Below are 71,474 nucleotides of genomic sequence, written 5' to 3'. Positions count from 1 at the left end.
AAGAGTAGTTCAGTCACAGCGTGCGTGATGAACCAACAGGGACTTTCCCCTCATTCTGTGCACAATTACACATTAACATCATATTCATCCACAATCTTTAAGCTTTTCCAGATAACCAGTCAGGTTGCCTGACCATATGTAACACCAATGAGGAAAACAATTAATTCAGGATATATTAGATTGGTGATTTTCAGCTATCTGTGACTTCTCAGGGTCGTTCTTTTTCCACAAAGGTACCGCAGTGGCTAAAATATATGCAATGTGACAAAAAAAAACGCCCCTGACTTGTTATGCATTTATAAAAAAGTAAACATATCTATTTCACTTTCATAACTTTAATCCCTCGCATTTGTGAAGATCAGGCTGGAAGCTGCAGGTTTATTATTGCTAACTGGCTATTTTTGTATCTGTTGGTCCAAGTTGCTGACCGTGAAGAATGCGGAAGACTGTAGGGTATCACCACTGTGCAGCAGAAGTCCCCATTCTTCACAGGTCTGTTAAATTTCAGTCATCTCTGACCCACCCCCGTCGGCCCCTGAGCATCCTTCACACTACCATTATTGTTGGCTGTGCAACAGAACACCCTTTAGCAACAATGGAGATAGTTCTGAAGATGAGAATCACACATAAATCAGGGTAACAACCAGATTTAGACCTTATTAAAATTTGTTAGGCGTCCAGTATGTTTTGTATAATGATCTTCAGTAAAGATCATTATACAAATGACTGCAGGGTTTGGCAGGACCAGGTCGACCATTCTGCAGGTTCCAGTTGACATGTGATGCTTACGAGGAAAGTCACGTTGCATTCTGAACCTCCCTGTTGTAGCTATGTGTAAACATTCAACAAGATCAATATGTTATATGTGTTGGGAAATTAAAAACTGTGGATTTGAAATATTATTTATTTGTGTATAGGGTGTATGTGTGTGCATGTGTGTAAATATAGCCAGTTAGAAAAACATTTGTTGCAATCTGAATGTATGGAAAAAGCAGAGAAGCTGATGTAATCATATGTAACCATAGTAACGCTATAGATTACCATGTAATTTTACTGTGATGGCAATCAGCTCACCAACTTGATTATCTTGTGGGAATTGTGTTACTGTACGAAGGCTGCTGGATTTCCAAGGAAGGATACAATAAGTACGTTTTAAATGCGCGCGCCTGTGCGTGTGTGTGTGTGCGTGTGTGTCTGGAGAGAGAGAAAACTCTTCGCGCGTCTCTGCCATAGCTGCAATTCTGACAATCAGCTGCATCAACTTTAACGCGTTGGCGCCTGAACTCGCGTGTTTCTCAAGTCGTTCCGTGAACGGGACGGGGACGTAATTCGGAGTGACTCGAGTTAACTTAGCTGTGTTTCTGTCCAGACGCACAGAGGAGCGTGCGAGTGAGCTCTGAAGCGAAGGCAGCGAGCCGCAGCAACACCTCCAGAAGCTGCGCGCTGCCGCCGCGGCGCTCCGTCTCTCGCTTGTTTTAACGGACGTGCGTAAGTGAAGAACGCGGCTCCTGGGGTTCTGTGACAGTCCACGAGTACGCAGAGGACAAGCAAAATCCCCCCAATAAAGACAAGAATGGTGAGTCTGCATGTTTATGATGATTATCATTATTAGAGTCCAACTCCATCAGTCCGTTACGCACGGACCGGGGGCGCAGGATAAGAATTGCGTTGACAGTTGTAAAGTCCATAAAAGATCAAATCTGTGGTAATATTTGAAACTCACGCGTAATGCGCACATCTATGTAAACCTCATAGATGATACAGCAGGACAGTAATTAAATAATCCCGCAGGCTGTGGTAACCAGAGGAACAGTATAATAAAGATTGTGGATCCAAATAAAGGTGTCACAAAGTCCAGATAAAGTCAGTGCAGGATTCTGGTGACATAGACAAGATATTTCTACCATACATGAAAGAATTGGAGACATTCATTTTAAATATTTGAATTTATCCATCTCTGCTCAAGGTCATAATTAGGTCCGTTTACATGACAGCTCAAAGCTGCTGACGGTTACTGAGACCATTTTTTAAATCGGGTTTGTTCTAATTGCACCCTTGGTGTATATGCAGTTTTTTGTTCTTTTTTACATTTATAAAGCAGTGGATAAGTTAATAAAATGATGATGCCTATTTGTTTTTGTTATGCAGCTTTATTGACATCATGAGCAATTGATTTTGAGACCGCTGAAATAAAACCATTAAACGAAGAGATCACTTCAAATCCATCAACCAATAAGGCTTATATATATACATGTGTGTGTGTGTGTGTGTGTGTGCGTGTGCGTGTGTGTGTGTGTGTGTGTGTGCGTGTGTGTGTGTGTGTGTGTGTGCAGTCTGAGCTCCAAGTCCATTTCAGTCTGGAAAAATTGAGGCTTTTTTATGCTCTGAAGCCTATTTCACTTCTTAGAGAAGGCAGATAGAGCAGGCGTTGCTTTTTTACTTTAGCTGAATGATGTGTGAGATACTCTGGAAAAATGAAAAAGGATGAGCTTCATGGTCACACAATGTCCCTTTTATTTTATCCTCACAAGTGTGATTTCTCTTAGGTCTTTGCCCACAGCAGACCATTCACACACACACACACACACACACACACACACACACGCACGCACGCACGCACGCACGCACGCACACACTCACGCACGCACGCACGCACGCACATATACACACATTCAAAGAAAACCCAAATTTGCATTTACTCTCTTATACGTTAACAGCACTGAATTAAGACAGTATCTGGGATTTTACCACTGCTGAGTTTTGCCCCACTTATTTGAGACCCTTGAGGACGAATAACAAAGAGGAAATGTTTGCAGCTCATTAAGCAAAGCATGATTTTTAATCCAATGATGGAAGGGAGGGAATGGTGATGCATAATGGTTTCCAGAATGCGCTAATGAACAGTAATATCAATTTCATGCATATTATTGTCACCTAATTCTGGAATGCATAGCTTACCATTTATAACCACTGTATTGTCCTGGAAAAGTTTCATACAGGGACTCAATGTCTCAAAGCCCGAGGTGGAATGATGTTCACGCGTTCGGTATTTGCCCCAAAAGTGACTGACAGCTGGTACGAGAAGGATACGATGGGGAAAAAACCCAACCGAAATTTAATTTAAGCCGCTTTTATTCATACCACGCCCAACAAGCCACTCACAGAAGTAAAACTCTGAGGGTCATTCCATCTCATTTGAAGTTTGTACATAAAACAATCACTGCCATATCTACCAATACGCTGTTGATTGTGCTAACTGTGGCCATCTTGTGGACTACGTTGGTACTACCCTCGTGAATCACACATTTGCACCTGCTGAGATGGACATAAACATCTCGGATGAATGAATAAACCATAATGTTTGGGGACTGTATGGATTTGGGTTTTTGTTCGTGTCTTTTTCTCCATAAAACCATTTGTGATTCTTTGGGGATTTCAACTCCCCCGCCCCCCTGGAGTTGTGCCTGAGGTACTGGGTGGTTCAACAGTGATCTTTAGCACATCAGGTTTAGCTCACTGAGCCATTTCTGTTTTAGTCATAGCACCAACTTACTGCACCTGGTTTCACTCTGGTTGGGAAAACGAGCAATGTTTCCACAACGTGCACATCAGTTCAGCATGGCGGCAGTTTGGAACAGTACGCCTGATTCGACTTGCATGTCCTCCACAGGGTGTGTAGGCCCAAGAGTGACAGCTGCAGTCCACATAAACGTGTGACATAACAGCAGAGCAACACACAAAGACACTGTCAATGCACTTGGAAGAATGTGAGGGAATAGCTGCAGCAGGTGTTCAGGGAAGAGAAGGTGGAAAGAAAACCTCACCTCAGTTGGTGAACATCATACTGGTATTTTTGATGTACATGTTTCATAGATTGATGACATTTAGGCAGTGGTCAAAAGAGTCCCCGACATCATTTGTCGGCATTTTGGGTTGGGCACGTACGCTCCACGGGAATGTCTACGGAACCGGACTCACTGAAGAGTGCAAGCTCATTTAGAAGAGTCATCACGCTGGTTGTCCTGCAGGCTGTTTACAGTTCTCTGCAGTACATGGCTCAGCAGCAGATGACGAGGCTCTGTCTGCGAACAGGAATTCATCCGAATATTTATTGTTTTTGTTGCGACACTTTGAAGTTGTCCCAGAGGTGTAAAACCACAAGTTGGAAGTCTCAATAATTGAATAAAGACTGTGAATAACAACATGGATGCACAAGCAGGGTGGATGTGAATGGGAAGCGAGTGTAAACAGAAGATTTTACACTGTGTTGACAGTCAGATGTGGTCTGAGGCTCAAAGACCTGCAAAACCCAATATCCAGCATTTCCTTAAGGGTGCGGTCTAACCCCAACTCCAACTCCAATCCAACCCTAAACCAAAAACACTAAACCCTAACTTTAACCCTAACAGTATCCAATCCTTAACCCCTAACCCTGAACCCTAACTGTAACCCCAACACCATCCCCTAACCCTAATTCACACTAACCAACTAACCAAGCGCTAACCCTAAATGCTAAACCTAACACTAATTCCTAACCCCTAACCCCTAACCACAACTAACCCTAACCCCAACCTTAACCCTTCTGCTGCCTGTCTTTCTAGAATGTTTCTGCTCCCTGCTTTGATGCTAGTGACCAAGGTGTAAGGTGATAACAAGACATGTTGAATTTGTTAGGATTAGGGGTTAGGGTTAGGGTTAGGATTAGGGTTACGGTTAGGGTTAGAGTTGGGTTAGGGGTTAGGGTTAGGGGTTAGGGTTAGGGGTTGGGGGTTAGGGTTAGGGGTTAGGGTTGGGGGTTAGGATTAGGGTTAGGGGTTAGGGGTTAGGGGTTAGGGTTAGGGTTAGGGTTAGGGTTAGGGGTTAGGGGTTAGGATTAGGATTAGGATTAGGGGTTAGGGTTAGGGGTTAGGGTTGGGGGTTAGGATTAGGGTTAGGGGTTAGGGTTAGGGGTTAGGGTTAGGGTTAGGGGTTAGGGTTGGGGGTTAGGATTAGGGTTAGGGGTTAGGGTTAGGGGTTAGGGTTGGGGGTTAGGATTAGGGTTAGGGTTAGGGTTAGGGGTTAGGGTTATTCATGAACATGTTTGAACACACGAACCATTGTGTTGCCTGGTTAAAACCAGACCCCGGTGTTTATTTCATCACATGCCCTCCCGTCAAATCTTCTTTTCACTCAGCCGAATCTTTTTTCCTGCCGAGGAATTAAAGCAGTTCACAAAACTGAGACGTATCAGTGGTAATCCCATCGGATTTACAGCCTGGATTATTTACATGGGATTGAAGTGCAGCAGACTTCAACAGACCAAGTATCTCTTTCTCTCTTTGCTCCCATTCATTCTCCCTCATCTCTCATCTCCATTATTCAAACTCGCTTCTTTCCATATCTCTCAGTCTATAATCAGTGGTTTGGAAACTTGTGTAATTAGAGTCAGACCCTTACATTCAGCCCTCTAGATCAAAGTTGTAATTATGAACCTTGATAGGTTCTCATTTTGCATGAAACTACCCACAGGGGGGTCACGTATCAGCCGGCAGCTCCTCACAGTAGCATCTAAAGCCATTAGTGGTCAATGTTTCATGATTGACTTCTTACTGAAAGACGTTGGTGTCCATTATCTGAAACCGGCAAAGAAAACTCACTCAAATGTTGACCATCAGCAGGGAAATATGTTAAAACTGTACTGCAGAGGAGAAAAAGAGCTTTTACTGGAATCTCTTGCAGCTCTAACTCTCGGCCACCGTATTAGCTCGCTGGCCCACTTGTCCATGTTGGGGAAGATGGCTTGTTTTGTCAATCAGTGTCAATGTTCAGATATTTCTTTTTCAAAATAAGCAAGAACAATGGACAATATGTCCAAATATCCAAGAATATTTCATATACGGTAATCCTATTTCTTTAGAAGAAAACAATCAATCTCCTGTTAAAACCCATTCGAAGCCAAAATTGGCTAAAATAATTGGAGTGAATGAATGAGAATGAGACCGAGGTGGTGGTGTTAATAAAGTTATGTACAACTTAGTGGAAAAAAATACATTGTTATTGATAAGTTATGTGTATACATCTGTTAGAATTGGAAATCAGAAGAAACTTAATTTGACTAATTATGAGCTCTGAATCGAGATGTTTTACTCCATGACAGCATAAATTACGTTGGCATAAATTACGCTGCATTACTTAAAACTAATTCCAACAAAATCCCCGTGAAAGTTACACCTGCCCCTCCAAAGGAAAAAGATTTAGTGCTTAAAAACCCAAACGCAATATCAGAGTAATTAAAGCAGAAGGGTTTTAGAATACTTCTAAAGTTAAAAGTGTTTGTCGGCGTGTCGATACTGCAGTTCAGATCTTTGTGCCTGGGATGAATCATACAGTGGGTTGATCAACGCAGCCCACGTGTGAGCGTCTACGCTGAGATCACGCTACACTGGGTCATCAGCTGCCGATGCTGCAGATGAAGCACCAAGCGCTCAGGCACTTCCTCCTCCCTGCGTGTTGAGGGCTGCAGCTCCGCATCCTGTCTCAGCAAACATGCTCATCTTAGACCACTGTCGTGACAGTTGCACCTGAAGCTCCATTTCCATCTCCGAAATCTGACTTTCTCTCACTTCCGTCAATTTATGACAGCACAGCAAGCGTTTTTGGCTAAATTTCGCCAACAGGGAGTTGTAGCGAACGACATTTGAACTTCTATTAGCCGCAGTCCATCAGTTTTCGATTAGTTATTGTGCTGGATTAGTGTTTATAGAGTCAAGTTGGGTTATTACTCACCCCCGAACAGGAAAGCTAACATCCGCCGTTGTCTCCAACGTCGGTTGTAGCGCTCCCGCTTCGCATTTATGACTCACAGACACTCGAACATAAAAGATAAAGATGAGAGCTCTCCTGCATCGATCACAAATGTTCAGTTTTTACTTTGTTTTGGCACAGCTATTCATGTGTTGGTCAGAGTTTATGCATATCATCACCATTATTACATGTTCTTTTTCGATTAAAAACAAAGAAAGAAAGATTCAGAAAGCAGCATTACTCATTTCTCTACGTGACTGCTGCTTTAGTGCTGTTTTCAGACTAATCAGGATTAATACTGAGCATCAGCCTCTGCCTGAAATTATGAACTGAAATAGCTTTTGCACTGTTTATCCTATGTTTCTGGCAGTAAATACACTGCAAGAAAGAATTGAAAATAAATCTTCCCCCAAAAAAGAACTAATTCCCAGTTTTATGCATAGTTTTGCTTTGTTACTGTGACGCAGCTTCACACTCAGAGCTGGTGTTCCACTCTAGTGAAGATGTATTTCTCAGCTTGGCTACAAGGTTACGCATATTGAAAGAAGACGGGACTTCGGGGTGTTATTCACGCTGGCGGCTAAAATAAATAAGTGGTGCTCCCCGTTTGCAAAGAAATTGGGCTTATTGTTAGCTAGCCGGAGCACATTAGCAGATGCATCCAATTAGCAGATCCCATTCATCGCGCTGTTTAAGCTACCCTGACGGCCTACTTTTCCTGCTTCCTCTGCAAGCCGCTTTGCAACCCACCTCCACCCCAGCTTTCATTTAATCAGCGTCATTTATGTCGTTATTGATGCCTGCTGAGGTCCGTATCCAGGGGGACTTTGATGCTTTGTGCCATGTCTTGGCCTTTCCATGCAGACACAGGCAGGGAGGCTCCAACAGAGCCGTACACCGGAAAATCTTTCATTTCACGCAGGTCCCGGCGAATTCTGTGGCAGTAGGTGAATGAACTGCTTAATTTTTAATGTACTGCCATGGCCAGTGGTGAATAAATATGGTAATATTTAGTATTGCAAAGACATGGACATGTTCTCATGGTAATTGCAATAATTGACTCATTAGCACAGACTAATGTCATTTGTAGGACCTATTTCAGTGTCTGTAGCTCATCTACATATTCAGCGAGGTATATGTTACCGGGCAATGATTGCTGTCTGCAGTGAGAGGTGTTTGGTGTGCATGTAAATTGATTTTTTTTTTAAAACCCACATTGATTTAAAAAAAAAAAATCCACTAGTGTGAAAAACTAAGGACTGAATAGTTCTCAATACAGTCTAATGAGCTGTGTTCTGAGACCGGCATTGGAATTGGGATTGGAACTCCTGCAGCTCACTGGAATCAGGGGCCTCCAGTGCCAGCTCCTGTAAGATTTAATTGGTATTTTATGTCTGTGCTTACATTGGAGGGTGCGAGTAGGAGGATGGTTGGAAGGCAGTGCGGATGGCGATCGTACGTGCACAGCCCACGCGGACCGAGAAAAATATCTACTCTCCACTCTCGCAGGCATCTACCAACAATGGAGGATAGATCGACCCTGAGGAAGCGATGCAGTGGCATTTCACTCTTCTTTGAAGTGCTGCGCGATTTGGCAACGTCTTACTATTCATAGATGGTAGCCATTCATAAAAAGCTTCCTTGCACAGTGCATTATCGCACTTCAGTGTGATTGCGGCGTGCACTGCGATCTTCAGGCTGTTCTTTGACACCATAGTTCTGAGTTCATGTCCAATGTTCAAACAATCCTACTAATCTATATTTTATACTTTCATTTTCCTGCACTTGATGCTGGCCAGCATATTATTCAGCATTCCCAGCGTGCTACGCAAGCTACAGCACTCAAGTGGGGGGATGTTACAGTAGCTAAATCAAACAATGGGGGCTTGGATTGCACGACGAGCACAGGAACAATATTGGCTGTTAAAATGCGGCTGTGCCGTGAGAAGGCAAAAGGTGTGGTAACAAACACGGGGGACATTGAAGTATGTGATTTATGGGAGCTGGTGAGAGTGTACTATATTATTTTCCTTATGAGGGCATAATATATCAGAAAAAAATGCTACTTTCAGGAGAATGTCAATGAAAATGACAGCCCGCGGTTGGTATCTGTTAGAATAAATAAATAAAAGGTAGATATTCAGAGCACTGATAGCGGCAATTCTGCTTTTGGCCCCGCCGCTTGATGCTTTCTGCCAAGAAATCCATCCAACGGAGAGCCACTTCTGTCAGAGCGTATTACAAAGAGGTAGAGAGCCTGAAAGCCTGGACGGATTGGCAGTGTGGAGCGGGAATAAGGTTTGCGTTCTGTGCCCGTCTTTCTGTTTTCAGTGATTATTTTTAGTTTCTTCTAATGGTTCGGTTAAATTGAGAAAAAGGGTTGGATTTGGATTACACGGCAATGAGACCCGATGGCACTGAGGTTATGAAGCCGTGGTTTGGGTTGAAAATAAGCCATCCCATTACACCACTGCACCATTAAGAAAGGGAGCTGGTAAATCTATATTTCCACCTGAGCCAGCCGCACACAATATAGTATGTCATCATCAACAGGACGATCGGCCCGTTTTCAGATCTGTGTGGTGGCGAGGGAATGAATTTCAAATGGTTGCTGAAGCTTTTTGAAGGAAATCCAACTCAAGCACTTCCCAGTGGAAATGATTTGCTTACTTGAAGCCAAATTGCCAAGAAAATAGCTGCAATTTCATTCCAGGTAAACTTGCCATCGATGTATCGATGCTGGCTTTTTACCCCCTACACACACACACACACACACACACACACACACATCGGTACCTCTATCACTATGAGGACTCTAGCCATAATTTCCAAGACCCTAAACATCACGATTAAACTTCACCCCGGTTTTAATGTCGCTAAGGCCAGACACGATGTCCTCACTTTGCTAGTGAAATGCATTTTACTAGGTACTCCCTCAGTAGCATGTGCAAGAACACACACACCAGCACAGACACACACTCCACCCTTATTTACCTAATGTTTACGGCACGCTCGAGTAGACAGCAGACATTAGCTGACAGCGGAGGCAGCGATGGCTCTCCCTCCTCCGAGTTAAATCAATTACCCCATCTCCAGTGGGGCCGTGTTCTGTTTGCAGGCCTGCCAGGTTCATCAGGTTTCTGACCGACGAGCACACGCTACACCATCTGCTTGGACTTGGCCCAAACCTTAAAGGAATGATTTGGTTTTTGTAGTGAATGGGCTGTGATGTAATGAGGCCAGGGCTTGACATGGATCCGGTTGTCCCCCGCTCCTCTTTTCCACCTAGTTTTCTTTGATTTTTTTTCCTCCTCTCTTTCTAAAAAAAACCCCCCTTTGATTTCGAGGAGAAAAAAATGCATTTGTGGTGAGCCGAGCTATCCCTCGTCGTATTTGATTAATCTGGAAAACCAGATGAAGATAGAAAATATATTTCGCCGGAGCAGTCCACTGTCCAATTTCAGCAGGGCCTGTTTTTGATCAAAACTCCTTTCCTCTCATTCATTCATGATTGAGCCCATGACCTCATTCTGCTATAAAGCAGACGTTTGGAGAAAAGCCTCTTCCCAGACTACTTCAACTGTTCAGCAATCTTCTCAGACGCGCTGCTGAGTGTGTTGTTGAATGCGTGTCTGTTTTCTTGTATCTTTATATGTGGACATGATGGTTTTTTTCGTATTGTTAAAAGCACTCTGAGGCCGAGGACAGAGTGTGCAACAAGCACGAGGCAGCTGATTGAATACATCATCCCTTCCATGCCCATTTTCTCACAACGCTCACACACATATTTGAGATCCCACCGGCAGGAGTTTGGCTCGTATCACTGTCATCTCTGCTGATGCCAGCGCGATCCTCACGCTGTGTAATGTTTCGCACATCAGCAGTCATGGCTTTCTCTATCGCATCTGCACATCACGCGTTCGGTCTCCGGAGCTGAGGGGTCTCTTCGGAGCAATGGCGGCAGGATGTTATCAAAAACAAGTGTTATATAACGTCGGCTGAAGGATCTGGCCTGATGATGCTGCGGTGACCATCTGTGGAGTATCTTAATGGTTTTACATACATGGAAAGTCTTCTTAAATGTTCAAAAGCTGTTGGAAAAGGAGGAGGTTTTTTTAATTGGTTCATACCATTCTTTTTATTATATGGGGAACACATAAATACTCCTGTATACCCCCATCCAGCCATTGGATTGGTCCATCTATACATTAATTTTAGACCAGCTTCAAATTCTTTGGATGGATGAATTTTTATCCATCCATCCATCCATCCATCCATCCATCCATCCATCCATCCATCCATCCATCCATCCATCCATCCATCCATCCATCCATCCATCCATCCATCCATCCATCCATCCATCCATCCATCCATCCTGTGTTCACTCCCATTTGAGGCACCTTCCATCACTGTAACGTGCACACTTTTGTGGGAGCAACTGGGAGTGAAGAGATCTTCACATAGAGGGAACCTGAGCCAGATTCAAACCCAGAGCCTCTCTCTCTATGAGGCTTCCTTTGAATCTCACTTTAAACTGGCCATGTAGCCTCTCTGCCGCGCTGTTCTGAGATGATGAGATGATTTGCTGTCTTCTAAAACACTAAAGCACTAAATGCTTTTAGTGTTCTGCAAAGCCTACGTAACTTATTGCGCTCATCAGGGGGTGCATCAAATTCAATATCCACACTTTAGGCCTGCCACAAAAAATGATGATTTCTACTTTAGCTTTGCAATAAAATCCTGAACACCTTATTCCCTTTATTGTTGTAGTACACTGAACTCTGAGCGTGCACATTTGGACATTATTGCAGTAAAGCATTAACCCCTTCTTTAGAAGGTTTTAATCACAACTGAGGAGTCCATCAGGATGTTTCCATGTAGCGCACGATACTGTACTTCCTTATTGAATAAGTGGTCAGTATACAAGCAGCTGCTGTTAAATAATTAATTAAAACAAACCCAGCATATGTGAGGAGAGCAGGCAAAAGCCTTCCATGGTGATTAACAGTCATCCTGCGTATGTCCTCTTCCCCACTGGGATGTAAGACCACATTTCCACATTTCAGATCTCGGCTTTCTCATTGTACTTGAAAGTATGTCAGCATCCCTCTTTTGATCTTATTTTTCCTTTACTCCTACCTGGGGGAAAAATAGAGGGAGAAAAGAGTCTTTAAGTCATTATTTGTAGAGTTTCGTAGCCTTCACGGGGACGTGAAACACACTCTATGTTTGTGCTACCAAATTGGACTAAATGAGGCAAAAAGTGAAGGGCTGTTTATGAGGTCTCTTGACTGTGTCCATTGGAATATTTAAAGTCCCCTCAAAGGAAAAGCTGAAGATGCCTGACAATGAAAAACAAATGGTGGAAATGAAATGCAATTACTTTTCCCCCCTTTTATTGTTTCTAGAGGAATTTTGTGATACGGCCACTGCAGACTCCTGAGAGTGAAGCACTTCTGATCTGATAACATCCTCTTATCTTATCTCATATGCAGCACAATAAATTAAAATGCTGCACTTTGTACTAAAGTAACTGCTCTTATATTAACATTTTTTTCATTCATTTTAAGACAGATTAATATAAGTCCTGTGAAATGTTTCATGTTTATGCCTGCTGTGGATTTTAGTGTGCAATTTAATGCAAGAATTCAGTACAGTAACTGCAATGTGTGGGTGGTTTGTCTGTATTAAGTGCTAATGCAGGTTAAAGTTACAGGCTTTTACTCTCCCTAATGTGCGGAGGTATGGATAATGTGTGTGTGCACGCACATGTTTACATTAGAGGGGAGGGGATAAAGGAAGTGAAGTTCAATACAGCTAATGCTCCCTCTCATTTGTTTCAGCTAGGATGAAGACACTGCAGAGGAAGCTGGACACAAGTACTCATTTTGCGACAACAGTGAGGAGAAGCTAATGTATTTGACTCTGGGAACCTGAACCGAAGCTTTTAGAATCCCTGCGCATCAGCATACATCTTTATAACTGCCAACTGCTGGTCGGATATCCAGCGTAATGTACAGGAGTAATAGGATTTTTCCCTGTTTGGCTTTGATGTGGAGGATACAGCTGTAATGTTTGGACTTTCCACTGCCAGCGGAGACATTAGACACAGCCAAGTTTCAATAGAAACTTCAATTTAGAAGAATTCCGTGGACGGTTAAATATAAGGTAGACAGCAAGGGAACCATTGTGTCTGTATAGGGCATAATCTTTGTCCTACATACAGCCGCCCGCTGAGCCTTATTGAAAAGGAGGAGCCCATTAAAGCAGTTGGTAGATAGGAAGGTTTGAAGGTCCAAAGGTGTTGTTGCTGCCTGTCTGCCACTTGGAGATGAGATAAGAGCAGAGGGAAGAGAAAAGGGAAGTGCCTGTCTGACAGGAGCCGAATACAGATTAGGATTTTCTCTCCAGCAGCTTCACCAGTGAGGCGAATCAATAGAAGAAGCAGAATGGACAAGGTAGTCAGCTTCAATTACAGGTGCATTAGATGTAAACCCAAATGATGAAATTACACACTTGAAAAGGAATGATGTGAAATCATACCGCAGTACCAGGGACGGAGAAAGTCTGCAGCCAACACCAACAGTGTAATAATTCCTCTGTAAAAACTCCCTAAAACCATGAATGCCATTTACCAACCATGATGTGGATGGTCTGAAAGTTGGGACAAAAATCATGGAGCTGGACAACAACTCACTGGACTACTTTTCTAGCAATTTCACGGACATTCCGAGCAACACCACAGTCGCACACTGGACCGAAGCCACCCTGCTCGGCCTCCAGATTTCCGTGTCTGTGGTGCTAGCTATCGTCACCCTGGCGACCATGCTCTCGAACGCCTTCGTCATAGCCACCATCTTCCTGACGAGGAAGCTCCACACGCCCGCCAACTTCCTGATCGGCTCCCTGGCCGTCACAGACATGCTGGTGTCCATTTTAGTCATGCCGATCAGCATCGTCTACACCGTCAGTAAAACCTGGTCACTGGGGCAGATAGTTTGTGACATCTGGCTGTCGTCTGACATCACCTTCTGCACAGCCTCCATCTTGCACCTGTGCGTCATTGCACTGGATCGCTACTGGGCCATCACGGACGCGCTGGAGTACTCAAAGCGGCGTACCATGCGCCGGGCTGCGGTCATGGTAGCGGTGGTGTGGGTGATCTCCATTTCGATTTCCATGCCTCCGCTTTTCTGGCGGCAGGCCAAAGCCCATGAGGAGCTGAAAGAGTGCATGGTGAATACTGATCAGATCTCTTACACGCTATACTCCACTTTTGGCGCCTTCTACGTCCCCACAGTGCTTCTCATCATCCTCTATGGACGCATCTACGTTGCAGCCCGCTCTCGGATTTTCAAGACGCCGTCGTACTCCGGGAAACGCTTCACCACAGCGCAGCTCATCCAGACCTCTGCAGGGTCGTCTCTCTGTTCTCTTAATTCTGCCTCCAACCAGGAAGCGCACCTGCACTCAGGTGCGGGCGGCGAAGGAGGAGGATCTCCTCTGTTTGTGAACAGTGTGAAGGTGAAGCTGGCAGACAACGTGCTGGAGCGAAAACGCCTGTGTGCAGCCCGGGAGAGGAAAGCCACCAAGACGCTGGGCATCATCCTGGGCGCTTTCATCATCTGCTGGCTTCCGTTCTTTGTCGTCACGCTTGTCTGGGCCATATGTAAAGAGTGTAGTTTCGACCCGCTGCTTTTTGATGTGTTCACCTGGCTGGGGTACCTGAACTCCCTCATCAATCCTGTCATCTACACCGTCTTCAACGACGAGTTCAAGCAGGCGTTCCAAAAGCTCATCAAATTCAGGCGATGATCTTGAAGAAGAAAAGTGTTCTAAAACCAGGGACAAAGTTAAAACAATAAGACTAATGAGACTCCTGCACTTAAATGTTCCATCCTGTGACCACACAAGGGTTGTGACTTTAGTTTGTTTCCTAGATCAAACAGCTTTGTGCCATGGCGTTTTAGATTCCTACAGCCTATCCTTCTTGTGGACAGCATGCATGCTAAAGTAAAAGATTTTAAATTGATTCATTGTGGAAATCGTCGTTAAAAACTCAAAGAAAATGGGATTCCAAGTCTTGATTTTCTTGGTACAACGAATATAAAAATAGTCTTATAAGGTGACTGTATGGAACAAGTGGATGGGGTAACTGCAGGGGGAAATGAAAAGCCATCAAAAATAAGTTGTCTCTTCATCATACTGTATCTGCTGCTCACATATAACGTTTCTGTGGTACAGTAAAATACCTAAATACTAGAGACCCAGTAATTTATTTGAAGCTGTGCGTCTTTTTTTCTGTGTGAGTGCATCTGATGGTAGTCACTGTAATATATGCATGTGTGAGCGATGGAGGATTGTCAAGTGTTTGACATTTATACATGATGTTCCAAAGCGAGGCGAGGCTTATCTCATCGTGGCTGAGTTGGAAATGGAAAACAGCATTTTCACTCTGAAATATATTAGCACAATGGCAAGAAAAAATAAAACAAAATAAGATATGTATGAGAAGCCCGGGTGAAGGTGAGAGATCAAACTGACAGCAACTGCATTTTTAGTAGTTTAACGTGTGTGTGTGTTTTCTAAATTTATGTGCTTGATTTATCGGAACATCGGCGTGACTGGCAGGACCAACGCATTAAGATGTTAGATGTTAAAATTGACGGAAGGGGAAGAAACAGCTAATTTTAGTCCCTTTGAAGCCATAAATTCATGCTTCTGTTGACATTATGAATCAAAAAAGCAAAAAATCACTATAAATTAAACAAAGCTAGATAATAAATAGCAGACAGGGTTTGAGGTCATAAGCTTAAATAAGAATATTAGCTAATAGAATTCCTTGGTGACTTGTGACCCTAGATGTCCTTTCTAAAGAAATTTAGTATGTGTGTAGGTGGTGGCAGCATCCAATAATTAAAATACAAGCAGCATAGCTGTCCTCGATCTCCTCAGTCTTGAATAAACTAATTTTCTTGACAGCTACTTTAGGGGTTAGCACAGGAAATGTTTACTTTTGTAATGGCTTTTCATAGTCCAAATGGTTTATGCGTTCTGATCTGACTGTAGAAACATGGTAGAGGAACCGGTTTGTTAAGCCCTTTTTTATATTGGAATGATACCGCTTCCATTTTCACTGATAATGCAGCTGTGATGAGCCAACCGGCCGATTGCTGAATCAACTCCTGGATTCATTCCAGAAGAACGTCTGGTGGGAGTGTGCAGACATCAGGTCAAAGGCTGGTGGCAGGAAATCAGCGACACACTCCTAAAGAGTCATTCACACCTGTCCTGCAGGTGAGATTTGATGTTGCTCTGTCGCTTCTCAACCGTCTACAGAATGTGGCTCCGCTCACACGCTGGCTAAGCAGTCAGTGGTACCATGGTGGAAAAGACCTCAGGTTACAAATGTTGAACTGCATACATCATACATGCTCCCTGGTGAGTGAGGTGACTGTGGAGTGGACAGGAGCCTCCACATTTGTGCGTAAGTGTCCAACTTCATCTGATTGTGTAAATTTGCCTCACGCACTTTATAGTATCAATATTCAATCATCACCTTTAATCAAAAGTGTATGTACACATCAACACAAAGCTTTGCCTGTATTTGCTTGAACTTAAATGGGTGTGTTTGGTACATCAGCGAGTCCCCCTCGTTAATTGGGAGCCCCACTGTCAATAACAGAGTGGGTGAGGACCTCTATGATGTTGTTCTCCTCCTTCCCTTTGAAGCTGTTAATGAACATTTACAGAACCACATAGATACACACAGTGGAGAACATAATGGTATGAAACATCTACAAAAGATAGTAGAAGCATACAGCAAAATACAAGTCCCAATTTAAATATGCATCTTTTCTTATCCTGGCGGTCTATCAACTGCAGGATGACACAAATTTAGCACCATGGCTAATTAAATATGCCAGTCCAGACAGGCCCTCATTATCCTGAAGGTGTAACTAAAATAAATAAATTCTCTTCAAATATGCAGGAGCTGAAACACACAACAGTGTTAAACAAAAGAATTAAGTCATGGTGATGGACCCACCAGCTATTGATTTGTGCCGCTGGGTAACTGAGGCCAACAAATGTGCTTATATCAATTATTGTGTATGAGAGATGTTGAAATTCAATTTAATAAGCGGTGTGCCTGGATTAAATAAGCCTCCATTCCAACAAAATAAAATAATGTCCGAAGTAGTTTTTTTTAGGGTTTTTTGGTGGGTGACTGAGGGAAAAAACAGAGAGAGCCCAAAGTGGTGCTGTCAGTGTGGATTAGTGTGAATAGGAGCTGGATTCAAACAAGGTGAGATTGCCTTGAGCAGGTATACCGTAAAGGTCAGGGCTCACTTAATCTCTTGGGATGAGGGCTGTCACTTCTTGACTGGTGTATGAAGCAGGGAGCTGGAAGGGAGCGTGGAGGGAAACAGCTGAATGAGGAGACGGGAGTGAGAAGCATGTAACAATGGGGTAGAATTCAGAGAGAACAGATGGAGGCCCCTTCAGATGTGGTTGTCTGAGACAGATACCAGCAGGCTTTATTAACTCTACCACCTAAAGAGTGACAGAGAAGCTCCGAGCATCATGGGAAGATCCTCTAGTCTACACCTCCAGCTGGGCCCTAATTATGAGCTTAATCAAAAGGTAAAGCGGTGACTGCACCTTAACCTGGCGGGGAAAGACACTTCCTCAAGACAGGAGCTGGACCTGAAGAGGAAGGTTCTGGCTCCCAGAGTGCATTTATGAATTTTTGGGAGCTCCTGTAAATTTAAATAGCACGGGCATTTTCGTAAGGCGCTCACATTTCTACATTATAAATGGTGTCCAAAATGTCTCTTCCCATTAGCCCACATGGAATTAGTCCCGTGATGGTTTGTTCCTCTCTGAGTGTGGAATGCTGTGGGAATATGACCTATTTTGCACGTATTCCAACCATGAACTGGAACGTAGTAGAAAATGAAAATGAGAATTCTTTCCGAAGCTGGACCCTCAGTCGTGGCAGTGACCATGTCTGACTGGGACTGCTTGTACAAATGGTGCAGGTTGAATTCACTGTGCTTCTACTGACACATTTGAACAGCCTCTGCCGCACAGACATTGGTTTCTCCCCAGGTTTGATTCCACTTTCACGCACTCTCTAAGGTTCGTAGGGCCTGTAAATTAGTTGTTTCTCTGTCTCCTGTTAGTCGGACTCTCTGGTCCAAACCTTGTGTCTGCTGTCGAGAGACCTGTCAAATCTTTCATGGCAAACTTCTTTGAGCCGCATGTGGTTGTACAGCAGCAGCGGCCCAACCAACCGGTTGATCTGGGCAATTAGGAGCGGTCCAAATGGTCCAAATCACATCTGATCTCCATATCATTCTTTGGACTGATGCAACCAATTGCAGTGAGCCAGCAAGAGATAAATTATGCATTTTCCACCCTCAAAATCAGACAGGAAGCTGTCCTAAGTGATGTCGCACTTTCAACAGTGTGTAATATGCATACAGATCCATACGTGCATGGTCATAACTCACCTTTGTTGAAGAAAAGAGGAATCTACATGATGGTGAACATCAGACGTAAATGATTAAATGCGTGCATGAATATTTTACATTTCCTTCCTCGTGCATGATAATCAAGCCTAATTCACATGTACCGCGAAGGCACAACGGGGACATTCACGCTGCGGGAAGTGGAAGATACGACAGGCTGGATTCCAAGGAATGAAATGAAATTTAGACTGATGCAGCGCTAATAATACATGGAATTCTTTTGTACAGTGGAAGAGTTGGCTCCAAGGGGGGCAGCAACTGAGGCTTACGAGGGTTAAATACAAGCAGCCTCGCACCAGCAACCGTCACTTCTGCCTGAATAATTGAAGGCAAAGACAGGAGGGAGGACTTTAACCACGGATGGAATTCATTCAGTGATAAATCTTTCTTTGTGTAATTGTCACCTCTGTATTCTTGTACATTTAGTGTCCCCACATGCGCTGCAGCTCTTTTGAGTTTGCCTTGTTAATGTTTCCCATCCGTTCGCCAAAGCGTGTTAAGTGCAGAGTTTTATAGTTATTCCACCATTTTCATTTTTCATCTCAAAGCAGATGTGTTATCACACGTCTGCACCTGGGACCAAACCAAACGGGGAGGGAGGGGGTTCAAACAACCGGCTGCAAAAAGGGTTGAAATTCATGGAGAAGCACTTTTTATTTGCTGAATCAGTGAAAGCACAGATGTGTTGAAGGTTAACCAAGCAAGGAAATGGCCTCTGGTGAAAGCTATGTGCACTGAAAACCCTGATAAATGACCGTTGAGGCTGAAGTTAAAAGGGATCCATGTATGGAGTGGAGAATCATTTCTTTAAGCACTAGAAAACGGTGTGATCCTCCTCAGTCAATACAGTTTATTGGAATACACAGACCACTGTAGGCTGCTCAGGTAGTGCAGCGCATGCAAACGTAGGAGTAAGTAAACGGCCAGAGGAGCCACAGTCGAGGTAATTTCAGCGAGAATGGAGAAAAGAAAGAGGTATCAGCAGGGGAGTCACCGCTGAACCCCGAAGTCTCATTTCTAATTGTTACAACACACAGCCGCCATGAATCACAGCCTCTTCTGTTCACAATCAGGCCGTGCAGAGGTGACATCACCCACGCCAGATTTACCTGTCGGTGAGCTGACAAATTAGAACATCAGTTAAATCAGCGGTTTGGATTCAAATTTAAAATGATGACAGAATTTTAAACCCACTGCTAGACGAACATTTTGGACAAGTTGACTCATAATGTTCCCCAAACGACAGACATTTCTATGAATATGTTTTTTTGTTTTTTACCAAACTGCAGTTTTTCCCATTTTCTCATTCTCTGATTCTCTCATTCACTTTCAACACTTTCCTGTCAAAGGCAGTTTGGCATCACTTTTACTTGGAATGGGTTTTTACAAGAGCAATCTTTTAGTAAATATTCAGAATGGCGCCCCCCGAGACCACTTTGTCACTCTAACGCCTCTTTTCTCCAGTTTTGACGGGTGGCAGTATATCAACTACAGCTTAAATCATTTAGAAAGCCGTGAGTTTTAAAAAGCTTGACACCACGGAGAAATAGTAATGAATAGTTTATTTATTTCTACAAAAAGTACAAGTAATTTTACTATAAAAAAGAATAAATTATAAATAAATACAGAAAAACAGTACGAGTGGGCTGTCATCTGAGCTTGAGTCTCTTATTAAAAGGAAAAACCCAGAGTAATTGAAGCGAGTTAATATTTCCTTGTAGCGGAACATCTGGAGAACATCTGGATCTGGAAGGTCTCACTTATTAGTGCCTGAATCCTCCTTTTATGGCTCTTAAGTAGAGGCTTTGGAGGTTTTACATCTAAAACATTAACATCTCATCTCTGACTCACTTGCAGATGTTTAGATATGAGGGGGAAATCAGTCATCACAAAAAAAGTCATAAATGTTTTCATTTTGATGCTGTAGTAAAAAAAATATATTATGGTAATATACATTTTTGGCAGGAAAACAATTGCTCGTAAACACACGCACACACACACACACACACACACACACACACACGCACACACATTCACAACACAGATGAATCCCTCGTTATTTTTTCAATCCCAGCTTCCTGTCTTAGTAAACTGCTGCCAAACATCCGTGCTGGGTGATATGTTATTTCCACATTTGCTGCGATGCCTTCAAGTAACAGTGGGACTAATTAGTGTGGAATGGCAAACCAAATGGTTTGCTTTCTACACATTTGGAAATACACCACTAATTATTCACATGATTACTCTAATTATGCAAATCTCAACCGGTCCAACAATCACGTTTTTTCGGTTATCTGACTGCGTCAGCTTTTAGCTGCAACATGTTTAAAAAAAAAAAGGAGATTTCCTCAGTGGTAAAAGCTTTGAAACGTGGTTTGACAAGGCCGTCATTAGTGATCAACAACTCCCACACAGTAATGAGCAATTATGTAATTACGCATTTAAAAGCTCTTTATTTAAAGACCGATGATTGATGTAAGATGATTTACATTCAAAGCCCTGTTGGTGTCTCATGTGTTTGTTTGTTTTAAACTGGAACATTTCTTTTCCATCCTCCTTTGGTTCTGAAGTCAAATTGAAATCCCAGAGACTGGGCTGAGTTTGATCTTTCCTGCATCCAGACAGCAGCGCTCCCTCTGCAGCAGCGCTCTGCTGCAGGTATAGGTCAAGCTGGATCGTATCTGCTTTTAGGGCACAAGCACCTTTTATAAATGTGGCAACGTTGGCCTTTCTGTCAACCCCCGTTTCAGTCTGCAGCCACCTGTGGAGACCGGATTAGCCCAGGGAGGCGATTCTTTTACAGACCCCACCAGAAGGGAGGAACAGAGCCGAGGCAGAGGGGAGCGGAGAGGCTGCAGTCGGGCGGAGACGAAGAGGAGCAGAAGGTCCTCAGAGATGCAGAAGGAAGGTTGGCGTGACCACATGATGGACAGAATTTCTATTTTCTTCTGTTCTCACCCCTAACTCATCCATCAGTTCAGACGGAGGCGTTGCTCTTGGTGAATACGGACGCACTAATCCTGATATCATCATAATCGAACCCTGTTAAACTAAATACACATCATTTATAAAATTCCTTAAAGCACTCATTTAACTTGTTCACTTGTTAGTATTTCATCTTTTGTACCCTGAAAGTACTTCCTGTGCAAGCCACGCCCACTCTTGGCTATGGAGCCCTTCTCCACACCCCCTGCAACCACCACAGAAGGATTATTCTCCTCCTCAACAATAACGATAACCTCAGACCGTAAGTGAATCAGAGATGCATCCGCTGGAACTAAACGGCCCTAACAGGCAGATTCCCTGAATACAGATGAGAAAAAGTGTTGAAATCCAACGCAACTGTTGCTGTCACAGAGCTGGTCGGAGCGCTGAAGTAAAATTGCTTTGTTATGCAGTTTCACGCCCACTCAGATAAAATTAGGCATGCTTTTGTGGGATTATGAGTCCTGCATGTCCAAGATGGACCTTAGATGTCTCTTTCCAGAACTTATGACCCAAGATACAGCTTTATGTGAATGCTTTAGAAGCTTTTGAAGTGCAGAATAATTTTAGGAGCCAGTGAAGGGTTCCCATATTTCAAAGTGCTTCCCGGATGGTCAGCTATTCTCTGATACGCCGTCTCTCCCGCAGAGATCTAATGAGAAGAAGAGCTGCATCCTGCTGTATAGGGTCCAATACAACACTGAGTTTGAACTCATCCACCAAGCACATATATACTGTCTTTTTTTTTTTTTTAAATCCATCTTTAATTTTCAGAAACACGATTCTAGCCGCCCACCGCAGCGTTCCTCTAGGATGGCAGATAATTAAATGTCTGCCAAATGTCTCACTTTGCATAGAAATTAAAATGAACTGACTGTTGAGCTCTCAGAGCTTTCGTGGTGTTGTTAATTCCAGTCTCCATGTTTCATGTATGAGAAAAAAAAGACAGTTGACAACATGTATCCAACAGGTCATTAAATGCTGAACTCTTGAGTGCCAATAAATGAATCAGCCATTGGTGAAAAGGTCCAGAAAGTTGTTGTTGTCATCCTGCTTTTTAGAAAAAAAACCTAAAAAACATTAGAAATGACAAAGACTGTTCTGACCACGACAGGGGTGAAAAAGAGAACCAACGTTTCTCAGATTTAATTTATAAAGCCCGACTAATATGATTAAAGCCACGTGCAATCTCAGCAATCTGGTTCAGGGACACGAAGATGCAAAACATGGGAGGGAGATTGCTTCCTTGCTTCTCCTGTTTGCTGCCTGGAGAGCTAACAGGAAGCTAAACTGCTGAATTGGTGAAACGCCACCTGATGTCCTTTATTACGACCCAAAACTGTGGCGGGGAAAAAAAATGTTGTCACAACAGCAGGATAGTAGCTGTAGCTGCAGGCTTCAGGTGCCTTCCAGCACCAACACTTTAAGTTCAGATCTTTTCGTTGACGATGACTATTTTGCTGGAAAATTTAGCTGTAAAATGACTTTACAGAGCAGGAAGCTGCCGTTACCCTGCAGAGACACTGCTGTACTGTAATTTGGGCTCGTCAAAGTGATTTGTGTGTGTGAGGATGCGCGTTCATGATCCGTGCCTGTCAGCGCAGGCGTGTGTGGGTGTGCAAATGCAGGCATGAAAGGGGAACGGCGTCTTCTTTGTACTGAAGTCTTGATATTCTGGGGTCAGCGTTGGAATATTGCACAAAATAAACTGACAAATGATAGCAAAAGACCAGCTTGGCAGTCACCTTAGGGTTTTTTTTAAATGGGGTGTCAGATGGGGGGGCTTTGTTGATAGCATAAGGCCGAAGAGCTGCAGGATTAATGTATTTCTTATTTACTACTTTTCAAGGAGTTATATTTATCAGGTTGATATGCAGCAGGAGCCTGGAGGTATTTGCATATTGCAGTCTGTCAAGCAGCGTTTGACAGAAGAAACAAATACAACAATAAACCTGGATACATCCAAAGATGATAAAAATCTGCTTCTACTAACAGGGATTATGCTAATCTAGCTCTGTTTCTGGTCCCAGCATGTCTGACTTGATTTATAATGCTGGGTTTGTATTTTTAAATGCTCTACCATTTGTGTATATAATGCCAGTTGGGGCCATTTGACAGCTGTTTGCTTATTTACATGCAAAAGCCACAGTCGATGCAGATGATGCTGCAGATAATGAGAAGATTTCAGTTGCAGACCTGCGCACGAGGCTTCTGCTTGTCCCACAAATGGGATGAGAAAGAAATCTGTCTGCTATCCAGAACCTACTGCTTGATGAATCAATAAATAAATTCACTATTAAATCAGTTTTTGCTGCTTTTTAATTGAGTGAGAGGTGAAAGGCTTTTCTCAACATGCACAATCAGAAACAAAGACTGTTTTAAAATTCATTGCATTCAAGGTCTGATATTCCGAGTTTAACCTCATGTATAAGGACAAAATTATAAAAATGTGATAATAATCATGAGCTTGATGGTGGGAGGTCTCCAACACCCCTAGGAAAGAACAGAAGGTTGAAACCAGTGGAACGTGAGCTGAAGTCTGCATAACACAAGAGTTTGTTAAACATCAAGGTGGTAGCTATGTATACATTCAGGGAAAGGTGGGGGGGTCACCTTGAAGAAAGTGAAACGTTGAATCCCAGCACGGCCAGGACATTCCGGTGTTTGATGCTCTTCAAAGTTCATCAAACAGACCATCTGCCAGGGCGAGGTGGGATCCCCGGGTCACTGGGACGTCTGCAGAGCGAAGCCGCTCCATGCCGGATTGTATCCCAGATCAGCTGATCTCAGAGATCCCGCACATATTTTGACACTAATTTAAAGGTTTTAGAATCACATGGACGTGCACATGTCTTGCTGAGCTGACAGTCAGAACAGCTAGACTTATTTGCTCAGATGACATAATAGAGTGAGGCTGATTTTCATTTTGGCTCAGCGTGGAAACACAATTACTGCCGCTGTCATTCTCAAACGTTTGCAAGTGTGGCAAAAACAGAGAAGATTGATGGATTTTATGCATTACCTTGGATTTAATGATCAAGAACAGACTAATGAAGCTTTATGGTTGCAGTTTACTCACCAGTTTTTAAAGGTATTTCAAAAAGCATACATCTTTACATTCTCTATTTCTTTACTGAGACATTTCTTCCTGAATGACCACTATATTGCAATATATTACATAAGCTGCATAAATGTCTTAATGCTTGCATTCATCCTTTATTAGCATTAACAATAACAACAAACCCTGGTTTATTTTCACCTCAGGTCTTCAGTTGAATTTATTTTGGGCCTTTACATTCTGTGGAGAATGGGGATTCCCACATGTCAGGCACTACTCGGCCCATCTGATCGGTTCCACTGAGGTCTTCATCTTCCTGGAGAATATTTTAGCAAACAGAAGGATGAGCCGCTGTGTGACTGGATGTGTCACAGATCAATACAAAATTTTGTATGTTATCGCCCCGTGCACCTGCATAACAATACATTCAATCCAGCCGTCCTCTCTGACGACCCCATTCCTCCGTTATCCTTTGTCCATCGCAACAAGCTATCCATCTTGCTGTCTTCTATTATCTTGTTCTTTGTCTCCTGTGGAAAAGTAAACAGGCTCTGGTGGAGGAGTCCTGCTCATTAGCCCCGTTGGTTTGACAGCTACCTCATAAACTAAGCTGCTGTTATGGTAACTAGGGTGTAACATACGTTCAAACAGGGAACTGGGGGATCTTAACGAGACAAATAGCAGAGAAAATAACCCGGAAGAAGAGTCAGCAAAGGAAAAAAACATTGAGATGCCACTGTTCCCATACAGAAGCTGAGATGTAACACCAGGATTTTGTGGAAATACACTATTTTATTCATTTATTCAGGAAGAGATACAAATCCATGGAACATCTCTGCTATTCTTCATCAGACTGTAAACGGTCATCCCCTGCATGTGTGATTGAAAACATTTTTTAAAAATGGAAATGTTGTGCTGTCACATACTGTCCTCCATTAAATCCAAACATGCGCACACAAAAAATCCTCTCTGAACATTTTCCCCTGTTGCCCTGAGAGGAAATGAAAGTAGCCATATCAGCCAGTAATAACCCTGTGTTGACAATGAAGCTGTGGACAGGGATTGAGGCAGAGATAAAAACACAATGATTCCGAGAACAGAAGGCTCACAGCCTGATCGATACACATTGGCGTACTGTATCACCAGCCGGCAAAGAAAATCCTCCACGCTGCTAATGCAAATCTGTTCCTTCTCCAGTCAGAAATTAAAAGAACAACTATAAAAATTATGTGTTTGTTGTTTATATTAAAAACATGCAAAAAGAAATAAAGCAGCTGCCGTTTGGAGTGTTTTTACTGTTTATTGTAGTGCTGAAGGTTTAAATCTTTAAAGCTGGAGGGAATCAGAGTGGTCTTTTTAATACTGTTCATTGTGTCTCTTGTTAATGGGATTCAATATTCAAGTTCCCCTCAAACTTGTCCATCACCGGAGGGTGGGCATCCTGCAATAAAATAATCCCAATACTGCCTTCATGTGGACACTTTAATTCATTACATTGCGATTTGGAACGGAATCAACCAACCAAAATTGCTTAAATAAATAGATGAATAGAATTTGTCTGCCTGCCTTGATTTCTTGCACCAACCTGGACTCCACCTTAACGCTTCACGCTAACAAAAGGCTCAGTGTTCATTTGAGTCTGTTTCAGTGGGATCCTGCCAAACTAGGTTGATTATGGCTACGAAACGCAGCATTTTTGGACGTAAAGTGAAGATGCAGACAGAAAGTGTGCGCACCTCCACACCCTTAAAAAACAAACAAACAAAAAAACCTCCTTATTGAAGCTACAGCGCTACACGTCACTGCCCCCCTGCTGTGACTTTTGAGTGTTGCAATCTGGAGCATCCCTCGCTTGGAGTCCACCACTGGGCAGAGAGTGCAGCAGCAGCAGTAACGGCAGCCTGAAGTTGCGCACAGACTGCGAACATAATCTTGTCACAGTGAATCATGAGGTTTTAACAATGCGCGAATTGTTGCGTGGTTCCGGAAGAGGCTTCGGCGAGTCTGGGACTCAGTCACATGCTCGGACGGTCAGTCGCCAAATCCCCAATCAGTATGTGGAGCCATGCTGACCGGGTTCCTGCTGTCAGTGTGTGACAACACTGCCGACCTGCTGACACCGGGGATTCCTTCCTCAGCATGCCTCACAAGAGCAAAAAAGATAAGGTAAAGTTATTTTCATGGGCTTTTGTTTGAGTCATGCAGGACTCCGCGCGTTGTGTTTACTGTCCCTCTACTGTTACTCATTTTTTTGTCAGGAATCCACCAAAGTAGGGAGAGGCAAAAAATCTGGGGGTAAAAACGGGCCTGTGGATGATCGAGATGTAAGCATGACTTTTCTAAACTTCTAACCCTACAGAGAGAAATGTGTTTAAGAAACGTCCGGAATACGACAGGATCTACCTTTTTAATTTGCTTTCGTCGTCTCAATGGTGTCAGAAAACATTTATATTGTGTCTTAACTGCTGATGTGTTTGTTTTGTTTCAGTTTTCTTCCTTTAATACACAAATAACAATATAACATCAGATTAAAATTATATATATTTTTGGAAAAATAAAAAATGACCACAAGCATCAATGATTTCCCCATCAGACATGAGTTCATCATATGAGAGTGGTAATCATTTTCTGCTTTTTCTCCTAACGAGCTTCTGAAAAACCCTGCTATTCATCCGTGCTTGTGAAATAAAGCGAAAGCTGCTCATGTGACATCACATCTCCATCTTATGACTTCATTTTCTGTGAGAAGGCTTGCAATCAGGGTCTCACCCTGTTTGTCTGGGGTAGCAAAGCTATTTCTGTCCACTTCATATCTGACCTAAATAAATCGCTGTGCGGCGAGCAGCAGAGACTGATTGATTGACTGCTGGGGTCCTGCTGTTTTGGCCCTATTGACAGCTCCATCAGTGACATCTGCTCAATTATTCTGTCCTCTGGGATCTGTCCAAAACTGTGTCAACAGATCCTGCCCAGTGCTCTGCTGACAGTTATCGGGTTGCCTCGCCGAGAATCACTCGATCTGATTCGGAAGGGAACTTGACCCTCCAACTACAAACTCTCCTCGGCTCCACGCTGACACTTGAGCACACGAGTTGTCCTGCAGTTTGCTCTGGCGCTGGCACCGCCATAACCCGTCCTTTTCTCTGCAGGGCTCCGGTAAGACAGGGCCTCCTGCGACTCAGCTAATGAGGGCGAAGCAGCCGGGCTCCCACTCTGCTGTGAAGAGAGAGAAGAGACTCAGCACTTCCTCTTTCCCCCTCAGTGCTAACAGGGAGCTGCAGAAGCTGCTTGCGCTGGCAGGTACTCCTCCTTCCGAAGGTGCTCTGACTCTCTTTGATGCAGCTCATCTCTTTGATAACTCTGTCTCCTCTCCTGCGAGATAACCATTCCTGGAACTGAATGTTTGGCCTGTCTGGATTAAGGGAGTTGTATTAACAATTCATAGACCTGGTGGATCCTCATAACTGCCTTTTTAACCTTGAGGTCATTGCTTGCTGCATAATTTATAGACAAGTAGATTGTCCGGCAGCTTTATCTGTAGTGCAGATGATGTGCGATCAGTTGCATCTCCAGCCATCCCAGGAGGGGAAAAAGACAGGTCTTACACACCACAGGGCTCAATCATGCAGGCATGTCTGACTCCGGCTGGACCTGACAGTGAAGATCCTATAACAGCCTAAATCAAAGATGAGCCCTGGTGTGTAGCACTCCGTGCATCTTAAGAGTCCCAGAATACACTTTAGCCTCAGCAGCTTTGGGATTTGAGTACACGTAATAACTATAGCTAGCTGCTGCCCACCCGACAGTGTTCTCATCGATCGCCTCATGTTAGCACCAATCACATTGGTGCTGCTATTAAGAGTGGAACAGTGAGGTTCGAGGCTTGAACATGCACATCAAACTTTCATGGCTTCTTTCTTTACACACAGCATTACAGGCAGGAGCTGGCTTAAGTGGGTTCCTGTAAACTATACCCTGCCGCACTTTGTTTTCATGCCGGGATGAACAACATTGCTGAGCAATAGCACAGTGTTCATAATAACAATAATACTAATGTTCGTTTAAATCAAAGTGTAAGGATGCATTTAGTCCATTTATTTATTTGGCATTACGACCCATACACCACAGCTAAGTTACTTTATGCAAGAGCCAGAAGAGCATCGATGACAGAGCAGATTTATTATGTACGAGATAAAATGAATACTGATTTGAAGAATCCTTTGGCAAACATTGTTTAATGACTTAAATCCATGATCCTGTACCACATGCCTGCTCCGAGTGTATCACTGCCCCTTACTCGTGGTGTGTGCGTGCAGCATTTAACACAGCTACTTACAGAGAAAACTACACAAACATGCAACAATATTCTGAGTAACAAATACTTGTATCTCATTCAAGATGACGGGAATCATGGAGGTTTTGAAGGCTGGATGCTTACAAGCATAAGAAATCCAACTTCTGCTTGTCAAATCTGACGAGGACGCGCCGTCAATTATTTAAAATTATCGTTGCTGCCCCCTGCTGGACACGCGCGTGAATTAATATAGTATTTTTTCCAAAAATTAATTAGCTAATTTTAAACTGTATTTTTTTATATAGTGTAACCTTCTTATATTTGGAACTCTCAGTGACCCTCTCTCTGTGTGTGTAAATGTATAGGTATATGTTTATATATAAAACAAGAAGATATCATCAGACGTTAGCCAAATGCACCTGAAGCCTCCAGTAAAATCAGATAATACCAAGTTAAATATGTATCAGGATGATCTATCACAACCCTCAGCTGGTCCAGTAGGAAGTCAGTAGCAGCTTTTAGAAAATACCGCCACTCGTTGCCATGGTTGTGGAATGTAATGACACCTCTCAAAGAGGCTTTTTCCCCTCTGTGAGAAAATACCAGTACACTTGTCTTTCATTTTGTTTCTGCTGCAGAAAAAAGGGCACCAATCAGAAAAGTCATTAATGCTGCTAAAAACATATCTTATATATTAAACATATCTCTGGAGCAGGTGACTTTATGAGTATGAAATAAGTCATTAATAATCTGTCAGTGGCAGAATAATTAACAATACAGACTTTTATGTAAAGTGGGAAAATGCTGTTTAACCGCATTGTTCTAAAAACAACCCTGGTGCTCTGGTTGTGGCTTCCATGTTTTCACCACAGGAAGAGGGGGGCGCCTCATCATGCAAAGATAAAATGCAGATTTTGTATCTATCGCTGACAATCTGGAAATATTTTCCATGCAGATTATTTGACTAAAAGGACTCTAACGCTATAGTTCATGTCTATCATAGAAAACAATGCTATGTTTCCATATGTTTGCTTTATTTCCCATCCTTCATGAGTACTCTCTAAACTGTGAGTAATGTTTGTGGCCACTTCTTGTGTTTTAAACCTTTATTTTGAATTTCTTTATTGTGCATGACTAGATAGCACATTTCCATTTCATCTGCAGTGTCATTATGAGGGAGCTTTGAAATTTCAGTATAAACTTCTCACCATTCCGTCTTCAGTTCCTCAAAGCTCCTCCAGCTCATTCATCCCAAGGATTTGAGACCCCCCCCTGATCTTCTCCTCCTCCCCTTTGATAAGAAACCACCAATGTGAGATGACAGGAAGAAACAACATAATGAGTGACTTCAAAGATCCAGCCAGTCAGGGCCCGCCTGCCTGAGCAGGCATTCGGAGAAAATTCTATCCACCTGCTTTTCCTAAGTCCGATTATACCACAGCCCAATAGTTAAACTGGAAATGATTTAACTCAATCTCATCCAAGATCTCAAGGCCGGCCTTCCATAGCAGGGACCAGTGAGCGTGGAGGAGGAGTCGTGGGGGGGTGGAGAGACTCCATCTCATGTCCCGCCTCCTTTCCCGACTCAACGAATCACATTTGTCCTTCCCGGGCACAACAGCCAATCACAGCGCCCCTTGCTGGTGACGTCACTAACTAGCCAGTTCCCTCCAGCGGAGCAGGGAGCTTCATTTTCTGATCTGCTTTTGTGCTAAAATGGAGGCTGGCCTGTCGCCCTGAGTGGATTCCCTTCCTGGTTGAGGTTTAGATGTTGACATGCAATAAAACAGACAAGATGGTTGTGGATGCACCCAATTCCAACGGGCCATTTCAGCCGGTGGCTTTAATGCACTTCAGAGGTACGTACGGCCGAATTGTTCTCCCTGTGCGTCCCAGCGACAAGGAGCGAGAGCGGAGCTGTGTGTTCATCTGCTCCCGTTCCCCTTCACTGCCAAGCGGGTAGTTTGTCAGCATTCTTTCGGCTATTTGTGCGCGGGTTTTTGGAGATAGCCACGTTACATTCGAATAGCGAAGGCTGTTGTGTATTGCTGTGAGATGCGGACGCTACGTAAAAATCTGGTTTTACTAGTTAGCTGTGCTGCCTGCCCATCCCCCAGCCAACCGAGTGACGTCAAAGGAAGTGATGTCATAGAGAAGCTGAGGCTCTTTTCCTTAGTTTTTCTCGATATTAATCGTAATATACGTCCTTGGCAACATTGTGCTCCAGTAACACTGCAAGACACTGTCATAGGATCATTCGGCGTCGTTGTATTTCCGTCGGTTCACGCTCCTGTTCTGTGCACGAATTGATCCCGGCGTGGAGGCTGTAGACGACCACTTTGCAGCAAACTGACCCTTTCTCCATTTCCCCACCCTACCCCTCCGTGCACCGCTGTCAATTCCGTGCTCGCACAGGCTGACTTGTCTTGGTTGTGTTTTCCAGCAGCAACATGAGCCGGTCGTGTTCGTTTTATTCCTCCAGAGCATGGCGTCCATGTCTTCAGGTTACAGGACAGGGCTCGGCCTCATAATGTCTGCTCAATGTACCGTGTCATATTGGAAAGCCTTTGGTTGTGCTCAGCCTGCTGGAGTGGCATAGATGAAGCCTTGGGCATTTATTGATAACACTATTGAGCCACAGAGGTCTCTGGCCTCGGGTCAACCAGGCTCTCTTTCACAGACCAATCGGTTCCACATTGTGTCTGTGCTGGTTCCCCATGCCTCAGCATTAGGAATTAGTGAATGCTATGGCGAAGGGAGAATACATCCAAATGCATTCTAGTTTCATCTCAGCTGGATAGTTAGTCGGGGATCCAGGCCAGCATTACTTTACACCAACAAAATGGCAACACTCAGTAGTAAGGTTTTAAAGTTGTACTCAGTTCCCTTATATTTCATCATTTGGATTCCAGATTCCAGAACATGAAGCCTTAATAAAATAGAGGAGGTTAATAAAAGGCCATGTTGTGAGATTTACAGGTCAAGCGTTACAATACTGTGAGGCTAATTGACCATTTTAGCAAATGCACAGGGATTTTTTAAATTAAATAGGACCCATCAGCTTCTCTGTCGGGTACACGTGCACAACAGTTTTCTGGCAAGTTCCCAACAGTGAGGGTAGACATAATTTTCTTAGCCATAAACACCCAGTTTCTGTTAGCTGTTAATTGCAAATACCTAAGTTTGATATCAACCCCCCCTCCCTTCTTCCCTGACAAGGCTGTGAATGATGTGTATGACATCTCTGGTGTGTGTTCCTGCCTCCTGTCCAGTGTCTGCTGGGGCAGCAACAAGTCATCCTGATTAAACCAGTCACACACTAGCACACAAACCCACAATAATAAAAAACAGCAACAGAAGGAAATCTGTAGGTACCCACCAGCATCAAAGGAACCTATACCATTCCAATTTTAGAAATAATACACTTTAATCTTTTGGACCTGTTCAGCTTGAGATTATGTATGTTTTGTGATAAAGAGGGGGGTATGAATAGAGCTGGAGTATTGCCCCAGTATCCATGCAAGCCTAGATGTTAATGATTAGATAAAAGAACCCAAGAACTTAAATCACAAGGCAGCTTTGTAAATGCAGCTGCAAGTATGTCAATGAAGTGTATTCACCAAAAAAATCTCTGACTTCTGCTTATTCTTTATTGTTCAAATAAAAAAACCTCGTTCAATGGACGAATTTATCTGGCTTTGTTTTCGTATACATGTAAAATGCAAGACTGCTTAGGACAGTTGGTCAGTGTTTAAATCAACATCAGGTCGTTCAATCTTGTTTTCTGAACTCCCCGGGTCCATCTTACGCTGCCACCCCGCCGTTCAAAGAATGGTGTTTCCCAAAGTTGGACAAGGTGCCAAATGTCACTTAGGTTGGGGTCACGGGAAATGGTCAGCGAGAAAACTCATTCTATCTTTGGGTTTGTGGTGGAACATGTCAACTTTAGGATCATGGCACTTTGTTTTCATGTTACGCAACAGCCTAGTGGGATATTTTAGGAGTGTACACAAATGCTATAAGGCAGGCCGGCAGGCATACTTGTGCAACAGTGGCACCATGAGTATTACATAGCCAGAGGTGGAAGGTATGGTAATACATTCCTCGGTCCTCATGTTCCAGCTGGCAGCGGCAGTGTTTTGTGTCAGAAGCTGAGACTGACTGGCTCTCCCGTCCTTGCACATGTGGCCAATAACTGCAGCACTAACCATCTGAAAACTGACTCGTCCTTGTGTAAACTCATTAAAATCTGGGCAGGAGTGAAGAGGATCGGTTATCTGTTATTTCTCACATACAGAAACATTTTTTTCTTGCATTTTGCCACATAAACCTCAAGCCAAATGATTCCCACGTGGTCTGTACAGAGACAACACACGGAACATTTCCACTTTTATCCAGCACCCCCCCCCCCCCAAGCAGATTGTAGGAATATCATTACCTAATGTGGTTTTATTTGTCTTTGGATCATACTGTGTCTTTAGTTGATCTTTAACTTCTTTCCTATCCTCCTAATTTCAGAACCTTGTGCTAAATCCATAAATCATCATTTGTCTTGGCATCTGATTATGTTTATCTCTGTAATTAGCAGTGTTCTGCCGCAGGCTACTATACAGTCATTGAAGAGGAATAGGATTCAACCCTATGCATACGCTATGCTTATATCTGATCTAATCTACTGCCGTCACGCCTCAGTAACAGCCTTTTATAAATACCACATCAATTATTCACCCGCACTATGGCTGATTTTTATGGTTAGTGTCACAACTGACCCATGAGTCTAACGCGGAGTATTCCGTCACAATGGGTTTGAGAGTTCAAAAAAGATAATTGTGTTTGCGGGAATGACAGCCAGCGACAGCAACAGCTGATTTGCTACTGTCAGACTTGGTCAGATGGATTACATTTGTGATCGCTGTCACAAATGTAACCTCTTCAACCAGCCCGTGTTCCATTCCCCTCGCCATTTTCTACATAATTTGTGAAAATATCCTGTCTGCCACAAATAAGGAGAGCCAACTGACATAAAATTGGGACGTATAGGAAATTAGCTTGTTTTGTGGTTGCCTAGAGCCAGCCTTTCTCTTTAAAACAGCCATCAAGTGACAGTGTAATTGAACAGTTGGGGGACATGTCGAATAGCAATGATACTAGAAAACTCCATCAAAGAGAGATAAAGCACTTTAATTTTGTGCCTCATCATTATGGTGTTGGCATGTACTGCTATCAAGCCACCACGTAGAATGACTTAATTTAGAGTTACAAAACCAAACACTGCCGCTCTTTATTTGGGGCCTTTTTGCTCTTTGACCCACATCAGACTTTCGTCCTTTGTCCCTGCAGACGTGGCCCCTGCAGAGCAGGAGAAGCTCTTCATCCAGAAGCTTCGGCAGTGCTGCGTTCTGTTCGACTTCCTGTCCGACCCGCTGAGTGATCTAAAATGGAAGGAAGTGAAGCGGGCAGCGCTGAGCGAGATGGTGGAGTACATCACCCACAACAGGAATGTCATCACGGAGCCCATCTACCCAGAAGTGGTGCACATGGTCAGTGTGAGACGTCGCCTCTGCTGTGTAAACCCAAAAATGAGGGTCAAACTAGTGGCTTCCTGTTTGTGTCATTTGTTTTTTGTCTAGTTCTTTTGCACAATGGCAGTTTCAGAATTAGATCTATAATCTTAAGGGTTAACTCAGAGACACACCAATGTCCTTCTTTTCATGTATGTGCTCTGTGCGAAATCCAAAATGCATAATTTAATTCAGTTTCAGAGATCTGAACCCAGAAAGTTCAGTCTTCACTCTAGGCTGAAGTTCAGTGCTGCTCACTTTATCTACCTCTCAGCCTGTCACTACAAACAAAGAGCCCCAGTGTATTAGCAGGCCACCTGCACCATCCCATGATCTGTCTGGCAGGAAACAGTGACCCTCGGGGTAGTCAGTTGACGCACTTGCACTGTTATAGACCCAGTGCCCCTGGAAGGCAGTTAGAGAGGCAAAGATTCTATTGATGTAAAAATAAGAAAGTTATTTTTAAATGGAGGAATAAAAAAAAAGTTTGGTTGAAAATGTTTCCAGGAGTGGCAAACTTTATTTTACTTTAAACTTTACTTTATTCTGTGCAATATAACTTGGATTTTACAAAAAAAAAAAATATATACATATTATTATTATTATTATTATTATTAGAATACTACCCAGAGGAATTAACTTTCCTCTACTTCCAGTTTGCAGTTAATATGTTCAGAACTTTGCCTCCGTCGTCTAATCCCACCGGGGCAGAGTTTGATCCAGAAGAAGATGAACCGACGCTTGAAGCCGCTTGGCCACATCTCCAGGTTCAGACTTAATCATTTATTCATCCGCAACACCCAACATAATCAAGCTGCTTTTATTTATTCCTGCGCATGTTGTGTTTGTTAGCTACCACAAATAAACCCCCGTTTTGGTGACGATTACGTTAAAATGATTCACTCCAAATAAAATCTCCATTGTGTTTTCTTTGGCAGCTCGTCTACGAATTTTTCCTTAGGTTTTTAGAATCACCTGACTTCCAGCCTAACATAGCAAAGAAATACATCGACCAGAAATTTGTTTTGCAGGTAAGAAAGGAATTCAACTCGCAGCTCTGTGGAATAGCTTTGAAAGGTGCTGACGGTCACTGTTGAGTAACAATTGAACGCTGGTGTATTTCAGCTTCTCGAACTGTTTGACAGTGAAGATCCCAGAGAACGAGACTTCCTTAAAACAACCCTGCACAGGATCTATGGAAAGTTCCTGGGACTGAGGGCGTACATCAGAAAACAGATCAATAATATTTTCTATAGGTGAGGACAGTTTTCCTTCAGCACTCTTCTCAGCCTGTGTTCTAGCTGAGAAGGTAACATCATAAATAGTTTTTAATGTAAAGGCTGGAACCTGTGAAATAGTACTTGATGATATGCAGTTTCATCAGTATCATGTCTTCAAAATGGCAACGACTGGGATGAAAGTTAAGATGTCGAATTGGTATATTTTTTATGTTCTTTCAGGTTTATCTATGAAACAGAGCACCATAATGGTATAGCTGAACTACTGGAAATACTGGGAAGGTAAGGCCCTGATTTGGTATGAGGTGTGAAAGTTTCTCAGCTGTTTATTCTACCGTCTTTCTCTTCCAATTACTCAGCATAATCAATGGATTTGCCTTACCACTCAAAGAAGAGCACAAGATTTTCCTGTTGAAGGTTTTATTGCCCCTGCACAAAGTTAAATCACTCAGTGTCTACCATCCACAGGTATGCCTGATGCTCACAGACGCATCTTTAGAAACACATTTCCATATTTTTGTGCCGACTTCATCCCGCAGATTTATTCATATGTTCATCCTGTTTCTCCAGCTGCTGTTCCCTTTTTTTAGTTTGCCTCTTCACGTTTTAAGTATTCACTGGCTCATGTGTTTTGCAGCTGGCCTACTGTGTGGTGCAGTTCTTGGAAAAAGACAGCACTCTAACTGAGCCGGTATGTAAATAAGGATTTAATCATCGTCACCAAAATGATCTTTGCTCCATCAAAGACATATTTTAATGTCGGCCCACAGGTGGTAATGGCTTTACTGAAGTATTGGCCAAAGACTCACAGTCCCAAGGAGGTGATGTTCCTGAATGAACTGGAGGAGATCTTGGATGTGATTGAGCCTTCAGAGTTTGTTAAAGTGCAGGAGCCTCTCTTCAGGCAGCTAGCCAAATGTGTGTCCAGCCCACATTTTCAGGTAGCCAACAGATAATGAAAACAGTCTGGTTCTTCAGGTGTGGTAGGTAATGAATGTCAGTACATTCCTGACTGCATGGTTTAAATTCCTGTAGGTGGCAGAGAGAGCTCTGTACTACTGGAACAACGAGTACATCATGAGTCTGATCAGCGACAATGCAGCCAAAATCCTGCCCATTATGTTCCCCGCACTCTATCGCAACTCCAAGACTCACTGGAACAAGTAAGGCCCCTGCACAGGTTCTGATTGTCGCAGCATGTGACACCACTCCAACACCGGGGCGATATCTCTCAAGTCCGTGTTGATTTTTGAGCAAGGTCACGAAATGCACGACACCGCAGCGCAGTTGCACATAAGTCAAACAGGTTTCGTCATTATGGAGCCAACGGTGGTTTATCTTCAGGTCCATGTTTGAGGTCCTTTCTCTAAAATACCAGATGTGTCATTTAGTTTCATACCAATGCTGTTAAAGAATGATGACTTGTGCCTGCTGTGCGTGCAGGACCATCCACGGCCTCATCTACAACGCTCTGAAGCTTTTCATGGAGATGAATCAGAAGCTGTTTGATGACTGCACACAGCAGTTCAGGGCTGAGAAAAACAAGTAGGTGCCGCTCTCTTTGTCCATCCCAAAGATTCGCCGTTCAGCCTCGGCGAGGTTTTGGATTTAATGGTCACCTTTGGTTCTTTTCTGCAGAGAGAAGGCAAAGTTAAAAGAACGGGAGGAGGCCTGGATCAAGATCGAGAACCTGGCCAAGTCAAATCCACAGGTGAGTGTCAAGAGTGCAGCTTCACACCTTTTCCTCCTGTGCTTTGGAACGTGTCATCATAGCACTAGTGTGTGTAGAATGTATTGAAATGGATGGGGTTTTTAATTTATGGTGTTAGCTGGTGAATTTCAATTCCTTTGTCCCATCTTATCACACGTGCGTGCAACTTAGGCTCATTTGTTCATATTGTCATTAGTAAAGAGCTTAATTTTGGTGATTAAAACAGTCGACAGTAAGCGTTTATGCCGATGAACACGAGGTATTTTTAAATGGCACCGCTGTGTTCAGCGCATGGTTATTGGAAAGAACACACACACGTCGTTTCTGATACTGTGGTGGTGTCTTGTCATCAGGTGAGAGGTCTCCTTTGCATGCAACTGAAAGTCTTTTCTCCATCCTTTTGTGTTTGTTTTTCCCTTTGTTTTCAACATAGTTCTCTGTGTATGTTGATTCCTCTGACCTCAATAGTCCTGTAGCAATGGAGACGGATATCCCTTTGATAGAAGATGTTCAGAGGTTAAAAAAGACAGTTGAGGAGGGCGCGACTCAGGTAAACCTGACTTTGTCTCTGATGTCTCTGAGCCTCACTTTACTCGCATCGCAGCTTTTAATTTGCGTTTCCAGACCTGAGCTAAAGAAAGCGCTGCAGTCGCTGAGGAATAAACGGTGTGTTTGTGGCATGTCGTTTCTGCATGGAGCCCCAAACTGTTCAGTATTTTTTGGATATTTATTAATGCAAAAGGTTTTCTGTCTGGGGGGTTTTCTTGCCGGCATTGCTTGCTCAAGGGTTGGGTTCTGGGTCTCTGCAAAGCACCTGCAGACAATCTTGATTGTAACAGATGCTACATAAATAAAGTAAATTGAAACGAACGCTACAGGACGCAGCATGGGTCAAAATATAGAGGTCAGCTCTCAAGGCTGAGACAACATGATTTGTTTTATCCTTTAAGAGGATAACAATGTCTCCGTTCTCGATACCCATGCTTTTGAGATTGGTTTGTTTGGATATTTAAATGTCACTTATTGGCAGCATTACGGTTGCCGTTTAATTCAGTTTGACCTGAATAAATGTTTTTGTTCCAGTTGTAAAACCTAAAGAAAAAACTCCAGTATATCTACTGACTGACTTGAATTGACAAAAGATAATTTTGTTCTTTGGTACAATACTGGATAATTTCGGGGTTCTGTAGATTTAGTGCATGGCGTGCAATTTAACATTATTATCGTTATTTGACATGTTGCAATACAGGCTGTGAATTCTGAATTCAGTAGTTATATTTAATAGAAAAAGGGCTTAATTAATGTTATTTTATTGAAAACATTTGCTGGTGATGTGAGTTTTAAGGATAATTCTTTTTTCTGCGCCCTCAATCACTGACGTTTAGACTGTGCTTGTCTCAGGTGAACGCTAAGCTTTGCTGCCCCCTTGTGGGTCAAAGTAATCTTGATGACCGCCATCATGCTCTTTACATTGTACAGAATTGTAATGGCACCCTTTGAATGTCTGCCATTTATCTTTTCCACATCCTTGTATGTGTAGCACATTCTTTTCTGTCCAGTTGTATATGTGATGGAATTGTGCACGAGGACATTATGATTGACTTTGGGCCTCCTCTCAGTTGCAGCATGACCAGCGGAAAGAGCGGCCTATGATGCGACGCAAATCTGAGTTGCCTCAGGATATCTACACCACAAAAGCCTTGGAGTCCCACCGCAGAGCTGAAGACATGTTGACCACTCACGATGGACTCTAGGACCCTCTACCTGCCAGCGTCTGGTTCAGCTGCCCCCTCTACCATCCACAGTTATGGACATCCATTTTGTCCACGTGTCAGAGTGACACTGATAACCCACACTGGGCCTTCCATCCATATTTCCTACCATGAGTTTACCCACAATCCTCATTTGTCCTTGATCCTTGAAGCCCGCCTCCCACAGATTTCTGCTTTCTCAGGTGTTTTACTTGATTTTGCGAGTGCGTCCTCACTACGTTCTGTGTGTTCTCCCGTTTCTTCCCACCTCATTTCTTCCTCTCCCGCCCCGTCACCCCGTGCACTCACTGTCAGTGTGGAATCTGGGAGCATGGACTCCTCAACACTGGTTCTTTCATTCCACCTTGGAATTGTGTTCTTAAGTGATTGGACAGTGTAGGAAACGATTGACTCTGAAGGCACATCTGTTGGCATCTGTTTGGGTTTCTTTTCTGTCGATGGGATCAAATCCAGAACCCGTTGCTCAGATAAAAGAACGGCCCTCACCTCTTGTCTGTCGTCTTTTTTTTTCTTTTTTTTTGGCCCGATCTATGGACTCTTGTCAGTGCCAAGACTGTTGTGTTCACTGTTTTATGTTTGTGCGAGAATCGAACAGGGGAACCTGCCTTTTGTTTTTCACTGATGGTTGAGATTTCTTTATTTTAGGACACCAGACCAAACTGAGGCCTGTCCTTAGCCTTGCAATGTCCAAAAAAGATGGCAAGGAAACGAAGTGTCCTGTGGACATCTGGCGCTTTCTTTTTTTCGTGCCATACACTGTTCTTTATATGCTTGCTTCCTTATGTTTATCAGCAATATTTAATAATCAGGCCATAATGATGCCTAGCTGGTTCAAACAATGGTACTCGCTGCTTTCTAGTCGTCAGACAGGAAACTGTATGACTGTCTGGTGGCTAATTTCTCCATTTAAAAAGGATGGAGTGGTTATATCCCCATTACTGTCCCATGACTGGGATGTAAAATCGTGCCCTGTCAGGTGTCGTGTGTTTTTCATCCCGTATCTGCAGTAGCAACACAAAACTTGGCTGTAACAAATGGCCGGTTGAGATTCGTTGAGCAGCTTCACAAATATATGCTGTATTACAGAGGGAGGTTGTTTATAAAGCATCATTACTGTAAGATGTGTTTTAGTTGAGTTAGTAAGATGATGCAGACTTCGGTCATTGTTTTTCTTTTTTTCTTTCTTTCTTTTAACGCTGCACTTAGCCGAGGCGGCACGATTAAAGGTTTTAATGTCTGTAACTAATCCTGGAACATAATTTATTAACACATAAGCTAATCATACACAGACATTACAGCAAATGATCAACAGATTTGTTTAAGAGCTGACAACACCACGCAAATAAGCAATCGGGTGTTTTTCTGTTATGCACTCTTCCCTCGGTCAAATTAGCTCAGGCAGTACCATTGTTTAAACCAAGACAGTCTGCAGGAGTTCTTGATTTGAATCGTCGTATTTCTTTGTCTTGTCTCTTGAGGTCGGCAGTGCGGATGTCACTCTTTTTTCCTCGTCCTTCTGGCCTTCCACGGCCACAAAAAAAAAGCCCAGTGCTGAAAATAAACATTGTGACTTGGCTTTTTAACTGTGTTAATACTGTATTTGCTTGAATGCAAAATGATGTAAATTAAAACTACCATGTTAAACATGTACCTTTACCCTGGAGGAATGCCATTCACCAACCTGCTGCGGAGGTCATCGCGTTTAGGAAACAACCCCGCCTGCCGGGAGAGGCGTTTATTGGATTTTACGAGTCGAGTGAAGGCAGAGGTTTTATTTTAGCGCTGAAAATAAGTCACCTTCGATGATGAGACCATTTAAACTAGGTGGCTTTTGTCCGTTTCTGCAGGAGCTTCGCTGAACTTTTAATTTTAACATATTATTTCCAGAACATAACTTAAAGTGTCCTTTTGTATGTGACCTGTACTATATGATTCATTTAATATTGTATATATGATTTACCTTGTTTCATGTAGTGTTATATATCTAGATTAATTTTGTACAAACTGTCCTGTACAGAATAAACCGTCAATAGCAAGTGAAAGAAGTCAGACTGGCACATACCGTCTTATTTTCTTCTGTTTTTGGATGTACTTTGAGCCGTCAAGGATTTAGAAAATGTTTTTATTTTTATTATAAGATTTGCAAAGTTCTCTGCCTCCTCTATATAACTAAAACATCTTCATGCCCGTTGTGTGCTCCTTTCACTGTCTTTAGTGGTGTATAACTATATAATGAATAAAGAGTTTATTTGAATATATATTTTCAATCATGCATCAATTTTGGTTTTACTTGATCAGCATCCTTCTATGAATATATATATATCTATGACTGCTCTAGATTGTTTTTTATGTTAAACATGTTATGTTTACTATGGTATCTAAATAACATTTTCTAATAGCCTTAGTTGGGTATACGCGCTGCTCGCACACTAGGGGGCGCCAAACATCCTTCGGTTTCTCCAGCACATTTTAATACGATCTAAAAACACCCAGGTTCAAGCAAACAGATATGATGCAGCTAAAGTTATAGTTTCTTTCACGTTTTAAACTGGCTTTTAAATTGACACACTAATATTGTTAATTATGTTGTAAAAGCAACATCATTTCGAGTTTATTTAGTATTTCTGTTTAGACAAACTGGTGCAGTGCTGAAATGAACTGGATAGTGTGAGGTATAAATATTTTATGTGACCACCGTTTAAGCTTTAATAACAGTTTGATGCATACACCTATTCAATTTAGTAACAATAAATAATGTTTATAGTTTACAATCTAGAGCTGACGGGACTGATGCATTCCTCCTCAGCAGTTGCAGCTTTGATTAAAAAATAAGTTGTTTGCTGTTAAAATATTCAGAAGTGACGTCAAATTTACCGCCTCTTCATTGCGAAACGCACCTCACGTACCCCCTGTAATACCCCTTAAGCCATATCACTTCAATCAGCAGAGCAGATTACATTTTAGGGAGTGACGGTAGTGTAAAATCAGCCAGGTTCCTCTCAGAAAAGGAGGGAAAACCTGATGCGAACTTTCCCAATGCAACACGTGTTTCATGGATTACTTCCTGTTAGTGTAATGAGAGTGTTGAGATGATGCTTATGACCTTGCACCTGTTGGTTTGTAGTAGCTTATCTGGTGCTCTTGTGAGAGTATTAAATCATGAAGTCACACAAAGTGAAGATCAAGCCTGGAGTGGCAGGATTGGTCAGTGGAGAGCGTGCTGGTAATGGAGCGGCCATATTTTGGGGAAATCAGGCAATTTGGCACTAATTTCTTTGTCCCTGGCTGACGCCATAGACAGAAATGAACCCGGGCTGCACAGCTGCACTGAAGAATGAGGGTTGCATCTGCTTCCACTGGTTGTTATTTTTATAATAATGCTTGAAAACATTGTTTGATTTAACTCAGAGTTAATTACCTATAACACCACACTTGTTTTTTTTTTTTTATGGTTTCTATAATTTGTTTTTATTTCTGCGTGAAGAGTAATTATGAAGACACAGTCCTTTTAAGTGGCCTTATGTCATTATGTAATCAAATTTATGGTCCTGATTAATGAATAAACTAAGACACAGCACATAATATGGAGAGTTTTTACATGTATTGTTTCAATTACAGTTTTATATGAACATTATGATGAAATAAAATAACATGTCAGTAATTATTTGCATGTGTGTATAAAAACCACATGCAAATAAGTGGAGTTTCTTTATTTACGAAAGAATAACTATCAAATGAATAAAGGTTTATAGAGTGCTGTTTGTTTTACAAGTAGTGATCATTTAATATTGGTAACAGTGAGATTGGCAGCAAATAGTTCTACAGGGCTGCAAGGGAGCCAAACAACTGACTGAAGATGTGCTTCTGAAAGAGCTTCAAAGAATTCCACATTACATTTCACAGAATCCTTGAAACCCAACACCAGCCTACTGGTTCAAAAGCTGCACACCATCGCTCCCTGGCTCGCGTATCACTGTGCACCGTTGCCAAGTTGTCCTCATTCGGCCTACCTGACTCAGAGCGGGCTCTCTGCCAAGGCTGACAGACTGCTGGAAGGCAGACCTGCTTCCATCTGGAACATCACAGGATCCACAGCCCGCTCCTGTCACAGTCACCCTCCTGTTTCATTGAAAATCACTGGGTTCTGTAGGTGTTAGCATGGCCACACAGCCACACCTGAAACCTGTAAAACTGGCCATAACTACAGGATTTGTCTATATTGGTTTATTCATAACTCAGCAGTTAAAGGTGATCATACATAGAAATGTTAAATGTCTTCTTTACACTCTGCCCAAAGTTCAAACAAAGCAGCACTCATGCCTATGCTAACTGGGTACCAGTCTGATCTGCAACATAAACCGGCATCGGTACATAAACGCAACACTATCATTAAACTAAGACATTTTCTGGTTATTAAAGTTTTCTTTTTTGTTAGTTTTTGTGTTTTTGTGGGCTTCCTCAAAACCATGCGCTTTTTGTACAAAATATCAGCACAGACTTTAATGGGACTGATTGTTGTGGCACCCCCAGGAATCACCTGATGGAGATTTAAAAAATAAAGATATACAATAAGTTACATTTCCGCTGTTTATTTATTTTATTAATTCCAGCTGTAACGAAGGAACTTTGAAGAATAACTCTAACCCTGATGTAGTACTGCATTGATCTCGTGGGGGCGCTGTTTCCCCACAGAGACTGCACCGGCAGACTGGACTGATGGAAGACGTGATCTGGGAGAGGGCAGATGAGGTAAGTGTAGGGGGGGCAGCCGCAGTCTAATGCCTCACAACAGCCCCAGCAGGGTAATCTAATCAACTAGTTTAGAGAGTCTTCTTGGCCTCTCCATCCCTCCTCAAACGAGAGGGGATCGTTTCTTCTTTTCAAGGGTTTTTCCGCGAACCACCGTCTTTAATTGGGCAGATTCGAAAAACAACCGCGACACTTGGCTTCCCCCTGCAGGAGGACAGGGTTGGGTGGGATGTGTGGCAGAATCTCGACACATTTCACGCTTGTTTTTGGAAGAAACAACACTTTGTAAAATGGGTTAGCGTATACCTGTATGCATTACTGTAGTCCTGTTTTAATGGGCGTGGGATCTCATGCACATAATGGCTTAAATGAAGCTAAGAACAAGAGATTTAAAACAAAGCACATCCACTTATTTTTTGAGAGGTTTAGTCCGAATAAATTGCACCAATAATTACTGTATTTGGTTTGAAGGATGAATGGCATTGTTTATGATATTTATTAAATCAGATAAAACATTATATATCCTTTAATTACAGATTAAATCCCAGGATCAGACGGGATCAGATGGTGTTTGCTGTGGACAGACAATGCTCTTACCTGCTTGTGACTGGTTTGAGGTGACATTTTTCTTTACAGATCAATTTTTTAAATTCTCTTTTAATTCTAAAACTAGGATAAAAACTTCCAGGATAAAAACTTAAGGTCAAACTATAATCCACTATTGGCAAATGCTTTGGCCCAGAATGTAAACATTAAAATAATTAAAAAGCAGCCTAAGGGACGTTTTTAAGACTGATATTCAATTAGATTATTTTAGTCTTTCTTTTTTTGAAAGTTATGAATTCATTTAAAATGACTTTCCTCATTTTTTATGGATTGTGATTATATTTATTTCTTCATTTATAGCATGTTTATTTTCTTTTCTGCATCACTGTCTTACCCTCTGATCAGTGCTAAATAACAAAAAAACTCACCTTTTAATTCAGACTAAATTAATTAATGATCTAGTTTTGTGTAAAATGAGAAACTTTTAGAAATATCTTAAACCTTTGCATCCAAACTATGAGGAAATTATTCATTTGAATTCAGTCAAATCTCCATATTTAATAGGAATTCTGTTAATATCTGTTCTTTTAATATCTAATATCCAAATATCTTATGGAAATAATGTTCATACCCACCAGACACATGCCCACTCTGTCCATGTGGACCGTCCCATCATTCTGATGCAAGATGACCTAAAATCTGCTCATGTTTAAACTGTCAGAAGATTCTGGTATTTGTGAAGTAGGTGAAAAGGTGTCTCTGGGTTCTCTGACAACAGATGCATCACTGAAGCCATATGGAAGATTCTACATTATCTCCAAATGGAGAAACAACCTTAGCAACAGTCCATGAACCCTACCAAACAGACATGGTGCGTTCGCTTGCCCCCGTTAAAGGCAGTTTTCATAACATCAAAGGATGCAGGACAAAACCCAAACCAGGCACAGGCTGACATTCCTTTTAATATTTAATTTATATGAGACTATTCTAAAACATTCTACAGTAAAATGAATGTGCATTAATACTTGATCCTAATTCCATGAATGTATAACTTCAATTGTTATCGTTTTTTTAAGGATTTCATTTTAGAATATAGTTAACAGGGTAATGAACATTTAAACAGCAAGCAAAACAAAATATCCAGGACAAACTACAGATTAAAGTACTTGAGATCAAGCTGAAGCATAAAAGTGATAATTCTAATATGTTATTTCTCTTTCTGACTTTAATCTGGATAGAAAGAACACTGAGCAGACGTGAATGCAATGACATCAAAACCTTAAGTACTTAAACGATATAAGAACAAAAGTCTTACCCACGTAACAATAATCCCTCCTTAAGAACTAGCTTAGCAGAAGTATTCAAATAATCAATTTTCTTTTTCCCCCGATATGAAGCAAGTTTGACCACATGACTCATTTTCTAATGACCTTCTGTATTAGCGGGGCACTGTGTCACAATCTAACATGATTGGTTCTAAGCCCAGTGACCTGAAGATTCAGCTCCATCTCAGTTACCTTGGTGATCGTACGAGTCATGAAGGCTGCCAACGTCTGACATAATCTACATGCCCAGTAAATCTGTCATTATTTACTGCATCATTTGTGCTGCGCTGTGCCTGAAATGGTTTTTAACTTATTTTGACTGGCTGCGATTCTTGGCTTTTATTGTGTTAAAGGTTAACTGGGAACAATAACATTACAGTCAGCTATGGGAATAATAATATATTTTTTTTTTAAATATTGTTTATGAAAAGGATGGATGAGCATTCAAAAAACTTGAAATTAAGCCACTGAACTTGTTTTCCTCTATCTGATGATTCCAGTTGGTCACCAGCAGACTTCACCTTCAATTTCATCCAGTTTCTCTTGTTGTCAAAATGACAATAAGGTCGCACGTCTGTGCCAAATTGCACATTCCCTGACCCCTCGTCTTTCCCATTTATCCCTGTGAGTGACACCCAGAGGTGAAATGAGTGCAGAGAAGTGTAGGGGGCCCTGGCATTGTGGTGGCTGAGCTTAGGTAGGATTTAAACACTACTGCTTAAGGGCTCTTAACCTTACTGACCCTTTTGGGACTATTACAAATCCTGTTGTGCCAGAGAATTACATTAAGCCCTTGCTTTGATTCCAGCCCTGGTGAGCACATGGACCGAAGCCTCTGCCGTAGGTCCTCCAGCATTCATCTGTGGTGCCAAGGGCGCACAGGTGGAATCACGCAGGTTGTGGACTCATGCTACACCGTGATTTCTTGTGGTGGGGGTAAATTATTTTCAAAGACTCATCAAATAGAATCACATGTTGGATTGAAACTTGGGTCACTGCTAAGTACTCCGCCTGGTTGCATGTCGTTCCCTCTGGCAGGTCAGCCGTTAAGACTCTGCCTGCCCAGTGATGCCCAATGGGCAGCTGGCATTTCCAGGAAAAGGAACTGGAGACGAGTCAGTACACCCTTATTTTTAGCTAAGCAACTACCTGCAAAGTAGCTGTGATCTTTTTTACATCACCTCAATAAGAAAGAAGTGATCACAGTGTTACACAGTGAGATTTATAAAATGAATAAACGAATAAAAAAGCATGCAGGGGCTAGCAAATTAGCTTGGATTAGACATGATAAACCCATTGTTGTCAAATGTGGGGACCAAATCTTTCTTACATTAATTATTGCAATATCAACAATTTTACCAAGAAGTGGTATCAGAAGTAGAGGCTTCAGTTTGTTGATATGGAAAATATTGCAGGAGGATGAAGGAATCTGCACCCCCCCCCCCCCCCAAAAAAAAACACAGAGCCCCGCTGAGCCAATTTGAGGCAATCTGTTGTCCATTCAAATGAAAGCCTTTGGCTTGTGTTGAAGACGTGGGAAAAGACTTTGTTTTAATTTCCACAGGCGCATCTGCATATTTTCCAAACTTAAAAAACTTAAAATCTACCCCTTTCCATCAATTCAATTTCAATTCAATTACAAAAATAAGTTGCCATTTTGCAGTTATGTACCTCCTCTAAAAGTAAGCACATTTTCACTGATTAGGTAGCGTAGCTTTACTGTGCCTTCTTTTAATCATTTCATTAACCGCGCGTCTGCCTGCGTGTAATTACAGCCTGTATAACCTGAAGAGAGCCTGAGTGACGTCGCTCACTGGCCTCAATAGCTCTACCACCATCTTGTTTTAGCAGTGTTGCTACATTAATGTTTTATCACTTCTATACATTTATGGATGTGCGAAAGAGAGTGGGAATTTTTTGAGCCGGACCACAATTACATTTATTTTTGGGCCAAAGCAGGCTCACGTTTGCACTGAACAATCCTCCAGCACATTCTGCAGCAAAGATTCGGCATCACAACGCTGCTTGGCCCCAAATCCCCTCTGTGTGGAAGGAAGAGAAGCCTAAAAACTGCCCACTAGCTATTGACTGAGATAATTGGTAGTTTGTGTAAAGAGTTTTGCACTTCAGAAATGTCTCTAACTTCTGGGACCTTGTCCATAACGCTTCCTTAGACAAAAGCTGCGGCCTGTAATGACCTTTTTAAGCATTGCTATCCCACAGCGATGACTCATGACGAACAAGTTTCTCAGTCAGAGGAATAAATACCCAAAAGAGTGAAAGGTCTAAAAATGAATTGGCTTCACAGCTCCCGCTCTGCTCAGTTGGTACCATCCAGCTTCTGTTATGGAGTCTAGACATCTATTCTCCGGAGGGCTGACCAGAGGGCCGCTTCTTGAATACTTCTCAAACGCAGCACAGTGCACCTCCTGCCATCAACAGCACTGAATAGAGCTGCCACAGTCAACCGGGCAGAATCTGGGTGTCACTGTCAGTCCCCCCTCTCCTCTGCCCATTGGACTGCATCACATGCCACCGCTTGTGACAGCCCAGGCAGAAGGAATGAGCCGTATCTGATGTGATGTTTTCTCCCACGCCTGCCTCTTGGACCGCAGCGAGTTTTCTTCTTCAAATGCTTTTATGCTGGTTAATACCAATTAGGTGTATAAGTACTGGAGTAAGCATGATGAATGACCCTGCAGATATACATTTATATACAGTATACTTGTACACACACGCATGTATTAATTGGACTTTTCATGTCTGGCTTTTTTGTTTTATATCTTATATGTAATTAAAACATTGATGGTGCTGATATGTAGATTTGCAAATTGAGGCTTCACACAGTCGTAGTAAAAGGGATATTTATGGGGACCCTACCATAGCTTCATTGCTCCCCAAATGTAGGTTTAACCACTGCACCGCCACAAACTCATGGGAACATATGATGAGAAGCAAAGCTACGGACGTCTCTGAGACATCGTTGTCTGAGATCGTAATTAACCTTCCTGGTTTTAGAAGTTGTATGTGAGAAGGACCCAAAAAAAAGGTCCCGATCGTGTATGCTGTGTTAAAGAGCTCGCGCAGCAGACTTTGGTGGTTATAGTCGAGCTCCGGTGAGTCACGGTCTGGTCATTCTTTGACTCTTCCAGTAAGAGTCCCAGGTCTCCGGTCTCTACTGGAAATGGATGACTTCTTCGTGATTGGAAGCTGAGACGTGACTAAGGCATGGCAAATCACTAAAGCTTTCTTATTTTCAAATTCGCCTCCAGTGTGTCCCGGTGAACTGCCATGATTCATAAAGCAGCTGAAAAACCCACATGCAACACGTGTCCAAGGACTCCCCCCCCCCCCCCCCCCCCCCCTCACAAATGACCACATGCATAAGGTGAAATAAGGAAAGCAACCACGGGCTACGCTCCAGCTCCCTACTGGTTATTTAGAGGGGAGGATTTCAGGCTGATGTTATAAAGACCTCCACCACCCCCCTCCCTTTTTTTTTTTTTTTAGTTTGAAAGCTGTTTTTGGTTAACAGACCCCCGTATTCTTCAGAGAGCCCCCATAGAAAGAGGGCCTCACTGCATAGCTGAAGGAAACTGAAGAGAGGAGGATGAGCTATACTACTCCGAAACCTTGGACATACTTGAGCACTTCCAGTCAACGCTGAGCTTTTCTCAGCACATGAATTTACAGTTCAATAAAGCAAAGCTAAATGATACGAGGGAGGCGTTTGGAGACACGCCGGTAAACAAACACGCTGCCCCTCACACATGCAGATCACGTCCCGTAGGACCCCAGCACATATGTTCTGCTTCTCATTATGCTATCTTACATGGTTCTCATTATGTTTAAGACGTCCTTCCTTGAGCCCTATGGACTTTATCCATTTGTGTGTCAACAGAATTACCACGGAGGAGACTTTCTGTCTTAGATGGGCGCTTGGTCTTTCTTTAGACTTTTGTTCTGCTGAAAGGCTCCACATGTGATCCTTCCCACAGGCCTCTTATGGTATCCATATGCTCACACAATACAGGCAGGAAAGTTCTGAACATGAAATAAATGCTTATTTCATATACCCAGATGAAACTGGACCATCTGTTTTCATGTTGAAGATTTGATACATTTTGTTCTCCCTCCTTCGTCTTCACAATAGACCGTGGTTAATTTCAAGGCAGCAAGTGTACGAGCCTGTCCTCGCCTGAACTTTCGGGTTGATGCACAGCTTAATCCAGCGCCGCTGCGAAGCTTCCCTCTCCTTCTCTCCATCTCCCTCTCCTCGGCGTTAGCTCGCTCTGCTCCGCCGCCTCCCGTCTGCTCACAGTATGTCGGCGCGTAAGATCTGAGATGCAGCCGTGTCGGGTTTGGACTCGCATCAGCTCCGAATATGTGAGAGGAATGTCGTTCGGAATGCACAGCGGAGGAAGTTGGGGCGAAGCTGCAGAGGGAACCGCGGAAGGATGTAGTCAAAGAGGTGCACGCACACGCTGACCCACACTAATGTTGCATAAACAGCAGAGGGAAGCTATCTGGTCACCTCGCCTGTAATGAAAAGTGCACCGATGACATGGATGTAAAAAGGGGCTTTATTTCCGTGGCAACTGGTGATACGGTCGGAGCAGGGAAACTGAAAATGCTGCATTGCGTCATAGAGTTACATCCCAGTCAGGTGCACGTCCATGGATGCATCTCTCAAATCCAAAATAAGGATGAACAACCTGCTCAAGATGTGAATACTGCATTTAAAAGTGTTACACTGGGGGCTCCCAGTTCAAATACACCACAGTTTCCGTCACCTGTCCTGAAAACATGTCCCATAATACGCCTTCGTTGTCCTGGTGTGGTTAGGAACAACCTTAAAATCACACTTCTCTTTTCAAAAGATCTACAATATAAACCGAAAGTTCAGCCTCAGTTGACTGGTTTTCACAATATCATCGGCGTTGCAAACACCTTCGCTTTGTTCCAGATGGCCGTCACCTGACAAGTGCAGCTCGAGGGTTCCAGAGTGATGCCCAACATCACAACAGTATCAGAACCACTGGCCATCGGGTCAAAGGGTTTAAGTGAGGGAGAGAGGCATGGGTTCCAAAGGTTTTAGGCCAAGTGAGAAAATGAGAATGAAAAATGGAATTCCTGGTTTGTTTAGTAACCTGGCATGTGATTGTTTCTTCTATTTTCTTCATGACACTAATGGGATACAGCTAAAGTGTTCCCATTGTTGTCACACGTATGACTAGCCCGGGGGGTGGTAGGGCCTGATCAGACACGTAAAGGCATTGTTGAAGCTAGCGATACCTGCCGATATGTGTGTGTGTGTGTGTGTGCGCGTGTGTGTGTGCGTGTGTGTGTCTGTAAATACTGGGTAAGCGAATAAATTGATCCTGGGCCCCACATCCTGAAGGGACTGTTTGAGGGTAAAGACTTTGGGTTTGGATTATGAGGTGGGTCATGCATTTTGTCTGAATGGCCTTACAAATATGGAAGTTCAAGCCTGAGTGTGCGTGACCTGTTCCCATGTAGAGGCTAACAACAACAACAACAATAATAGGTCAATGCGGATGTACAGAGCAGTCTATTGAGCTTGCATCTTGCTAGCTCTAACAGATTGGCTGGTACGTAGGCAGGTGTTTACTGTTAAAAAAAAGGATAAACTCTCACCTCCCCCACAAACACATTAAATATGGAACCTCAAATTGAAAGTAGACTTGTGCTGAGTCCTTATGTAAGAGCCTGACAGATTGTGATACTGCTGAAGGAGAAGTTTCTCAGTTGTGTGTAGGAGGCAGAGGGCACCAAAAAAACAGCTTTTACCAGACTAAAACTCATGTTTGGAAAGCTTTTTTTTTTTTAACCCCTAGCTCTTCTTCTCCTAAGACAAACTGCTGTTGGAGAGGTCAAGCTACAAAGAGAATTGGTCATATGCTTAATAATTTCTGGGAAGTAGTGAAGGTTAAAGTATGCAAGGATGGCGGGGCAGGTTTAAAAGCATTAAGTGCCATTAATCTTGCAAACAGTTGAACGTTCCTTTTTTGTTGTTGACCTTCCTCTTTGCTTTTACCATAAAGGAACGGGTAGGAAGAGTGCTTGGAAAAATTGTGAGGACGGTTGTGCAACTGAAGGCCACATGTGCCACCAGGCAAACAAGATAATCAAGTCATTATTAACGGGATAAGGGTTAAGATGCAATCATGAATTGATCATTTAAATTTTCTAGCTGCAAACATGTGCCATAGTAAAAACACTAAATAGTTCCCCTGAAAAAAAGCATTCAAGCCCGTAGTTTGACTGTTTCCAACTACAGTTTCAAACTGAAAACATATTTCTTCCATTTAAAGCCATTAAAACATCATTAAAGAACGTCTACGTTTGACTGATATACCGTCTCAACCAGGTTTCGCACTGCCAACATTATTCGACTGTAAAGAATATTTGAAATATCCAGGTGCCCTCAAACGTCAGGGACTTTGTCATCAGAGATAAGTGTGTGTGTGTGTGTGTGTTGGGGGGGGTGGCTGTTCATACACTTTCTATATTGCTTCGGTTTCATAAAAATGAACTGAGCTGAACTCTGCTCACTCTGAATTTATTCAGGAGGCGTTCAGTTCAGTTCTGTTGGCTACTGGACTTCTTGCCCTGCTGGAGGGTTCTCGGACTTGAGGATTTGAATCTATAGTGATTGAATCATACCTCTGGAATGCAAAGCTTTGTCAGGGCGATAAAGATGTGTTCCGAATTTGCTTTTGTTGTGTCTATTTGCATATGTTTTCTTAAGATGCAGAGTATGGGGCTCCTTTGGCCACCGTTCACAGGCCTAATTAAATGTGGATGGTGATACTTTCTTAAGAGGCCTGTGCTAATTTTCCATGGGTTTTGTCAGCACTTTTGGCTTACTCTCTTCCTGCCCACACAAGACTCTTTGCTAGTTTCTTTCTTAGTTATCTCAAAGTCTTGGCTAAACCTGGGTCCTCTCAACCTCCTTTTTATTGCCCTAGAGTCCTTATCCAAAACACCTTGCCCTTGCCTTACTGGCAGTTTACAGTTTTCACAGAACGTGTCCCAATGTTTCCCAGGGCCTTAAACCTTATTGCTCTCATCTAATTTATTTTGGATGAAGCGGCCCATCGATTCTTGAGGTTCACCTTGAAGTGAGCTGTAAAACCAACTAATATAGTAAATAGCAGATTTATTGTTTGTTAAACAGCATCTATATTCTTGAAAAATACTTTTGCAATCTTTTAGGTTTTTGTAATGTTTCTTCAATCTTTAAGGTTTTGTAATGTTTCTTGTTGAAGAAATAGTTTGCCTTTTTTAACTTTTTGTGTTTTATCTTGTTTTGGAAATTGTCACGTCGCATTTTCTCATTTAATCAGACTATAATCTCAAAATCCCGGTGCATTCAGGCTTCCCGCGCCTTTAAACCATCTCAACCATTCTGTTCAGCTGGATCCAAAAGCAAACGGGAACCCTTGACGCACTGGGCTTGAACATCACGCTCTGCAACCTGATGCTGGTCTGACTGAGAAGCCACGAACAGACCGCAGACTTATTGGCCAGTGGTTCAGTTTATTCAGGGCTGGCCTTTTATCTGCTGGATCATTTTTGCATGTGTTTTAAAGTCAGACTGTAGGTATTTTTGCATGGATGATGAATGTGTGTCATGGCGTGCAGGTAGCTCAGGGGTCGGTTCTGATGACAACAGAAATGACATTAAGCTCAAAGAATTTTAAAAGGAAAAAATGAGGTGAAACTTGGAGGTAAAATCTACCAACCAGCATTCAGCCAAGCTTAGTTTTTCTATCCTGCCTTCCTTTTAAGTCCTCACCCATGCCCCTCTTTGACTGCAGATTTCTCCTGATGCTCGGATTCCAAAATATGACACAAAGTGTCCTCAGAAAACCGGAACACCAAAAAAACCCACTAAATGAGGCGCACACCCTCTCCCTTTATGCCGCTCCTGGAGTTGTCACTATCTTTTGCCTCTTGTAGTTGCTCTAAGTTAATCTCTCCTTCCCTCTCGTGCTCTCTGCTCGGAAACGGGACCTGAAATGACCAGCACACGTTCCCACTGGGGGGCTCAGACTGATTCATGTGGGAGCAGCTTTGCATTTCTTGTCTCAGCAGATGAAAGGGGAAATAGAGTAAACTGATGGCAGAGACCAGGCTGCATTTCTGCTCCTTTGAAAGGGGGGTGTGTGATGCCAGGTCTCACTAGGGGGTCTCACAAAGCCAAGGCAATAATGAAGAGAAGAGGAGGTGTGTAGCGTGGACTTGTGAGAGAGAGAGAGAGAGCTGGGGGATATAAGGCAAACAAGGTAAACAAGCCGGAGGAAAACACGAGCAACGGTGGATCATGGCAAACGGTAATGCTCAACAAGTACTGTGGATTTTTTTTTTCTTTTTATACAATAGAGATAACACATTTTCTTTTAAGTGCCTCATAGCACATTCACCCAATTTATGATGGGTCACTGGACATCGACTTCAGTATGCTAGACCGAATAGAAGAGTCCAAATGTTTGAAAATATTTATGGTCTAGTACCACTTTAAAAGCCAAACCATTGTGCAGCCGCTGTTAAAACACTAAAATATTTGACAGGATCATATTTATCATCGTCAGTGGATAAATACCGTACATTTGATTTACAGTCTAATCTTTTATGTTCATCTTTTCTTAAATTTAAACAATTCTCTGTTGACTGTATATTCTGTTCAAGGCTGGTCTGATACAACTGATGCAGACTGGTATTGAGTTTTATTACAGACAGGTGGATTCAGTTTATACCCCCCCCCCCCCCCACACACACACACACACACACACACACGTCATATTAACATTTAAAATGATTGTGGGTTTTTTGTTGTCATGCATTCATTGCAGCAATAATTCACATCTGCAAGTCTGCAATTTTAATCCCTATTGACTGTCAGATTTAATTGCTCATTATTATTTGATGGTTTTATTTTCAGGCAATCTTTGAGCCCATTACTCAACGATTTATAAACCGCTCCAAAGCAAATCCGGCATTAATCATCTACATTTCAGGCTGTCAGTAAGTTAGCCTCCTCTGCCCCCGGCTTCCCTGAACAGCTCAGCCTTCAGTGTTTTGCTTCACCTTCCTGTCCAGCATCACAAATGCTGCCAGTTGATGTTAGTCCCACCGCTTTAGCGGTATCCTGCAGAGACATCTCAGGACAGAAAACACATCCTATTAAACACTGTTGAGTACACAAAAACCTTATGAGGACAAGAGTGCTTTGATTCTCCTCCTTGGGATTTAGCTTTAGGTAAACAAACACTGTAAACATCACATTAACCTTTAGTACCCCTCCAATATTTACACCAGAATTGCTAAATCTGGTGTGTTGTGGTGGGGGTTCACAAATGAAACAAGAGAGCTGCTGAGAGATGTTCCCACGCTGCTCTTTAAATAGTCTTATTGATATATCTCATGTATTGTGCCAGGATATCTTTAATTAACATTCATAGCACCACAGGACATTGAATTCAAACTTCTCCAGGGTGGACGAGCACCAACGAGCCTCAGAAATATCACGAAGGCAGCTGTGGATGCAGGTCCTTGCAGGGGGACATATGTGTGTCTGTGTGTCAAAGGTTTTCACACTCATCGTGTCTTGCCACCATCTGTCCCCAGTACTGGCATCAATGAGCATACAGACGGGCACTCACTAATAAGCTCAAACAGGCAGCAGTGGGGGGGGGGGGGTCCTGTGAGGACATTGGCTGACATGCTCACCATTATCATCACTCACTGAGTGCAAATAAGGCCAGAGACAACTGGAGATGCCAGCAGACCCCGAAGAAAATCTCTCTGAGATCTTGTTACTGTTTGGGGAAGGGGGGGAGGGGGGCGACTGGAAAGGAAAACATATTTAGAGAACTGCAGTGTGGGGGGGAAAGGGGTGGTGGAATCATGAGTAAGTGGCATGTTGCAAAGATTGGAATTTTTCAGGGCACTTTTGCCTCCGTTGTGTGTGTGTATGTGTGTGTGTGTGTGTGTGCGCGTGCATGCGTGTGTGTGTGTGTGAAAAAGGTTCAAACAGCAACAGCAGCAGAGGCAAAACCTAAAAGATGGAGGAGAAGAAACAGACTCGGCTCTGAGGACAAAATAAACTGCATGAAAATCCACCATCTGCAAACAATCTGATTCCACGCTGGAGGCTGTGCCATCAATCAAACACACACACACGTTTGTTCTAGTTGTCTCATAGCGAGAAAGTTCTGGGTTCACTTCCAGACTCTTTCTAAGGTGAGTTTACATGCTGTCCCCGTGCCTGTGAGGGTCCTCTCCAGGTAAACCAGTTTCCTCCTACCTCAGCTTGACCGGAGGCTAATTAAATGTGCGCTTGGCCAGTTTCCACTCATAAATACATTCAACATATATTCCTTAATCTGATGGCACAAATCTTCCTTAAATGGTGCAGTAACTTTAAAATAAACCACACATTTTGTCTCGCGGCCCAATTTTCCCATTCAGGCATGCACACTCCCAGTGCAGCACGCTCCCTGGTGTTCGCTCATGTGACCGCTGCACATTCCAGAATGAACCCACCATTTGGATGGATGGATGGATGGATGGATGGATGGATGGATGGATGGATGGATGGATGGATGGATGGATGGATGGATGGATGGATGGATGGATGGATGGATGGATGGATGGATGGATGGATGGTGCCCAAAGCTCCTAACATTGCCTTCAATGAAATTCATGCTTGCTCCTAACATCCACCCACCCCCCGGCGGTCTGCACCACCACGACAGACGCGCCCTCCTCCTCTGTTTCTCCTTGGCATCAGCTGTCTGACCTCTGTATACGTACATATTTCTAAATGGAGCTTGTCGTAACACATGATCTCATTCCGACTTGTCTTTGAATCAGCAGTCGATGAGATAGAAGCCACACACAGAGCTGGCGACGGCAGCTCATTCAAGTTGAGAGTGTTTTTCTCCTTTCAAATGGGGTCACAAAGGTGAAGCAGAGAAGAGGGAGGACACTATTTCTTGGCCTTGTTTCTATGCAGCGCGAGGAGAGAGCCGTCGAAGAACTGAATGTGAATGAAGCCGCGTTAACATTCATCATAAATCCGTTTTGTGGTTCCCCCTATGATATTTCATCCCTCGTGGTTTCTGGAAGAGCGCCACCTCAATAAGTAAGCAGCTGAAAAAGGACTGTTTTCCCAGAGCTGCCGTGTCCTCAGATGAACCCGCAGCCGCTGCCAGGATTCCAGTAAAGTTTAATGGAGGAGGAAATATTCAGGTTTGAAAACATCACAGAAGGAGACCCTCACCCCTTCTTATGCAAAGCATTTCTGTTTTCCTTCGGTTCGGATTGTAGAGCGTTAACGTTTCAGAGGAAGGAGGGGAGAGGATGGAGAGAGACTGCTTCAAAGTATCTGAAGGACAAAAGGATAACAAACTCATTAAAATGTCTCCCTCCAAAAAAAAAAAAAAAAAAAGCCAGAGAGAGGGTGGCAGAATGAGGACTGATGTGTCAGCTGGTGAACTCATCCTCCTGCCTCCGGATGTAAATGAGCTCACGACACAACAGCCACAACACGGCAGCGGGAATTTACCCCGGCCAAAGTCACACATTAGGACGCCGTTGGGCTGCACAGAGGGCTTTTTATCACACAGAAGCTGCAGTAATACACCTACTTATTAATGGAAATTGGTCCACTTTGGTGTGCACTCCATAAAAATCTGAGTGTACGGCAACTGAAACCAGGTTGCTTTCCAGCGAGGGCTTCAACACGTTTACACATGGCTTTTGCCACCAGCTATATTAAACACTATAGACACACCGTTCGACTCCAGGTCGTCTGCGATTAGGACTGAGTTAGCGTAACGTGTGCTCATCAGACCTGGGGTGTTTGTATTGAACGAGCACACCAGAGCAACTTTTTGATGCACGTGTCTATGTGGTGACTCCCTGCAGAGGGATGGACAGATGCAGGATGATCAGCAGCGGTACTAAGGGCTCCCTGTCTCTACACTGCAAAAAGACTGTATGCAATCATATTCTGTGTATTTTAGGATGAAGTAATCTGTTGATTTTGATCACAGAAACTGTATGAGATCCAACGGATTTTATTTTTGGACCTCTCTTGTTTCCATCCTGACCAAAAAGTTAAAACAAAAAAGACTTCAAAGTTGATAAAACCAGTTTATCAGCCTGCAGCAACTTGTGGTAGATTTGTTTTATCTCACCAGAATTTCAGCGCAATTGTATGAGGAGAGTTTAGCCACTGAGAATATCAATGTATCGTTAGCAATGATGAGACGCTGTAAACCTTTTGCTTCTGAAAAATTGATCAATACAGCTGTGGGCGAAGGGGGTTTTCTTGAGGATAAAAGGACGACCGCAAACCTTCTGAAATAATCCTTCAAAAGTGAACAACAATATCTAGGGAACTATATCATACTATATGACATAAAACTACCACCGATCTGTAAAAACAATGCTCCTGTACAATGTTTTATAGTGTGTTTGCTATGGCTGATGTCAGAAGTTGTTATTTATTATTCTGTACAGAGACAGTTCTGTAACCATGGAGATTATTTACTTTGCAGCAAATGTTCTGTGTAATCCCCAAATTGCCCAAGTTTCACAATACACCGCCACAACACTGCGGTTTCCTGCAAAAAAAATTCAACAATACACCTCCTCTAGCTTGATTTATCTGCTTCTGATATATTGTCGTTTCTATAATCATCATCTGCCTGCATGTCTTTGTGCTGCTGAAGCAAAAAGAATGCTGACGGCCTGAATACAGTAGGAGCTGCTATCATCCAGTTTCTTGCCTTCAGCTCTTTTCCCTGTTGCGTACACGCGCCTTGTAAAGTCTTCCTTGTTTCCGTGGGTGGATGGATTCTCACCGATGTTGTCCTTCGGCTCCCTGGTGAGCTCTGCGCTTTCGAAAGGGTTTTCAAAAGTGTCTTGCAGTCACCAAAGCTCGATATTTCTCAAAGGTTTTGCTGCCTGTGGAATGTTCTGGTACCTTCAAGTCAGAGCAGGTGGCTGAGAAAGATCCACAACTACAGTGGGAAAGGTGTCGAACAAAGAGAATCACTGTGATCAATATTAACTAGGCTATTCTTCTGCAGCTCTTTTCTACTCATTTCTTACCTTTTGGAACTCTTGTGGTCACATTTCAACATCACAGAGACGACCGGCTGGGGAGCACAGCAGCAGAAATAACCAATCAGGCATTATTTATGCAGCAATGTTGCATTCGGAATGGCAACGGAGTGGCATCGAACAACAAGCTTTGTCCTTAGATGACACCGTTTTCTCAAGAAAATGATTCATTTGACTTTGCCCAAAACACTTTTGTCCCCTTTTACTTGTACATGCAAGAAATGGATTTAGAAAAGAAAAAAAATTGTAGTCCTTAACAAAGTTCTTCCTGTTTCAGGATACCTCCTGGAAATTGATGATTTCTCAACTGTTGCCCAACTTTATATCGCTGTGATGACACTTTACCCTCCCCCCCAGCCATCAAAAAAGAAAGAAAAGGCAACAGTATTCAAACAAATGTCCACCTGACATGCGCTTCTGGGCGTTCAGGTGAACGATGTCAGATGTTTTGGGGACTGTAACAGGTCCAGGCAGGATAAAGAAGCAGACTTATTTTGGGCCGCACCCTCTCCTGCACTCTTGGCTTTTTTGGCCGGGACTCAAAACTGCGAAGTTGACAGAAGGTAATCCCCGCCATGTGAGGCCTCGGCCCCCGTTTGGAGGCGGGGTGTGATTCATTCAGATCTGCCGTTGGTATAAAAGAAAAGGGAGTCGCCAGTAACCCAACTTCAACCCACAGGAATCGTGGCGCAGCGCAGGACCACCTGGGTGGTTATCTAAGCTGATGATGAATACAATTAAATCTATTAAAAATGCTTTAGTCTTTTTCGTCCTGCTGCCCCGTTTCCTGGTGGCAGCGGTCATGTTTTGGCTGCTTGACTTTCTATGCATAAGGAAAAGGGTCTTTTTCAGGATGAAGGAGCAGGAGGACGATGCCGTCGATCCTCCACTGTGCATATCGGATTCCAATCGCCTGTTCACCGTGGAGTCCCTGAAAGCGGTGTGGCACGGCCACAAACTGGACTTTCTGAAAGCAGCGCATCTCGGACAGGGAGCGCCCAACACCGAAGTTGTCCAGCTGGAGGATCAGAGGCGCAGCCGCATCCTTGACTACGCGAAGGACAAGAGACCGCTCATCCTCAACTTTGGCAGCTGCACCTGACCGCCGTTCATGGCGCGTCTGAAGGCTTTCCAGGGGGTCGTGGAGCAGAACGCAGACATAGCAGACTCTGTAGTTGTGTATATTGAGGAAGCGCATCCTTCCGACGGCTGGGTGAGCACCGACGCGCCCTATCAGATCCCCAAACACCGGTGTCTGGCGGACCGGCTCGGCGCGGCGCAGCTGATGCGCCTGGAGGTGCCCGGCTGCCTGATCGTTGTGGACAGCATGGAAAACTCCTCCAACGTCGCGTACGGAGCATATTTCGACAGACTTTATATATTACAAGAGGGGAAGATAGTTTACCAGGGGGGCAGAGGACCGGAGGGGTACCGGATTACAGAGCTCAGAGACTGGCTGGTCGAATACAGAGAAAGCCTGAAATCGTCCAATGATTTAGTCATTCATTTGTAGACAAATCGTTACATTTTAGAGCTGCTGTGACTGGAAATGCTGCCGGCTGTCCAACTGGGATTTATTCAGAATCAAATGTTCAAGTGTATTTATTTTTCTTTATGGTTGCATCAGTGAAGTAGAAACTATTGGCTCCTCTATGTCTTTAGAATATAATTGCCGGAACCACCTGCCGAAAGGTCATTTTGTACCAACCTTGTTTGTCTGTGAAGAAATGTATTTTGTGTTTTGATATATTTTTTCTTTCCTTTAAACGCGCCTGGTTCCGAAACGTTCGCGTCTCTCTGGTCCTCAGTATTTCTATGAGGTTCGGTCTTTAAACGGAGCAGATCCAGCAGACCGACACTGATGTTCCGATACTGCAGATCAGGGTGGACGCGTCGCGCCCCGAATGGTTCTAACCGCTGTTGTTTTATGGATTTTCTTTCGTAATAAAATGTCGATTCATTGATGACCCGTTTGATTGAGATCCAACTCGCCTTGGATTATGAAGGAATTTTTCCCATAAGAAAACAACGATGTATTTTAAAAAAAACCACAACAACAAAATAGAAAAAGAAAACCGGAAAATGTAAAGCACGTCCAGAAAAAACTTATTCTTAAGGTCAAGACATTTATTTTTGAAAGGCAGTCTCGGATTTACATGAAAAATCAAGAGTCATCAGAGAGAAATATCTAGTCAGGGATTTAGAACCTCGACGAACGTTAAAAGTAGGTCCGGAGTTTATAAAAGCCGAAAAAAGCCACGTTTTGTGCCCCTTCTAAAGCCACTAACCTCTCACAATCAAATGAGGATAATCACGCTTGATCCTATTAATGGTGAAAGATACATCCATCTATAAGGGACTAAACACACAAACGTTGTCAAGGCTTAGACACTGATACCAGAGCCGAAGCTTCAGCTGGGCCACTCTGCAAGACAATCTGTCTTCTGCTTCTGTTGCATTCTGTCCTCCTCAGAAATGCTGCTTTTGCGTGGCGCAGCCCTGCGGTCCGAATTTCAACACAATCATCGGTGCAAAGAGGGACAGGAGGGAGGTGAAGCCTTGCAGTCTTAGGGAAATCCCTGAAGGGTCACAACACAATGCAAACACAGGAGGGAACTTAGTTCTGGCGACCCATAAACACACGGCAACACTGGCAACAACACGGGGCTTTTGGAGGCCCGGTGTGGTGTAAATATCAGTGATCTCTGGGTTCATCATCAGACAGATCGGAGAACATTTATGGACTTTCACTCAATCTCCAAACCCTCAAAATAACAAAGCCAACCCTCAGACTGCAAGGATAGCACAGCACAGATTAAAATCTGACTCCATTTTGGATTTAAAACTCTTTTGTCCCCTTTCACGCGCCCTTGTGAGTCAAGACCATCAACCCCGGTTGAACTGAGATCTACGAAAAACAAAAACAAGACAGAAGAACACGATGCTGCTCTGTAGCAGCTCATCTGGAATGCATTTCACGCACAAACACGTACGGTAAATGAAATATAACTTGAAGTGTATCCTGCGAGGACCCCTGAAAGGAACCCTCTTGGAATTCCTCGACTCTGGTCTGGATTCTTTCCATGTGTGAGTTTCCATGGGAGTCGGGCTCCATCCGTCAGAGACGACAGGCAGGCGGGAACAAAGGGTTAAGGGTCTCGGGCTGGTGGTTTACGTGTGCTGCTCTGTGTTGCTTTTATGATCCGGGGGGAGTGCTGCAGATCTCCTGAGGTGATTTTTTTCCCCCTTCTTCTTCTGTGGTACACTATAAGGTGAGGGCCCCTCGGTCCCTGGGGTCATAACTCCACATGTGAATGGCTGGTAGTGAGGAGCCGGGGCCCCACACAAAAAGGTCTCTGTTGAACCTTTGTTCCTGCTTGTTTAACTCCTGACCATTTGTCCATACTTTAAACAGTTTTTATAATCCTTTTCCCAGACATGTTTTCCACAGATTGATAGAGAACTAAAGGTGCTGTTATGCTCTTAACTTTTATTGGGATTTTTTACAGCCTGGGGTGCAGCACTGATGAAGGACCTGACGGAATTTGCTGCAGAAAGACGCGTTGGAGTAGGCAGCTGAGGAGAATTTTCAAATGCTTTAACTGATATGGTTTTACTTTTCAGGGACAGAACAACTCCTGGACCTTCAGCGATGAGCGAGTAGGTAAATACTGGAAGAAAATGCAGCAAAGGTGTTGACTCAGAATCTGAGCTACAAAGTGGAAAATAATGTCTTCTGCAGCCTCGCTCATAACTTGATAAACTTGATGTTTAGAAAATCACAACCTGCTTACACAATATTACCTCACGCATTCTAGCTTTTCTTCCACCCCAAACAGATATTGTGGTAATATTAAGGATATTGCATACGTAGATAACTTACAATATTTTCAGATATGAGAGAGGAGAAAACACCACCTCAGCCTGGATTTGGACCTGTGATCAGCATCCCACTGTTTCCTTTTCGATGGTTGACACCTAGCGGTCACATCTTGGTACTACAGATTTTTATTTTTCAGTTCCTTTTAACAAAAAATGACAAATATTCAATTTATTATTTAATAAGTAAAGAGGTGCTATACCATCTAGATGGTCCATTCTTTTAAATAAAAGAATGTCTAATCAAGAAGACCAGAATATACAGAATCATTTTCTTGTTGAAAAATCCCCCAATTGGGGTAACAGCATCACTGTCAAATCCGACCCTCTAAGGACTGAATCACCGGTAACTGATGGAGCTGCCACGGTAATGGATGTGCAGCTCAAATGTAACACAAAGGAACCCTGAGAGGCAAAGATGTTGAATATTCTTTAATGGCAGGATCAGTCACCTGAGCTCAACCTTGACAAAATGACACACTGAAAAACACTGAAGCCAGAAAGAGCCACAGTTGACAACTGGGGATGCTGTCTGCGACGAAGACCCCTCCAAAATATCCAGCAAAATCCTTTGTCCTGAATGACATTCGCTCAGTGCTTCAGAAATATCAGAGAAACATGGCCTGCTTGACCTGATGTCCTTGTGCTCTTCCACCGTTGTCCTGTTGGTAGATTTTATCTAATCTGACATCTTCATCATTCCTTTTACACCTCCATCAGGGATGACAGAAATGGTGACTAAGTTTCCCGACAGGCCCCATACGCCAACTACTGTTACTGTAATTTCCAGGGACACCGAGACAAGCGAATGCAGCCTGTCTACATTTGCACCGATTTGTATTATATTTACTCAAAGAAAGCAATTAAACATAAATATGAATAATTGAAACATCTGAGTGAGTTTCCTCTATTCAGTTGCATCATTTTAGATAGTTTTCTGGATGAAGCTGATTAGTTTAGAAAACAGACATTTTCTATATCGTGATGTTGCGGCCTTTGGCCACAAGATGGAGACAAATACTAGCTGAACTAGCCGGTGGAGGGCTCTTGACAGAGACCTTCGGCAGTTACTGAAACTTTGCCAGAGGGTAAAAATGTCTGCAGCATCAGCAGAGGAGGTTTTTCACTATATATACGGACCAAGATGAATGGGCCCAAACACTATCTTGGTACCTGCTCTTGTCCTTAGATGCCTGGGGTGTCAGTTACCAACAGCTCAGTGAGTCCGGATCATATAATTTATTCAAAATAACAAGCATGAAAATACAACAACAAATACACACTTACAGCAATTGCTCTTTCTGTAGAATTGTCACGTAGTCTATCATAATAATAAAAATATGAATCATAACAAATCATTCCTCTGCATAACAAAACAGATGCAGAGCATGAACTGAAGAGGCAACCAGAGGAATTAATTTCCCTAATATGCAGAATAGAGGTCCATATTTCTAACCGACTGTTGCGTTTGAAAGGATGTGTGGATGTGCCATGCAGACTTAGAAAAACTCTGAAAATATCCAACATTGGTAATACATTAGAAATATATAGACACTAATGAGGGTAAAACCACAAAAAAGTGTTGAAGGAACGACAAAGTTAATGACAATAGAGAAAACTGGACAACTTTTAAATCAACACTGTTCAGCAATACTTGAATTTAAAAAGCAGAAATTAACCAAGACATAATTACAAAAAAATCAACATCACAAACTACACAAACCTTATCTGTTTATCATCCATGATATGTAGGGCTGCAAAGCACTTTAAACATTTAAAAAATACTTCAAATTCCAGCGCCCACGTCCAGATATTCTGATTACTTCATGCGTTATTTATTCTCACCGAATGATGTCATCAAATCTTACACACTGGTCCTTTGACAGTGATTAGTGGTTAGAGATTATCAGTTTAATGCAGTAGAATGCAAAGCTTGCTTACAATTTTTTTTAGTAAGAGCCTCATTTTCCTGGTACGTTACACCCAAAGTTTTACGCGCTTGTAGAAGCTGACTGTAACTGTAATAAAATACAACATTTTCACATGTTTACTTGCCATTGTTTGGTTGAAGTTTTTTTTTTTTTTAACGACATTCATTTTAAATACATTTAAAGCACAGCGTCACACGTGTCCACGTCATCAGATAATGGAGACGTACAGATAGATTCCAGGTTAGTCCGTTATGTAAAGACAGCTGTCCCACAGTCTGAGTGGTTGCTTTAAGCTGTCTTTAAACATTCAAACTGAGCTCCTCTAAGAGCGGGAGACGAGGAAATGCAGCCATGTTGTAATCAGATGGAGGTATAGTGTCTCCCAAAGCTGGTGAGTCTAATCTTTTCTGGCAGAATGATGTTTACAGAGTGCTCCGGCTCCTCCAGGGTCACGCCTCCTGCCTCACTCAGTAGGTGTTCCCTTTGTTGGCGAACAAGCCTGCTGTATTTAACGTTAGCCAGCCATGTCTCACAGCGGCCGAAGAACACAATGCCGGTGGTTCCCAGGATAACTAAGCATGTAATTAGAGCCAGCATACCGAAGCAAACCAGCTGACCGTGGGTGACGAGGATGCCGCGGGAGTGGACCGTCTCCTTTAGGGTGATCTTAAGCAGGTCTCTCTCAGGAGGTCTGAGAAGCTTGTGGAAGGTGTGAGCGGGGAGGGAGTAATGCTGCGGGGTCAGTGCGAACACTCCGTGATCCACTGGCCTGGAGATGACCTTTGCTCTCTGCTGCACAGCACACGTGGGCCCTTTGAACCACTTGGGGCAGATGCAACGGAAGGTCCCGTCAGGCTGGCCAACGCACGTGCCCCTGTTGCTGCACGGCGTTCCAGCACAGGGCGAGAGGCTGGCGGTGTCGTTGCACGTGAAACCGGTGAATCCGCGCTGACAGGTGCATGCGAAGGCCAGGCCGCGGCTCGTGCAGTTCCCGCCGTTGAGGCAGGGGTTCGGCTGACAGCTGTCGACCAACATCTCACAAAAGTCTCCAGAAAATCCAGGGGGACACAAGCAGGAAGAGTAAGCTGAGGGGCCGTCGCCGTCTATGCATGTGCCTCCGTTCTGACAAGGAGAGCTGGAGGACAGAGAGACGGGTGGTAAACAAAGAGCAGCACTGATAACGTTTGCTGTACGGTGCAATATTTAATCCTGTGATTATAAAGCCGCGGTTCATGAGGCGGCTTTGTTTGCTCAGCAAACTGGGCTGGGCTGCTCACGGTTGCTGAGCATTGCTGGGAGGAAAAAATAATATAAATCGGTCCACAGCAATCCTTCAGCTGGGGTTAGCAAGCAAACACAAGATTTATTCTCTACATAAACCAGACAGCATGGACGGTGGAATCCACTAGGATCGTTTCATTGATTTCAAAATCAGTGCTTTGACTTTTCAACTACACAGGTTCATAGTCGTGCAGTCCAATCACACATGTGCGTTATATAGAAAACCGCTCCTCAATATTTCTCTGGGTTCTACATGCAAAGCAATGATCCAGTAAATCATGTTTCTCTATCTGCGCTGCTTGATGTCTTTTATTTCTCAAAAAAAAAAAAAACCTAAAAACTACGAATGAAATGAAGCTTCAATGGTGCATCATTGAATTCCTTCACCTCTGCAATTCGAGGCACATTCAAAACCAGATAACCGAGATAAACCTGATCAATATTTCAATTGTGTAATTACCGTACACAAATCTCTGACATCCCTGGCAAGAGATAAGTTTAATAATAGCTGCCAGACACTTTACATACATCGCTACTGTCTAGAAGAGCGGAATAATGACACTTTATGCAGACTTCTGTTTTAATTGGCAAGTTTTAAAAGAAGAATTCCCCTGACAAGGAAGTGAAGTTCCTCTTGGTCTCATTTTAATATTACAACGGTTTTTGCCTCCCAGTGGAGGAGTAGAGCTGTCAATTCACTGGCATTGAGCAGCAGTATTGGATTTTCGGTCCATGTGCATCAATAACAAGTCCGGCTGAGGGAGAATGAGCACCATGGTGGTCATTGTGTGTCTGTGTGTAGGGGCTGCAGAGGCAGCAGGAGGATGTCTCCTCAGGATCAGCCATGACTGTAATCCAGCTCTGGGAACGGCTGACGTTGAGGTGATCTGCAAAGCTTGGCTGATCTTGAAACTTCCTAGAAAGGGAACTTCAAGAGTCGTGTAAGGGGAGGTGTGTCCTACAAATGACCTGAATACCTGGCCGACGCATATATAATTAATGACGCATCCCAGGAATAGCTGCAATCACAGATAATGATGGCACGTGCGGCTGATTAATTGCCACATTGATTGGACAAACTGCGCCGGCGTCTGATGTGTTAGGGACACAAAGAACGTCTTCCTGTCCTACTGAGCTGTGGCCCCGAGAGGACGGGACGGCAGAATGGAGATGACGCAAGCTCCTGATCCTGTAGATCACCGACATGCTGGGCGATATTAATGTGCTGAAGTTTGAAATTCGGGAAGCAGCCTGTTGTGTCAAAAACACATTTTGATTTAAATTCTAAGCAGAGTCACACTTTGGCTTAATGGATCTGCTGTTGTTGTGACCCAGGAGAGGCTTTGCACTTAATTTCGGAGGAAAACTTCTTGAGTCCCAGCCACAGACAGCCATGAACAGATTATAAAATACTTCATAAGAAGTTTAACCTTTTTACACAAGCTTTGGTATCATCATAGGGATTCTGGGATGTGCCCCCCCATGAACACATATTTACAGTGATGGATTTCTGCGGTCTATTATGTCAAAAGATGAGCTGGTCATACATATTAAAGCAGAAGCATTCTCATTTATCTTTTTGATGACATTAATCCTCACGCCGCGTGTTGCTGGAATAGCTTACATATCAGGCCAACATCTTTCCTGACTGTCTGACCCCACACTTCATCATAGTCTCACTCCTGGCTTACCAGCAGGAAAGCAGGACGTTTTTCATTGACAAGCACCCCTGCGATGTCCCTTGCCTTAGTTAGCGTTGCTTAACCTTTTCAATATTTGATGGCTTGGGAGTGAACATCGGCTTCTCAGCTGCGACTTTGGCTCTTTATATCAGTCACAGTCTAACACAGCACGCCACTGAACAAGATACGGCCACGTGGACAAGGACAAAAATGCCATTTCTCCTGTAGCGAGGCAACGTGGCACATGGCAGGTGGACCCCGAAGAACTGGCGAAGCGATCAGCATTTGAATGTCTTGATTTCCTTCACAGCAGAGACCCAACGCTGGAGTGGAATATATGAATATCAGAGCTGTATTTGCCAGACAACAACAGAAAACTGCTTTACAGCCATCTAGAAGTGTTGGTGTAGGTTCTCAACACCTTTGGGGTACATCCAATAATCACGCAGATGCTTTTTGGGGGGAAGGGGGGTGTCATTGTCATCACATTTTCAATCAGATGGTAAAATGGGTGAGAAATCAGCACCTTTCCATCATAACACTGCCTGCAAATGTGTCTGTCAAAAACCACACCGCACCAGTCTCACCGTGCGCTAATGAATAAAGAACACTCAATCCAATTTCTTCTCAACAGCCACGGAGTTCCTATTGACTGCCTCCGGTCGACAGAGAATGGCAGCGCTCCCTGTATTGATCATTGATGCTAATGATAAAACAGAGGAGATGACAGCACAGAAGCTGTTACCTGTTTGAGAAGCAGAGTCCTGGCTTCAGCTGGCAATGTTGCCCCACGTAGCCCCGAGGACAGATGCACATGTACCCGCCCTGTCCGGTCTCGATGCAGGTGGCGTTGCCTGCACAGGGCTTAGACGAGCACAGCCGTGTATCTGTTGTGAAGCAGGAAAGGAAACATTTTCCAAAAGGGTTTTAGTGGCCATGTGTTCTCCCGCCTCCTCCTTTCATGTTTCTGTGCCTATTTTCTCCCCCTGCCTCCGTTTCCACATTCTCGCTCGTGTTCACACCACAGCATCTTGTCACCGAGAACAAAACTGTGAACTCGGCGTGCACAGGAAAGCAGCTCGTCTAGAAGAAGGACGCGGTGCAAGTCTTCACGCGGAGGTCAACACGAAAGCACAAACAGGTTTTGTTTGATGGGACACAGCAGCTTGTTGTTTTTTGTTTTTTTAAAAAATGGATAAGGTCTATGTAAAGACGCAGCTAACATCTTCTTTGATGCTCAGGATATGAAATTTGTTAGAAAATACACACACATTCACACTATGACACTGTACTGTATGTACTGATCACAGAATAATGGTTAATTATTTGCGTATTATGATGGGCAATTAAATTTGAAGTACAACATTTCAATGAATCATCTCTGGGGAGAAAAATGTGTTATTTTGCAGACAAATGACCAATTAACCACCAATTAGCCACCAAGTGACTGTACATTGCAGTTCCCCAATGTGACCTCTAGGGGCAGACAGAGGAACGTTAGCAGACGTGCTTTGACTGTTGGATGATTCTGAAGCGTTAGTCAGCCTGTTCTTGTTCAATTCGGGTTAAAATCTTTATTGAAATACAGGCACGAGTGCCTGTCGGTTAATGATAGCACGTTGCATGAACATTCAAAAAGACTCGAATATGGGAAAAGTTCCATATTCAGATTTAATTTTGCCCAGTAGATGCTGCCAAATCTGACACATCAGACCTTTGAATGGAAAAAGATGGATAGATAGATAGATAGATAGATAGATAGATAGATAGATAGATAGATAGATAGATAGATAGATAGATAGATAGATAGATAGGCCTGTTGATTTAGACTCCTGGGGGGGGGGTTATTATGCAGACTCCGGCCCATGAGTGGGAGTTTAATGAGGCTGACCTTGATCGCACAGGCTGCCCACCCATCCCTCCTCGCAGACACACTGCCATGCCTTCTCACATTTGCCATGCAGGCAGCCGGGGAAGGGCACGCACTGGTCACAGTTCTCTCCTTGCCACCCCGGTTTACACCTAAAAGGGAAAGAAAATGGAACATTCCTGAACTATTAATAAACCACCAACAGTGCAGTACTGCTCACGCCTGCATAATGTCTGCCCGGTTCGTTTGGCTCCTTTTAATCCAGCTCCAGCAAACTGGATAATTTCCTTAAAAGTAAAAATAAAGGACAACAGCAATCCCTTCTCCTTAGTGAATCTAGCAGCAATAATATTTGTAAAGTGGGCCAGGATCGTCTCTTAAAAGCTTTGGGCCGTCTTTGGCTGGATTACCATTCAATTTCTTTCTAGTGAGTCACATCAGTCTATGGACACAACGTTGCGTAATCCCGCAGGGGAGAGACGCGGCCACCATTTAGGAAAAGGAATCACAGATGGTTTGGGTACCTGCACTTGCCAGGCTTCTCACAAAACCCATTTTCTATGTTGCACTCGGCGCTGCATTCCCAGCCTTTGAGACAGAAAGAAAAAGCGCGTTTGCCTCCAAAATATATCCGTAAAAAAGAGACACAAGTGTATTTTAAACACTTAGAGCGATTAAATATTTATATGTTATACTTTTTTTTTTTGCATGCGCGAAGATTCGACTTTGTGGAAGTCAAATCTCTTTGTCTGGTGAGCTCTCCAGATTGGTGAAATTGTCAAATTACCTTTGGCGATGCCTGTCGCGAACAGAATTAAGACCACCGCTGTGAGATGCATCGTAATTCGTAAAAGACACATGTCCCTCCTGCAAAACAGAGCGGAGGAGACGCCAAATTTCTCTTTGTATGAGGAGAGAAAGAACAACACGCGATCGTGTATCTGTTCTGGTGATGTTCTGGTGCTCAAAAGTTCAATCGAGATAAAGAAAATCAACATCAAATGGAATTTTTAAACAAATTAGCGGGATGACGCGAATATGTCATGCTGTTTTGATGTTAATGATGAGGGTGAGAATCGTGGTGGAATTGTGAGTATTGCTGGAATAATCTCTCCGTCTTTTCCGTCTCTTGGTGATTGACGCACCTGAAGCCAGACGCGTCTGTTCCAAGCGGTATCCATTACGCACAGGCGGAAAGAAGAGAGACGCGTTTCACTTCAAAATCAACACATTTCCCGACAAATGTAACAACTTAAACGAGCTCCCCCCGGTGTGAACGCACTCACCTATGTCGCCCTGATGCCCCAATTCCAGGAGGTCATATTTGACAGGACAAATCCAAGCTCCGAGCCTCTGGGAGTGACACTACAGGTGCACAGAGGGTCGGAAGCTGGTGAAGACTGGAGGTACGGATGGGACTGCTGCATCGTGCCTCGTCCCGGCGCAATACGCTCCTCCCTCCTGAAAGAGAGTATTATCATGTGCTCATCAGCCTGACCCCCCAGGAGAGAGCCAAAGCCATAAACCAATAGAAAAACTGATGTTGATATTACTGAATACACAACAGAGCCTATAGACTTGTTTTTCATGATCAGAATTCTTAAACAGGAAAAAAACTGATGTTAATTTGGCACCTAAAGGATGGAGATGAGCTTCTTTGCTTAAAGTAAGAGCTGTACAAAATCTGCTTCTTCAGTAGTTTAGGTCTGCACTCAAATCTATAAAGCATAAAGTAAACCATTTTTCAAATAAATCTTTACAATCTATAAGGTGCTCTACATGTGCATTTGCCAATGATAAAGTTACAACTGCACAGGATTTAGCTTTATCGCTCCTGCCAGAGAGAAAACAGAGACCAATCGCAGCTCTTAACTTATATTACATCTTTGATTCGCTATTCTGGGGAGAATAAGACTACAGGCAACAGATGCAGGTGTTTGCTCTCTAAACTGTAGCTGGTCCACTTTCAAAAGGCTTCATTCATAACCATCACTTAAAATGGAGATCACAAACAGGAACACACCAGATGCTGAAAATGCAGCCAGCAGGAGTAAGGACAGCTAGGGCGGGCATCCATCCATCCATCCATCCATCCATCCATCCATCCATCCATC

The 71,474-nt window shown here is 43.2% G+C and overlaps 4 protein-coding genes across 8 annotated transcripts; 3 read left to right on the top strand and 1 right to left on the bottom strand.

Annotated features, from left to right (window-relative positions):
• The first annotated feature begins 1,247 nt into the window (after window positions 1–1,247).
• On the top strand, window positions 1,248–15,047 carry htr1d (5-hydroxytryptamine (serotonin) receptor 1D, G protein-coupled). 2 transcript variants are annotated; one of them, XM_003962498.2, is made up of 2 exons: window positions 1,248–1,576; window positions 12,631–15,047. In XM_003962498.2, exon 2 carries the CDS (start codon window positions 13,408–13,410, stop codon window positions 14,596–14,598), a length of 1,191 nt encoding a protein of 396 aa, XP_003962547.2. In that variant the 5' UTR covers window positions 1,248–1,576; window positions 12,631–13,407; the 3' UTR covers window positions 14,599–15,047. The 2 variants fall into 2 exon arrangements, with proteins under 2 accessions (XP_003962547.2, XP_029688893.1); XM_029833033.1 differs by having other exon boundaries at window positions 12,627–15,047.
• Window positions 15,048–26,449: 11,402 nt separating this feature from the next.
• On the top strand, window positions 26,450–41,203 carry ppp2r5ca (protein phosphatase 2, regulatory subunit B', gamma a). Of its 4 annotated transcripts, XM_029831971.1 has the most exons (16): window positions 26,450–26,526; window positions 26,619–26,684; window positions 27,510–27,660; window positions 33,995–34,194; window positions 34,872–34,982; window positions 35,154–35,246; window positions 35,341–35,471; window positions 35,676–35,735; window positions 35,813–35,921; window positions 36,091–36,144; window positions 36,224–36,394; window positions 36,489–36,616; window positions 36,897–36,998; window positions 37,092–37,164; window positions 37,598–37,714; window positions 38,784–41,203. In XM_029831971.1, exons 1-16 carry the CDS (start codon window positions 26,500–26,502, stop codon window positions 38,916–38,918), a joined length of 1,728 nt encoding a protein of 575 aa, XP_029687831.1. In that variant the 5' UTR covers window positions 26,450–26,499; the 3' UTR covers window positions 38,919–41,203. The 4 variants fall into 4 exon arrangements, with proteins under 4 accessions (XP_029687831.1, XP_029687816.1, XP_029687827.1 ...); XM_029831956.1 differs by lacking the exons at window positions 26,450–26,526; window positions 26,619–26,684; window positions 27,510–27,660 and adding an exon at window positions 30,314–30,513; XM_029831967.1 differs by lacking the exons at window positions 26,450–26,526; window positions 26,619–26,684; window positions 27,510–27,660 and adding an exon at window positions 30,315–30,513 and having other exon boundaries at window positions 37,633–37,714; window positions 38,784–38,917.
• Window positions 41,204–59,414: 18,211 nt separating this feature from the next.
• Window positions 59,415–60,267, top strand: dio3a (iodothyronine deiodinase 3a). Its single transcript, NM_001136147.1, is given in 1 exon segment — window positions 59,415–60,267. A coding segment is annotated over 1 exon segment (789 nt). The 5' UTR covers window positions 59,415–59,441; the 3' UTR covers window positions 60,231–60,267.
• Window positions 60,268–63,818: 3,551 nt separating this feature from the next.
• dlk1 (delta like non-canonical Notch ligand 1) lies at window positions 63,819–70,821 on the bottom strand. Its single transcript, XM_003962713.3, has 7 exons — window positions 70,647–70,821; window positions 70,506–70,521; window positions 70,148–70,227; window positions 69,885–69,948; window positions 69,382–69,512; window positions 68,236–68,377; window positions 63,819–65,662 (listed from the first exon to the last, which is right to left on the bottom strand). Exons 3-7 carry the CDS (start codon window positions 70,218–70,220, stop codon window positions 64,888–64,890), a joined length of 1,185 nt encoding a protein of 394 aa, XP_003962762.2. The 5' UTR covers window positions 70,221–70,227; window positions 70,506–70,521; window positions 70,647–70,821; the 3' UTR covers window positions 63,819–64,887.
• Between the last annotated feature and the right edge of the window lie 653 nt (window positions 70,822–71,474).

This window comes from Takifugu rubripes, chromosome 2 (assembly GCF_901000725.2).
Source record: "Takifugu rubripes chromosome 2, fTakRub1.2, whole genome shotgun sequence".
In the NCBI taxonomy this organism is placed as follows: domain Eukaryota; kingdom Metazoa; phylum Chordata; class Actinopteri; order Tetraodontiformes; family Tetraodontidae; genus Takifugu; species Takifugu rubripes.
This window is presented reverse-complemented; position numbering and strand designations above follow the sequence as displayed.

Coding starts and splice junctions, on each gene's coding strand:
- ppp2r5ca (XM_029831971.1), top strand. CDS start 26,500: ATGCCTCACAAGAGCAAAAAAGATAAG. Junction 26,527..26,618: donor ACAAGAGCAAAAAAGATAAG/GTAAAGTTATTT, acceptor TTTTTTTGTCAG/GAATCCACCAAAGTAGGGAG. Junction 36,617..36,896: donor TCCAAGACTCACTGGAACAA/GTAAGGCCCCTG, acceptor CTGTGCGTGCAG/GACCATCCACGGCCTCATCT.
- htr1d (XM_003962498.2), top strand. CDS start 13,408: ATGCCATTTACCAACCATGATGTGGATGGTCTGAAAGTTGGGACAAAA.
- dlk1 (XM_003962713.3), bottom strand. CDS start 70,220: ATGTGTCTTTTACGAATTACGATGCATCTCACAGCGGTGGTCTTAATT. Junction 68,378..69,381: donor GGGCAGCCTGTGCGATCAAG/GTCAGCCTCATT, acceptor GCTTCACAACAG/ATACACGGCTGTGCTCGTCT. Junction 65,663..68,235: donor GGACTCTGCTTCTCAAACAG/GTAACAGCTTCT, acceptor TCTGTCCTCCAG/CTCTCCTTGTCAGAACGGAG.